General features: G+C 44.1%; 3 protein-coding genes and 1 long non-coding RNA gene across 4 annotated transcripts; 2 read left to right on the plus strand and 2 right to left on the minus strand.

Moving 5' to 3' along the window:
* Positions 1 to 11,439: 11,439 nt before the first annotated feature.
* Positions 11,440 to 13,427, plus strand: LOC133891599 (chloroplast stem-loop binding protein of 41 kDa a, chloroplastic-like). The gene is made up of 6 exons (XM_062332326.1): positions 11,440 to 11,885; positions 11,971 to 12,092; positions 12,215 to 12,317; positions 12,422 to 12,560; positions 12,652 to 12,929; positions 13,024 to 13,427. Exons 1-6 carry the CDS (start codon positions 11,526 to 11,528, stop codon positions 13,213 to 13,215), a joined length of 1,194 nt encoding a protein of 397 aa, XP_062188310.1. The 5' UTR covers positions 11,440 to 11,525; the 3' UTR covers positions 13,216 to 13,427.
* A 2,672-nt stretch (positions 13,428 to 16,099) lies between these two features.
* Positions 16,100 to 31,691, minus strand: LOC133891311 (nudix hydrolase 16, mitochondrial-like). Its single transcript, XM_062332030.1, has 4 exons — positions 31,450 to 31,691; positions 20,108 to 20,207; positions 18,906 to 18,989; positions 16,100 to 16,463 (listed from the first exon to the last, which is right to left on the minus strand). The coding sequence occupies exons 1-4, from the start codon at positions 31,509 to 31,511 to the stop codon at positions 16,362 to 16,364; spliced, it is 348 nt and encodes a 115-aa protein (XP_062188014.1). The 5' UTR covers positions 31,512 to 31,691; the 3' UTR covers positions 16,100 to 16,361.
* Positions 31,692 to 38,838: 7,147 nt separating this feature from the next.
* On the plus strand, positions 38,839 to 43,341 carry LOC133891386 (uncharacterized). The gene is made up of 5 exons (XM_062332101.1): positions 38,839 to 39,091; positions 39,130 to 39,186; positions 41,728 to 41,918; positions 42,286 to 42,538; positions 42,773 to 43,341. The coding sequence occupies exons 3-5, from the start codon at positions 41,750 to 41,752 to the stop codon at positions 43,122 to 43,124; spliced, it is 774 nt and encodes a 257-aa protein (XP_062188085.1). The 5' UTR covers positions 38,839 to 39,091; positions 39,130 to 39,186; positions 41,728 to 41,749; the 3' UTR covers positions 43,125 to 43,341.
* A 13,792-nt stretch (positions 43,342 to 57,133) lies between these two features.
* On the minus strand, positions 57,134 to 57,793 carry LOC133890723 (uncharacterized). Its single transcript, XR_009904095.1, has 3 exons — positions 57,477 to 57,793; positions 57,297 to 57,358; positions 57,134 to 57,215 (listed from the first exon to the last, which is right to left on the minus strand). It is a non-coding gene; the product is annotated as an uncharacterized LOC133890723 (long non-coding RNA).
* Positions 57,794 to 72,089: the final 14,296 nt, after the last annotated feature.

Raw genomic sequence — 72,089 nt, forward strand, 5'->3', positions numbered from 1 at the left:
GCCAAGAAGTTTATGAGGAGTATAATACTCGATTCAGCATTCCACATCAGATAATTATGGATAATACTAGCCAATTCAGAAGCAGGACCTTTATTGCGTTTTGCAAAGAATTTGGTATCAAAACTTGTTTCGCCTCAGTAGCTCACCTGCAGAGTAACGGTCAAGTTGAGCGTGCTAATGGTATAGTCTTACAGGGTATGAAAACTCGGGTCTTCGACAGGCTAAAAGCCTACTCAAAACGCTGGGTAAAAGAACTTCACTCGGTACTGTGGGCCATTCCTACTTCGACCAATAGATCCACCGGTGAAACTCTGTTCTTCTTGATTTATGGAGCGGAAGCGATGCTCCCAACTGAGTTGTAGTTCGGATCACCTTGAGTGGAAAGTTACTCCAAAGAAAGGCAGGAGCTATTATGAGCGGAAGACATAAATTTACTGGAGGAGTACCAAGATCGAGCATCTATTCGAGCGACTAAGTATCAGTAGGTGTCGCATAGATATTAAAGCCAGAGAATCCAGCCCAGGAAACTCACCGCTGGGGACCTCATCCTACAAAAGGTGTAGAAGCAGGCCCAGCACCACAAGTTATTGCCTAAGTGGGAAGGACCTTACATAGTAGTCGAAGTCACTCGACCTGGATCAGTTCGGCTATCTACTTCAAACGGCGGGATACTCGAGCACTCGTGGAACATCGACCAACTCCAAAAGTTTCATTCATAGAAAAGGTAGGTTACAAGTAAGTCGATTACATTCAGTTCGGTTAGATACTCGATTACATAATTTTCTTCTTTTCCCCTCTAATCTGTGTGGCTAGCGCAAAATTGGCAGAAACGATCTCCCTAGATCTTGCAAATAATGAAGATTCACAACCTCCAAAAGTTTGGAAGTGTATGGACCCTTATTCGCCCTAGGATGAGTCAAGAAACCTTTTATACTCTTCCCTCGGGCGATAGCTGATCACTACAGGAACCGGCCACCGACCAGCATAAGGACCAAGAAAAGTGGCCGAGGCAAAGACCCTGCTGGAGCTGCTGACCGGTGCCGGTGATGCCGAGTGGTCTTCTGTGTGGCGCAAAGGCAATCTAGTAGCTATCGACAGAGAAGGCGATCATGCCTCCTTAGCCAATGATGACTCGGGGGCTCCACCGCCGAAGACCTCGATGGAGGCTTGGTTGATGATCCAGTCAAGATCACCACCATTCTCATTCCTCTTTGGTGCGGAGCGCTGCACCGTCTAACCTGAAGCATAGGTCTTGATGTAACAGTGAACACGCTGAATGAGGGGACAATGACGATCTACGGTGAGCACTTCTCCCCTCTCCTTCTTAGGCCCGCCACTCAAGTCCTCATCATCAGAGGAAGTGATGATGATGACCTTAGGAAGTACCATGGCGAGAGGCCTAGGGGAGAGGACTTCTGGGATTGGCTCAAGAGGCAGAGATGGAGTGAAGGCCATGGCTTTAAGCTCTACGAGTCCTAGGAGAAAATGGGCAAAGGAAACAAAGGAGATGATAGAAAAATGGCTTTGAGTCCTCTCTATTTATAACAGGGGAAACAGGTCGTACTGTGTAAATGTAGCCATCAAGATCCAAAATGATGGAATCACCTTGGGTGCGTAGCGCGTTTGGCGGAAGTGAAGAACGTAATGATGGCGTTATGGATTGTCTCATCTCTGCAAAGAGGGATGGTGGCCATTACGACGCGTCAAATCAAGGTTGCGGTGAAAATGAGCACAAATGGGAGTGGGTCTTTTAATGCCCACCTACCCAACGGTTCGAGTTTACTCGATAAACACATTCCAGTTAAAACCATAATGCTCGGGGGCTTGCACTCTCAAGTATTCAGTCGAGAACAAGCTTTACTCTTCGTCCGACTCCGTCATCGAGTACATAGTCGAGAATGAGCTTTACTCTTTGTTCGAATCCGTCATCGAGCACATAGTCAAGAGCTATAACACTACTCTCCGATCAATGGTACAGGTATGTCCTTTTCTACTCTCTGATCAAGTAATTTCTTCCTCGACCATAGAGTCAGGGGCTACATCGCAATACCATATTTCTTTTATATGTTTTTTGCAAAATTTTATCTGGCTCTGCGTCGATCACGTTAAATAGAACCAACGAAGGCATGTGTTGGGTCGATGACGGACAACTATACCTCAGGAGGCATAACGGCACAGAGATTGTTAGACATCTCATGCCTAACGACCAAAAGGGTTATGAAGTCCTAGTCTGCCTCGCGTGTGCTCTCTATTATGTTCATCTTTGTATGCTGATTGAATGCGCAAGTTGATAAAAGTTCACAGAAAATTCGATATGCTCTTTTTTTTTCTAATTGTGTATTAGTCTTTTCCTCATTATTACGGTCTTCTCGAGTATTCGAGGGCTGCGCATCTAATGGCTTATCTAGTTAAGATTTCAGGTGTTGACAGATGTGTAATCGTATGGTCTTGAGAATGATGACAACATGTACCTATCAGTCATTGCATCTACTTATGCTAATCCTATTTCATCGATAAGGGAATAGCAGACAAAAGCATAATATACTGGCAAAATATAGTATTGTTATGGGCATTCTCAGATCATAAAATATGTCTTAAAAGTGTCAAAGCCGAATGGATCATCAGTGCGAGGGACTCCCCTCATTATCATCACTAGGCAGGCTAAGCCTTAACGACTCGATGAAGGCTAGGACCACCGGCTGAACGCTTTCAACAAGTTTTGCGGCCTCCTCGCTAGTACAGTTGAATCTGACTGTCACCAATGAGGTATCGAGCGTGGGATCGTAACTCTTGAGGATACCTAGCAATGTGGCGGCGCTTGCAGAAGCTGATTGGGACATGAGGTCGAGTGTCTGCTCCTTTAGCTCTTGAAGAGCAAGGACCGTAGCATCCCGTTGAGCGATGGCTGCATCTCATTCAGTCATCATGGCCTTCCTTTTATCTCATGCGGTCTTCACTAGATTCATGAGTTTCTCCTGATACTTGGCGTCATCATCAATTTTCTTCATTGTGTTAGAAAGAAGTTTTTCCTTGTTGTTACAGGAGGACTCAAGGCCTAAAGAAGGCAAACCGGAAAATAACTTTTTTTAGTCACCCAATAATCGAATCATGCACTTGTGATCGGGGATAGACTTACGTTCAATTTTTTCCCTCTTGGCTTCAAGCTTCTTCTGGTGGTTGGCCTCAGCGGCAGCTACCTGAGCACCTATGACTTGGAGAAGGACCTTTATTGCTGCCCAAGGGTCATTGATTGGGATTGATATTGAGGTTTCATTTCCCTTGAGCTGCGGGTCTTCTTCGGGCGTGCTCAAGGCAGGATCTTTCGTATGAGGAGTTGGAGCCGAGGCTGAATCAACCGAGGAAGTCAGTCCCGGATGACTGGTCGAGACGCTGGCAGCCTGGGTTTCCACCTCTGTCGATAGTCTGCAATCAACAGAATAAGGGAATAGGAAAAGAAAAGATTGCCCTCTTCGAAATTGGGAAGTGCGAAATGATGCTTGACTTTGGCCTTTTGATGGTCACCTTCTTCGTTCTTGGACTGGTAGGCGGAGCCGGTGGAGGAATACACATGGGCCAGGCAAAGCGAAGGCATCTGTAGCCTGCAAAGAACCAAATGATAAAAATTATTATCTTAAGTTTATCGAGTGAAAGTATGACCAACTAAAGAGCAAAAATTCGATTGAAATTACCTCTTTGGTCGAGTCATCAGGCATGATGGTCTCTCGAGTTGGCGATTGTGACGACACGCCAGACGTCGCTAAAAAAGCCACCCACGCAAATTCATCATTAGTAGAATGACCGAGACAAAATTGATAACTCAAGAAGAGTTACCTTTTTGGCCGAGTCATCGAGTGTGGCGGTTGCTCGAGAAGGTGATTGGGCGGGTGCGCTCGCTGTCCCCTAACAAAAGGCCACTCATTCAAACGGAACACATTCAAGTATCCACCTAATAATTTGGAAGGAAATAAGAACATAATGAGAATTTTGATTTCAACACCTGTGGGCTCCTTCACTTGCACTTGAGAGGGCTCAGATCAGGCAGCTAGTGAGAAGACGAGGACGATCTCTTCGATCAAAGAGACCCCTCGGCCTCCTCATTGGCTGATCCTTTCCCCTTGTTGACAGCATCAGCAGAAGAAGTGCCGTCGAGATCAAAGACCTCGCTCGAAAGGATGTGCTCTTGGCGGAAGACTGGAGCATGCAGTCATACAGACAGGTCAGACCAAATAGATAATGATCGGTCCTACTTTTCCATTAAGAAAATCCTTACATCTGATCGAGGATTCGTGAGGGAATAAGGCAGAATGCCACATTCCGGTGCTTCAGAAGAGAAGAGCTTATTCAACTGGGCAGTGACATCCTGTGCAAGTAGGGCTAAAAAAGAGAAGAAAGGTTATTCGACAAAGCTCAAAGGTCATAGCAAAAAGAAAAGGGCAAAATGCTAACTAAGCCTTACATCTGGCCGCGTCCCTGGAGGCATCCTCATCCCCACTGTATTCCCAAGCCAGGCGCGTGCGCCCCTTCAAGGAGCTTAATCTCTTGCTAATAAAATCTCTGGCCACATGCCACCCAGTTAGGCCAAATTGCCTCAGCATACAAATTTTGTTGGCATAGTAGGTGGTGTGGTCGGACTCTCGGTGCTCTTGTGTCCAAGATAGATTTTGGACGGGGAAAAGGCCTCTATACACTAAAGGAAAACCAATTGGGTCGGGATTGGAGACGTAAAACCAAAGTTTTTCCAATCCTTCGACCAGGAGGAGGTTAGGGGACCATGATATAGGAATTTTTCATTCCATTCCTCAATTGGAAACCACACCCCCGACACATTTATTCTCTATAATCCTCTTCAGTTTATAAAAGTACTGAAAAAGATTTAAACTTGGCTCGATGCCAAGGAAAGCCTCACAGAAATGGACAAAAACACTTAGCATGGTGATGGAGTTGGGGTTTAGGTGGTGAAGTTCAATTTGATATCGATCGAGCATATTGAAAAGAAATTTGGAAGGAGGGATGTTGAATCCGCAACAGAAGAAAGATTCAAAAACTACAAACTTGTGCTCGATCTTGTAGGAAGGGAATCTCTCACCAGATGATATCCTCCATTCAACCAGGCTACGTGGCGGCACCACTCCTTCCGCTTCAAGTTTCGTCAGTCGAGACTCTTGCATCGCCGAGGGTGTCCAGGCCTGGATCATGAACCGTGCTTCGTCGTACTGATCGAAAGAGGCACCGACGGCTGCTACATCTGGCCGCTTCTACGGTGAAGAGGAAGTTGGGATCTTCTAAGAAGAACTGGGATCCATGGAACTAAATTTATTTTGGCGATGGTATGTGCTGGGGCGGAGAAAGCCGAGGGGCTTGTGCAAGAAGACTAGTGGTAAGGACAAGGAATGACCGCTACAAGTCCGGGTCATACGTGTAAACAATAAAAAATTTACCGTCTCTTCGACCACTCCCATATTTACAACGCTTCGATTGGCGCAAAGCGAGGAATGATGACAACGTGCGAATCTTTGCACGCCCTTCTGTCCGCATTAAATGCGCCTATACCCATCGTTTCAAATTTCGAAAGGTTTTTTAACTCTACTCGGAGTCGGGTGTCAATTAGTTGAGTTCTTTACTATTTTTCTTCAAGTATCGAGTGTGGTTAGCCGCAGGGCACTCGACCCAACTGAGCTTCCATTCGATACTCAAGGAAGGATCTGTCCATACTCAATTCTTTCAACTATGAGCCTGATCCACTTTACTAGACCAAGCTTAAACTTGGTGTCATTTGAGTGGGTGCTTATGGAAACCCCTCCTCCTGGGTAGAGTTAGGGGCTACTGTCGAATATCTAACTATAGGGTATATGCACATAAGAAGTATATCATACACAGACAGGGTATGTACAACACATATTAAGCAGCTCTAGATATCACGGAACCGAATCAGCGGTACCTGATACACCCGAAATCAAGGAAGTATATACTAGGAAGGTTTAGATTGGTTACCCAACTTGGAAAGATTAGTATCTAAAACAGATCTATCTACTTAAACATCAAGGAAGACAACTCCCTATCGACTACGGCTAGATGGGAGTCAGTATCTCACCCCTATATAAGGCGGAAAGACTGGGGGAGGAGGAGAAGGAGAGAGACAAGCATCAAAACCCCAACAGAGGAGCTACTCGGCAACTTTAGCCCTAAGTTAGATTAGATCCGATCTACTCTTTGTAATAGTCTTAGTCACATTACTTGTACTCAAGATCATCAATATACAACATCAACACCCCCACAGAGCATAGGGTATTACTCTAATCGGAGGCCCGAACCAGTATACATTGTGTGTCTCATCTCGTGATTAATCCCTACACTCGAATGTACCTAGTCAATTTACGGACATATTGTCAGGAACTAATCTTCGATAATATCATTTATGCCTATTATCTGAAATTTAGGATTGTTATGACATGGTATGTTTTCCATTGTGGCTGACAAAGTGGAGTGTTCTCTAGTTGGGAGAAATACCACACACAAGTTAATAGATTCAAAGGAGCATGTTACAAAGGATACAAGTGCAAACATGAAGCTGTTGCGGCATACAACAGTCAAATCATCCAAGCTGAGCTAAAATTGGCTAACTTCGAAAATAAGAAGAAGTGTGATGTCACATGTAAAGATGTTATAATCCTAGTTCTGGTTGTAATCATCATTATTTTACTATGTATGATGATGTGACTTGTAAGATAAATGTGTCAATTGTCAGTACCTTCATGCCTATTTTGCATATGTGTTGATCGACTTTTCGGGGGTGACCTGTGAGAACTATTGTGTATATGTGTGTGACATGAATTACTATGTGTAATGAAGGTGCCTTTATTATTGATTTACATTACATATATTTCATTGTATGCATGTATTGAGTGGGAGAGAGACGGAGAGATCGAGTAGAGAGAGGGAGGATACGGCTGGAGTAGAAGGGGGGAGGCACAACACTACCGGCTGAAGCTTTCAACCGCCAGTGATGCCTTAGGAATTATTACCGGCTGCAACCACCAGCCGGTAGTGATACCCAGGGCATCACTGTCAGCTGAATCCTTTAGCCAACAGTGATAACACCTTTCACTACTAGTCCACAGAGTCAGCAATGATAGTCCCCGACTATCATTGCCTGTTAGCCACTGCCGGCTCCAAAATCGGCAGTGAAGGGGGTTTTGGAGCTGGCAGTGAAATGGATTTCTGTAGCAGTGTGTGTAGCTAGTCTAGATGGATCTAAACCTAGTCAGCGACTTCCTCCTTAGCTTTTGTTGGCTTGATTGAGATTCTAATAACTTGTGTCTACTCCTCCGTAGGGCCTCCGACTCTATATTTATAAGAGGGTGTCGTATGTCCGCTGGAGTCATCCTTCATATTCTTGGAGATAAACATTTTCGGGTACAGAACGCCTTGGGTATCTACGGGTAATTTCCTTTCATCCAAAGATCCTTTTTCTGAAGATAAAAATATGCCCCATGAATTGCAAGAAACCTTGAAGTGTCTGGATATGGTAACTATCCATTATCTATTGGTTCAATGTACATTCTTTAGTGGAAGACTAAAAGATCAATATTTGGTGTCATATCAGTTAGGGCAACAATGTTGGCCATCCAAATCTGCGTGAAGACATGACTTTAGATCTATTTTAGTGCAACAGAGTTTTGGCAACCTCTGTCATTTAGAAAGGTTAGAAGAAGATGATCAAACTCCTAGACTATCATATACTAGCAATTTGTGAGGAATGGTGATGTCCTAAGAAGGGGTGAATTAAGACACTTAATAACCTAAACCAAATTAGCTCCAAAAATTTCACAAGATAAACATATCTCAATGTCTCTCTAAATATGCTCTAAATTTGTCTAGTGTATCTATTCTACCGCTCATTAGAATTGCAACCTACTCAAGCAAGATAAATTGCAAGCTTGTAAATGTAGAAACATAAATAAGGTAGAGAGACAAACTCGACACAAGAGATTTTTATATTGTGGTATCAATGGCATGAATGTCACCCTAGTCCACATTGGAGCTCCACAAAAGATATGCTCTCGGTTGGAACCCAGTCATGACTCTTCAGCCACCAAGGTAAGGTCTCATAACTAGCCTCTCTTCCGATCACTTACCATCATGATCACTTTAGAGCTTGAGCCACTAAGGCAAGGGTCTCTGCGTTCCTGTACACGTATCTTATCGCCGCTCCACACTAAGTCGGAGGGCCAACAAGCTTGCCGGTGAGTCACCAAGACTCCAAGATGTCGGCATACCTCTTGGTACAAGTTAGCATCACTACTTGATCCCTTCTTCAAGCTGCAGCGCCTAGCTACAACTCACTCTAGGCCTATAAATATTAAACACTCTCTAATCTTGTGCTTAATCGCCTTAGATGATCATTTTAAGCACTTTGGTGGCTTGGATATCTTCTCAAGTGTGTATGAGCTTTCTCTAGACTCCAGCAGCATGCCACACCTTCAAATGACTGAGATGAGGGGTATTTATAGCCTCATACCCGCCAACTAGCCGTTTTCCCAATAGCTCAGAAAAACTGTTAACACTGGATGATCTTGTGAGAACAGTAGTACTAACACCAGATCATCCAGTGAGTATAACTTTAGAAACTAGCTGTTAGAACTCCACTCAATACCTCTGTGAACACCGGACACTCCAGTGTACCTTCAAATCTATCACCTCACCTTCCGGTGAGTTATCTTGAGCCATCCGAGTATTTGCAGCCTCTATATGTAAAATGCTCTGGTTCATTCATCCGGTGTTCATTCCATTCACATTAGGTCATCCAGTGAGTTAAACAATCTCTTCTTTTCTTTGTAAATGCTCCGGTGCAACTATCTCTATGATCACCGGACTATCCGGTGAGTTGATCTTTATTCTTTAGCACTTGGAATCGCCTCTGCAAGAAATACTCTGATGCTTTATACCCTTCATCACCGAACTATCCGGTGCCTTCAAATCTTTTTGCCGTGAGGTAACTTTGCTGCATGAATGCTCTAGTGAGTTCAACACACAAAGCATTGGATAATTCGGTGAAGTCATCAGCCTTCACTTTGCCTCTGGACAAAATACTCCGGTGCCCCTAAACATCGGACCATCCGGTGTAGTCATTTTATCCAGAACTCATCCAATTCAATCAATCTCGAGTTTGACTGTGGTGGCTTCTTCATGCATTGCATCCATGAGACCTATTAAAATATATATTTGATAAGCATATTAGTGCCATTGACTATATTGTAATTAATCGCCAAAATCACAATCATTACCTAATAGGGCCATTTTCGCTACACACTTTCATTTATTTACTGACAAGTTTGTGTGTTGTAACTTCTGTATAGTATTTGCTCCAAGTGACATAAATTTACCACTACGTTCAAACTTTTGTTTACATTTCCTTTGTTAGAAAAATACTTTATTTATATGTTTTTTAATCATGAGGTTTGATAATGTAATGTATAAGTCAACATTAAGAGAGCTGACTCAGTCTACTAGCAACAACCCAAATGTTGATTCAAAGATCTTTGTTGGTGGTTTATGAGACAATATTTTCCCAAGATGACCTCACACTTTACTTTGAGAGGTTTGGCACGATAACTGATATTGTCATGATGTATGACAAAATAATAAGAAGGCCTATGGATTTGGTTTTGTTAAGGTTTTGGAGAATAGGTTTTATGACTTGAATGGAAGAAAAGTGGAAACTAAGATTGCCAAACCAAGGGAACAGGACCACTGACACTATAACGGTATGACTGGGGGCAATAGAAGCCATGCTAATAGCTATGGTGTAATGTACTTGCCATAAAAAATGTTCTATATGTCCTTCATAATGGTCCTTACTTGGTTCATCCATATCCTTAATTATGTTTATGCACCACATGGAATTGTGAACTATGGCTACATGATGAACTAAACGGACATCTCAAATGATACCAGCATGATGGCAATGCAAGGCTCTCCTATGATGTATGCAGATTATGGAAGATCATATAGATATGATCATCCATGTGAATCCTTATCTCGGTCATCGTGGTTTCAATCTTAGAAGTGATACTCATACGACTTTTATGGTTTTAAAGAGTGGAGGAGTAAATCAGACAAGGAACATCATCTTGGGAACCATGCTCACTGGTCTTAAGGACCTTGGATGATATGTATCGGTTCTATCCTGAGGGTCAGACAACAATTTTGGTTTCTTCAAGGGGGTTTTGGTTGGGTATATTTTGATGAAATATACACCGACCAATTCTACGTGCTATTTGTGGAAGCTCCTGCACCCCCTCCAACTCAATATCAACATAATGGTGTCTTCAGTACCGAATGAATGGCTGACGGTTCAAACATTTTTAAACTATTTGATTATAACATATGGTGATTAATAGCAATGGCCTATAGTTTTACATATTCATCTATTAAATTAACCATAATTTATTAGGTGCTTACATCCCAATACATATCATTTATATCATTGCGCCTGATTGTACTACACAGTCTTGCTCCATTCTTTTGGATGTTATATTTTAAATGTACATATATAGCATATCACTTTTTTTAGACCAAGAGCTTTCCTCTTTATTAATCTTTAGGACTACAGTAGTACTGCAAAACATTGCAATGGGAAAGGGTGCCTAAATACGCCAATATTTTGAGTCCTAATTGGCAAGATGTTTCTTCTACAAAGGTGAGCCACAAGGCTTAGCTCTTCAATATCATCAACAATATAAGAGACTCACCGTAGACTCTCCTAAGGGCATGCCATGCATTGTTCTCGTGCATATCAATAAATTCACATAACCATTGAATCATTGCCTCGTGTCATGGTCCTTAAAAAACTTGTAACCAACACTAGAGAATTTTCTTTCGAATACTTATTCTAGAGAATTCTCTCAAAATATCTAAGATTTACGTTCCTGTATCTATTTAAAAGTCTTTTGCTAGTTACCTTATTTTATAATCTAATAAAATGAGAAGACATATATTTTTAATTCAGATACAAATGGTAATGTAAGAAACTACGATACCGCTGTTGTAAAAATGTATTCAGTATGTTTGAGTGTATTTCATAAACAAATATATTTTGACCATACTATCATAAAACTATAGATTTAAGCTTCTGCTTCGGCAAACTCAAAATTTGGTGGACATTTGTATCATATACATAGTATATCTTCTCTTCTCTTTCATGGCTGAAATTTAAAGACACTGGCAGAATTAAGCAAGTTGTTTGACATGTTCAAAACAAAACCTTGCATGATTACGTTACTGCGAAGTGTGAACACGTGATGCAGTGGTGCGTGGTCTGCCTTATTTCAGCACAAGCATCCATTGCCACGGTGGCATCATCCCACATCCGACGTGGCGCTCTCTCTCCCTCGCGCGCGCGGGAAAACAACGGAAGCCGTTAAATAACCACCAGTGCCGAACAGCCTCACACCTCGCAAATCTCCTCTATCCCCGTGTCCACCACTCATCACTGGCCCCTCTCATCTCCTCCTTCTCCGCCACCAATGGCCTTGTCTGTTGCCACCGCCGCGGCCTCCACGAGCACCACCTTTGCGTCCGGCCGTCGCTCGACCTACTCTCAGCGGCTGCCCTCGCAGTCGCTGTCGTCGTCGTCCTTCCCGAGCGCGTTACCGCGTGGCTGTGCTGCGAGGAGGCGAGCGGCGCCGGCGTCCCGGGCCGCCATCACGGTTCGCGCGCAGGCCAAGAAGAGCGTGCTGATCGTGAACACCAACAGCGGCGGACATGCCGTCATCGGATTCTACTTCGCCAAGGAGCTGCTCGCCGCCGGGCACGCCGTCACCGTGCTCACCGTCGGGGACGAGGGCTCCGACAAGATGAAGAAGCCGCCGTTCTCCCGCTTCTCGGTAACCTCTGCTGCATTGGACGTCGGCGACTATTGGAGGTTGATTTCTTGGTTGAGTTTGTGATGGATTCGTGTGGCTGCGGCAGGAGCTGACGAGCGCCGGGGGCAAGACGGTGTGGGGTGACCCGGCGGACATCGGTGCAGCCGTCGGTGGTGCGTCGTTCGACGCCGTGCTCGACAACAACGGCAAGGACCTCGACGCTGTCAAGTACGACTCCACCGACCTCTGCTTTTGCTTCGGTGTTCGCTATTCATTTCAGGGCGCACTCATGAGTCATGACGCATCTCTAATTCTTCGTGCTGACTTGTAATCGTTGGCTGTGCGCGCAGGCCGGTGGCGGACTGGGCGATGTCGGCCGGCGTGGGGCAGTTCCTGTTCATCAGCAGCGCTGGTATCTATAAGCCGACGGACGAGCCACCGCACGTCGAGGGGGTAATGCGCGCACTCAGCTCGATCATTAATGCCCCTCGTGACTCAAGCAGAATCTATGGATTTCATGATTGATTCCATCTCCATCCATGGCAATGCCAACGCAGGACGCCGTGAAGGAGAGCGCCGGGCACGTCGGCGTGGAGAAGTACATAGCCGAGCAGTTCAGCAGCTGGGCGTCGTTCCGGCCGCAGTACATGATCGGCTCCGGCAACAACAAGGACTGCGAGGAGTGGTTCTTCGACAGTAATAACTAACAACCCATCAACTCACTTCTCTTCCCCGATGATGATCTCCAAGAACTCCAAACGAAAATGTTCAATTTTCTCGCGTGCAGGGATCGTGCGGAAGAGGCCGGTGCCGATCCCGGGAAACGGGATGCAGCTGACCAACATCGCCCACGTCCGGGACCTCTCCAGCATGCTGGCGCTCGCCGTCGAGAACCCCGGAGCGGCGGCCGGCAAGATCTTCAACTGCGTCAGCGACCGCGCCGTGACGCTGGACGGCATGGCAAGGCTGTGCGCCGCTGCCGCGGGCGCCGACTTGGAGATCGTCCACTACGACCCCGCCGCCGTCGGCGTCGAGGCAAAGAAGGCCTTCCCCTTCCGCAACATGGTAATTAAGCACAAGGCTACGTCGATGTCACGGTGTTCTGCTGTGAGGTTGGAATGATTATGATTCGGATGGTGTGTGAACTGCAATAATGTAGCATTTCTACTCGGAGCCGAGGGCGGCGAAGGAGGTGCTGGGGTGGACGAGCACGACGAACCTGCCAGAGGACCTCAAGGAGCGGTACGCCGAGTACGCGAGCAGCGGCCGGGGCGAGAAGGCTATGACCTTCGACCTCGACGACAAGGTCCTCGCCGCCTTGGGGAAGGCGCCGGCGAGCGTCAGTGTATAAGCAGGCAGTGCCAGCGAGTCAGCCATGCATCAACGACCCCCTTGACGCCGGAAAGCCAATTTTTTTTGTGGATACACTGACTGCCCATCCTGGCACGTTGCAAAGGAAAGGACAAATAAGAGCGAATTTTTCTAGTGCAAATAAATGAGTGCAAAAACTGTTATACATGCAACTCTGATCCAGTGCAAATAAAGATCGTGATTAGTTGCTCACACGGGATAATCTGGTCCGACATATGTATATAATTTTTTTATAAAAACGTGTTTGGTTGCCCATTGTTTTAGCTGGCCAAACGGATGTAAATATACACCTACAGTCTGACTCGGGAAGAAACTTCGCAGCCTGATCCGACGGATGCATAGCATGTATCTGTTTATATAGACAGACTCACTTATCAGTATCACAAAATTATTTATATACGAGCAACCAATCACATTCTCTTGCATCAATCTATACGGTCTTAGATTTAGTTAATCAAACAGAATCTCAATTTAATCTATCTAAATAAATACAACTAATCAAATAATATATTTTCTCAACAAATATAACTCTACTCAAATTACTTCTCCTCAATCTACCTATACAATCCATACAGACTAAATCATGCTAGCAAAATCGCACCCAAAGCAATGGAGCTTGTACTCACAACAACAGTGTGGTGGTGCAGTTGGCTAACACGTAGGTCCCACAGGTAGCAAGCGAGTGATCCTGAGGTCGAGGGTTCGAGGAGCCTCCCTCACCCCAAAAAATACTGTGCAGGGTGATCAGGCGATGACTTGTCCTGTGCGTTAGTAGTGATTGGTTGGGTTCATCTAAGATGATTAAATGGGTTAGTTGGACTAGTCTAGTACGGTGCAGCAAAAATGATCCTATTAGATTATGATTTTAATTTTGATGATTAATGGTAATATAGTTATTGAGACTAATATATTTGTTAAGAATATATGTTAGTAGGTCTTATAGATACAATAATACATCAAGAAGCCACTGCAGCCGGGACAAAGTTCGATTGAATTGGAAAAAATCCCAGAGAAATTGTTCTCACCGGAAGGTTCGACGCTGGAAGAATTGCACTCACCGGAGCATTATATCTAGAGGCAGTTTGCCTCACTAGATGATTCGGTGATAAAGAATATATACACCGGAACAATTCTATTAGAAGGGGCCTAAGTGGATTACACTCACCGAAAGATCCAGTGATCAAGATAGTGCACACCAGAGTCTTCACTGGAGCATTTAACATAGTGTGTGGAAAACCTAGAAAAAAAGAAGTTCTACACACCAGAAGGTTTGGTAATGAAGACAGTGTACACCAAAGGCTTCACCGGAGCATTTAACAAAGTGTGTGAAATACCCAGAAAAGAAGAAGTTCTACACACCGGAAGGTCCGGTGATAAAAACAGTGCACACCAAAGTATTTTGTGTAGAGAAGAAGTTTGACGCGGTCTGGCTCAAGATAACTCACCGGATAGTCTAGTGATGAAGAGAATGTATACACTGAACAGTCCGGTGTTTAGAAAAACTTTGAGTGGAGTTCCAACGGTTAGTTTCTGAGAATGTACACACCGGATGGTCCAGTGCTTGTACGTCTGTTAATGACGGATCATCCGGTGTCCACAGAATATGTGAGCCATTGGGATAACGGATAGTCCGTGGGGTTGAGGCTATAAATACCCCTCCACTCATTCATTTGAAGTTGCTAGAGTCCAGAGAAACCCTTATACACCTAAGAAGACATCCAAGCCATCCAAGAGCATAAAGTGTTCATCCAAAGCGATTAAGCACACCATTAGTGAGTGATCAGTGTTTATAGTCCTAGAAAGAAGAGTTGCTAAGTGCTGCAACCTAGAGTGTGGATCAAGGAGTGATCTAAATATGGACCAAGAGGTACGCCAACACCTTGGAGTCTTAGTGACTCGCTGGTAACTTGTTGATCCTCCGACTTGGTGTGGAGCGGTGACAAGAGGATTTTGCGGGGACGCAGAGGCCCTTGTCTTTGTGACTAAAGCTCCAAAGTGAAGATGACGTACAAGTGACCGGAAGAGATGTTAGTGGTGAGACTTTACCTTGGTGGCTGTGGCTTATCGTGCTTGAGATCTTATTTTGGTGACTTGGTATCTCAAGAGTCGTGACCGGAAGAGACTTGGCGACCGGGAGCATATCCTTTGTGGAGCTCCAACGTGGATTAGGGGTGCCTTATGTGCCACCGATACCACGAGATAAAAATCCCTTGTGCGAGTTTGTCTCTCTACCTCATTTATGTTTCTTCATTACTTACTTATAATTTACCTTGCAATTATCTTAACGGTAGAGTAGACACACTAGATAAGTCTAGAGCATATTTAGATAGAAATTGAGATAGGCTTATCTTGTGAAAGTTTTGGAGTTAGTAGTTTTAAATATTCTAATTTACCCCCTCCCCCCCTTCTTAGGATATTCTCGATTCCCTTCAATTAGTATCAGAGCCTCGTGCTCTTCAATTGAGCTTAACCGTCTTGAGTTGTGACGTCCGAAGTTAGGGATGGATATTAGTAGTGCTCCATACTTTGATGGCACTAATTTCCCTCGATGAAAAATTCTAATGACATATTATTTGTAAGAAAAATATCTAGATGTTTGGAAGGTCACCGAAGTGGAAATGAAAGAACGTATCACCAAAGCAGAGAAACAATTTAATGCTTTAGCGAGGAGTATCCTTTTATCATCTTTATATGTTGCTGCATTCAATAGAGTATATTCTTTCACCAATACACATGATATTTGAATTAGTCTAATTGAAATACATGAAAATAAATAAATAAATATATATATATAATGAGAAATATCATATTCTTGTAACTAAACTTAATATAATAAAAAACTTATACATAAAATTTGGACTACCGAGTATGTCAGCTTCTCAAGTTGGCCCAATCAAAGTACAAGGAAAAAGATAAAGAAATGAGAAGGCCACTGATGCTTCAGGTGTCATCTTGTGCTTCCATCCACACAGCCACCACCATTGCTACAGTTCTCAAGCGAAACAGAGAAGCCTGTTACAAGGTCTTCTTGCACCCATGGATGTCGACTCCGCTCTGCCGCCTCGTGAACGGTGAACCAACGCATCTGGCGGTTGGTCTGCTCGGGACAAGAGGCCAGCACTTCCTTCACGTGCAGTGCAAAAACTGCAGCTCTGCACATACCTTCAGGACAGAACTCATCTTGATGTGTCTTGCTTGCTCTTGAAATCGTAGAAGCCCAACAATTGCCTATACATAGAACAAATAGCACAATCAGTAAAATGTGATGGCAGGGCATATGGAAGCAAATAAGAGTTGTTTAGCAGGAGCATAAAAACATGGCTCAGAAGTTAAACAAAACTGATGAACAAAGTCCAGTTATATCCGCAAAGAATATCAGATAACTCAACGGAGATCACAAAGTCCACCTAGACTTAGCTAGGATGCAGACACATAAATGACCACAAGTGGCCTTACAAATGTAAAACTAAAATCTTTGACTTAACTTGCATTTGTCCATAAACTTGCTAGAAAAGTTCACTTATGATGCAAAATACCAAATAAATTCATCTGCTCCAGTACTTCTATTTGACATTAGTCAGGTTTTATTATTTGCAGAGTGTTTGTATGGTATAATGCATACCTTACGATGATGATTACCTAAACTATCGATAGCACCAACACATGCAAGAAACCTAACCAGATGCAATTATGAACAAAACCAATGCTGATAGAGTAGAGACTGCAAAACATGATAGCAAGCATAGTTTAGCTCTGCAATATGTCAACTACACAGGAATCATCCTTAACCCACTGGTTAAACTCATAATGCAATATTGTGTAATAATGCTACTACCTCTGGTCCAAAATAGATGTCATCACGTAATGTGTGCAGCCAAACTTTTAAAAACATTTACCACAACTATACATCAAAAAGTACGCAGATTTCTTACATGAGAATGATATTACTAGGATCATTATGAAAAGTACCTATATATCACTATAAATTTATTAATTGTTGTGTGTCAGATCGGAGGGAGTATATACACTAATAAGCTAAGCAATGGATGATAAGGACAAACAATCTTCTAGACAAATGGCACCTAGTTCTTAAAGTCAAATGGTCCTAGTTTTTTAATGTGTCAAATTGTCAACAAAAGAACAAGTGGATGTTAGCATCATAAAATGATAGAAGCATCTAACAAAGAGGACACATAGTACCAGCTGTGCATTGACAATTCACAGAGAGTTCCTAAGGCTTGATAGAGGTAGTTTTTTTAACCATTATTAGCGTCTTAGTACTCTAGTGTCAATCTTCATAGTGTAGTATCAAGATAGTTCTATCAAAACTAAACCTGAAAGTTCAAGACTCCAGACTAGGTTCAAATTTCAAAAGACTCCAGACTAGGTTCAAGGATCATTTACAGGGTCAGCCATGGAAACAAACCGTTCTCAAAAGATGTACGAAGTACATGAAAGTCAACTAATCTTGTCCTGAAAAGTTTGTCTGTTGCATGTGTTTCCATAAAAAAGATGAAAGGTCATATATCCATCAAAAGCACAATATTGCATTTGTCTTAGAAGACGACAGAAGGTTTATCAGGATACCATATAGTTATAATGGCAGTGTGGTGCGGCAAGGCGCAGCGACCCACCACCTTCATGCCTTTATATCTTTTATAATGCGCAGGATGGCAACGCCATACACATCATAGTCTAGGATATTAGAAAATTATATTGGCAATGTAAATGTAGCTCAAAAGTTACAGTATAGGATATTAGAAAAATAAATTAGTAATGCAAATGTAGCACAAAAGTCATACAACTCTCTCATCTCTCAAAAGTCGTCCAATGCAAACTCATCAAGATTGTTAGATGCTATCACCTTCTCTACATCATCTTCAATGGCATCCATTGGCATTTAGTAGATTCCTTTTTTCTTTTACCTTTGGATCTCAAGCGAATGGTCTAGATCTTGGTATTTAGTAGTTTCCTTTTATACCTTTGGATCTCAAGTGGACGATTCAGATATTGGTCTTTAGTAGTCTCCAATCTTTACCTTTGGATCTCAAGCGGACGATCCAGATGAAACTCGGATTCATATAAAGGAAGCCCTAACCCTAATCTCACTACATTCACCCCATCGCCACCGTCTTGGTGGCTTGGCCCCGTCCCTAACCTGCACGCTGCCTCCATAGCGCCTCACCATCGTTGGCACCGGTTACTACCCTCGTCACCTGCTCTCCCTCCACCTTAGCCCCCCTCCGCACACTTCTTCCACATCTCTGGTCATGGATTCGTGCTCCCCCACCTTAGCGGTGCCATTGCCGCTGGATATACCGCTCTCGACCGCTAGATCTACAAGGAGGGCAGGTAGCGGCTCGGTGGCGGGTGACACAGGCAGGGCTGCTGGGTGGCTCGGCAGCGGATAGAGATCTACACCCCCGTCTATGAGCACATGAAGGTCGACATCTACATGAACCTTAAGGTAAGCGACAGCTCGCTACACTGAGTCGTATTGGCATCGCCATGGCAACCTCTAGTTCACCGCCACAACGATGCCTTAATAACTATGCAGGATACACTTAATAATTGATATTTTATATGAAGATTTATGGTAAATATTTACCTTACCACTATATATGATAGATATTCCAAAAGAAAACATTGAACAAAGAGACTATATCTCACCACTAAATCTCCTCGAACTCCAGCTTCTTCGATAGCTTCCCGCGCAGCTGCCCCTTCAACGGTTTCATCATTCTCCCATTCTCCCTGCAGCAACAAGATGTATCAACCAAAAAGGCCTTCATGATCATCAGTAAGAGGAGTGTGTGATATATATATGACAAATAGTCATAGTTATTATGGCGGTGTGGCGACCTGCCACCTTCACATATTTATATCGCTTATGGCGCGTGGCATGGGGATGCCATACGAGCTAAAGAAACACTAAAATAGCAACAAGGAAGAGGAAAGAAAAAGAAAAAGAAAAAGGAAAAAAGGGAAATGGAGAGGGGTTGGCCTAGCCCACCAGTCCCACCAGTCCACTCCACTCCACTTACCCTAGAATGATTCTATCATCCTCTCCACGAGCAGACCTCCACCAGCTGCCTCTCCTCCCCACCCCCGACTCAGGCCACCTCCACCAACTGCACCTCTCCCTTCATCCCTCCCTCCCTTAGGGCACCTCCACCAGCAGCCTCTCCTTCCCTCCCTTGCCCCCACTTCTCCCTCACGTTTCCCTTCTCAGGGCCGCGCAGCTTCTACAACGGCGGCGCGGAAGAGGATCAACCGGAATGAAGCCAGAGGGTGATGGGGCAGCTTTGGCAACGACAGATCCGGGTTACCTAACTCCAGATCCGCCTGATCTGCTCCCTGGCGGCCCTCCATTGGGTGGCGGGCGGGCATGGCAGACGGGGAGTCGTGGTGTCAGCGTGGCGAGCCTCGAGTTTCTACCATGCCGATATAGCGACGCTATGGTGACGCCTTAACAACTATGCAAATAGGTAAATCTAGAAGGCTGCAAGATCATCATAACGTGATATCTTCCAGCAAGGCCTAATGACTTAAATGTCTGCACCTTGGCTCCTGTTTTCCCAGTGTCTAGTAAATCACGGTAATATCTATCTTACTGATGGGGTAGCACACAATGCACTTGGTAGCCATTTAATATATCAATGTTGAAATGATACCAGATAAACAAATCAAAAAATTTGGTGGAACAGCTCTATAGCCTAAATAATTTCCTACAAACTATTTTGGTAAATAAAACACAGAAAATAAAATGTACCCACATTTCCATACATCATACTATGAAAATTATGTGAATCTCTCAGGAAGAGATGTTTACAGTCATAAAACCTTTGGAGAGATGTTTACAGTGATAAAACCTTTGGAAATAGAAGACCTAGTCCACTTTGGGAGTTGATCGTGAGAACTTCAACAAGTTTCTTCTGTTCATCATCAGAAGTTTCATCGAATGGTATGCACCTGCATATACAAGGAAGACGTATGAGACAAATGAAAAGCACTACAACAATCAGATTCTTAAAAGAAACCAGGCCTGCAACGGCAACATTTGCAGATTACAGAGATACACAAGCTATATAGTGAATTAGTGACACATGATGATAAAATCCCCGAAGTGTATTTCTTGGCGCAGTGTAGGTATATCCATCTGAAGCATAAGCAGATGCTTCCTATATACTGTAGAAGATGGTGCCATTGCCAATGATTACTTCAGAGCTGTAGAAACTCGAAACTCAAGCCCTTTCTTTACAATGGACAGTAGACTGTGTATTTATGTATCAAGGAGTAAAATTAAATCAAAGTTCAGTACAAGAAAAGTCAACGAAGTGATGCTTTTTAAGACAGCTTAAACTGATATTGATGGCAGAAGAGATAACAATTCTGAACAAGCTTCTAATAAAGCCCACCAAGCAGGAGTCAACATGCTACATTGAGCTTATGCCCTAGTTTATTAGTTAGAACTAATCTAATTGTCCAAACCTGAAATAAGCATCCATGAGTGGGAACAGATGGCCACTATCCAATGAATCCACTGGCCTCTTCTCCACAATAGCCTCTTCTCCATTGGCCTCTTCTCCACAATGTTTCACTACTCGCAAAAAAGAAATGAAATGTTGCAGTTCTTTGGTGGTAGTGGTTGGGGTGGGGGACGGGGGCTCCCCGTTCCGACGCACCCGGCCAGAAGGCGACGGCCACCCTCGTAGCGCTGTTGGTGCCGGCCCGTGCAGGTCACTAGATCGCACATGCCTGCCTCCCCTCTTCCTCCGATCCAGCCCGGGACGGGGCACCAGTCTTTCTCGATATTCCTTGTAGTTGTAGTGTGGTTATCATGTTATGGGTAGAACATGCTTAGTTGAGCTCACTCATGGGTAGTATAGGCAATGATGAACTTGACTAATGACATATGGAACATGAGGTTAATTATTTGGTAAAGTGCTTAGACACATGGAAGGTAGGGTCTGGGCAAGTGTTGGCATGATGGTTAGCCTATGGATGTGTTTCAGGCAATTGTGGGCTTTGATGGATATCGGCGATTACCCTGTTGTTTGGATAGTGGTGGTCTTGCCCAGACCATGTTAAGGACCAGTTCATGGAGCAACTACCTATGAAAACAATATAACCACGAGACTTGTATGGGTACGGCTTTGCCAAGTAATTAGATGTTCTCCCTGTAGTGTATGAGCCAAATAGATGTGTAGAGAAGGAAGGGGTACTTCCCGGATCTACCAGGCACAAGAGGAGGCTTCTGGATTGGAGGGTTACTCCCATGAAAGTAAAACCACTTGGTGCACAACTCGAAAGTGTGTAAGGTATCGACAGGTACCAGCAAAAGAACTGATCACGACTCGTGGATAAAGTGTACAACCTTTACAAAGTGAAAACTGATATATCCATCATGCTCACGGTCATGAGCGGCATGGACCCTCACGTGATTAGTCGGGTGGTTTCGGTTGGTTTTGGGTTGGTTCCGGTGGATCACAGCAGTGGGAGCTGTGACTCGAATTTAGTTTTGGTTAGAGATGGATGTAACCTCAGATGTGGAGCAAGGTGGTTGGAACCTTTGCTCGAGTTTAAAAACCCTTCACATAGTAAATAGATTGCTTTTATAACTTTTTGACTACTAAAATGGTATTTATGCAAATAAACCTCTGAGATAAGTTTATCTTGATTTTGGCCCATATGTCATACTTTCCCACACTTGCTGAGTATTCTATATACCCAAGCTTGCTCCCTTCTCTCAATATGTTCTTGCACATTGGTGCTTGGGCCTTCAAACATTTAAGAGAATAATTCAGTAGCTCCGAAGGAGAAGATTGACATCACATCATACAAAAGTAGTGATTCCTCTGAAACGAGAAGCCTCACTGTCTGAATTGATCATGTTGTTATTAAACGATTCTGTGTTTGTAGAAAATCATTGCATGGTGACAGTGCCATTACTGCAAGGTATGGACTGTCTGATTTAACAGAATAGATAGATGATCCAGTAATGGAAACAAAAATACCAACAACAACAACAACAACAACAAAGCCTTTCAGTCCCAAACAAGTTGGGGTAGGCTAGAGATGAAACCCATAAGATCTTGCAAGTCTAGTCATGGCTCTAGCACGTGGATAGCTAACTTCCACGCACCTCTGTCCATGGCTAGTTCTTTGGTGATATTCCAGTCTTTCAGATCCCTCTTTACAGACTCCTCCCATGTCAAGTTTGGTCTACCTCGACCTCTCTTGACATTATCCGCACGCTTTATTCTTCCGCTATGTACAGGCGCTTCTGAGGGCCTGCGTTGTATATGCCCAAACCATCTCAAACGATGTTGGACAAGCTTCTCTTCAATTGGTGCTACCCCAACTCTATCACGTATGTCATCATTCCGAACCCGATCCTTTCTTGTGTGGCCACACATCATCTCAGCATGCGCATCTCCGCTACACTCAACCATTGGACATGTTGCCTTTTAGTTGGCCAACATTCTGCGCCATACAACATCGCAGGTCTAATTGCCGTCCTATAGAACCTGCCTTTTAGCTTCTGTGGTACTCTCTTGTCGCAGAGGACGCCGGAAGCTTGGCGCCACTTCATCCATCCGGCTTTGATTCGATGGCTCACATCTTCATCGATTTCACCATCTTTCTGCAGCATCGACCCCAAATATCGAAAGGTATCCTTCTGAGGTATCACCTGCCCGTCAAGGCAAACCTCATCCTCCTCGTGCCTAGTAGTACTAAAATCGCACCTCGTGTACTCAGTTTTAGTTCTACTAAGCCTAAAACCCTTCGACTCCAAGGTCTGTCTCCACAGCTCCAACTTTCCATTTACCCCCGTCCGACTATCGTCGACTAGCACCACATCATCTGTAAAGAGCATACACCATGGGATATCACCTTGTATATCCCTTGTGACCTCATCCATCACCAAAGCAAAAAGATAAGGACTCAAAGCTAACCCTTGGTGCAGTCCTATTCTAATTGGAAAATCATTGGTGTCACCATCGCTTGTCCGAACACTTGTCACAACCTTATCGTACATATCCTTGATAAGGGTAATATACTTTGTTGGGACTTTGTGCTTCTCCAAGGCCCACCACATAACATTCCGCGGTATCTTATCGTAGGCCTTCTCTAAGTCAATGAACACCATATGCAAGTCCTTCTTTTGCTCCCTGTATCTCTCCATAAGTTATCGTACCAAGAAGATAGCTTCCATGGTCGACCTCCCAGGCATGAAACCAAACTGATTTTTGGTCACGCTTGTCATTCTTCGTAAGCGGTGTTCAATGACTCTCTCCCATAGCTTCATCGTATGGCTCATCAGCTTAATCCCACGGTAATTAGTACAACTTTGAATATCCCCCTTATTCTTAAAGATTGGTACTAATATACTCCGCCTCCACTCTTCGGGCATCTTGTTTGCCCAAAAAATGAGGTTGAAAAGCTTAGTTAGCCATACAATTGCTATGTCTCCAAGGTATCTCCACACCTCAATAGGGATACCATCAGGGCCCATTGCCTTGCCTCCTTTCATCCTTTTTAAAGCCTCCTTGACCTCAAACTCCTGAATCCTTCGTACAAAACGCCTGTTGGCATCATCAAAGGAGTCGTCCAGCTCAATGGAAGAGCTCTCACCTCCTCCATTGAACAGCTGGCCAAAGTACTCTCGCCATCTATTCTTAATCTCATCTTCCTTCACCAGAAGTCGATCTGTCCCATTCTTGATGCATTTGACTTGGTTGACATCCCTCGTCTTCCTCTCACGGATCTTGGCCATCTTATAGATGTCCCTTTCCCCTTCCTTCGTGTTTAACCGCTGGTAGAGGTCCTCATACGCCCGACCTCTTGCTTCACTCACTGCTCGCTTTGCGGTCTTCTTCGCCACCTTGTACTTCTCTACGTTGTCAACACTCCTGTCCAAGTGTAGGCGTTTGAAACATTCTTTCTTCTCCTTGATAGCCTTCTGGACATCCTCGTTCCACCACCAGGTATCTTTCGCTTCGCTTCTACTTCCCCTCGTCACCCCAAACTCCTCGGAAGCCACCTTCCGAATGCAAGTCACCATCTTTATCCACATATTGTTTGCATCACCTCCTTCCTCCCAAGAGCCCTCCTTTATTACCCTCTCCTTGAAAGCTTGAGCCGCTTCTGCCCTGAGCTTCCACCACTTCGTTCTAGCGACTTTAGCGCGCTTATCCCGCTGGACACGTATCCGGAAGCGGAAGTCAGCCACCAAAAGCTTATGTTGAGGGACAACACTCTCTCCAGATATCACCTTACAATCTAGGCAAGCACGCCTGTCTTCTCTTCTCGAGAGGACGAAATCGATCTGGCTAGAGTGTTGGTCACTACTAAAGGTCACTAGATGGGATTCCCTTTTTTTAAAGAGGGTGTTAGCTACGATCATGTCGTAGGCTAGAGCAAAGCTTAAGACATCCTCTCCTTCTTGATTCCTGCTTCCATAACCAAAGCCCCCATGCACCCTCTCGAAACCTGTGTTAGATGTACCCACGTGGCCATTGAGGTCTCCTCCTATGAAGAGCTTCTCGCCAATAGGTACACTCCTAACCATGTCCTCCAAGTCTTCCCAGAACTCCCTCTTGGTGCTCTCATTGTGGCCTACTTGAGAGGCATACGCGCTGATAACATTGAGAACTAAGTCCCCAACGACCAGCTTGACCAGGATAATCCGGTCCCCTTGCCTCTTGACGTCTACCACTCCATACTTGAGGCTCTTGTCGATCAAGATGCCTACTCCATTTTTATTTGTAGTTGTCCCCATGTACCACAGCTTGAAGCCGGTATCCTCCACCTCCTTCGCCTTCTGTCCTTTCCATTTGGTTTCTTGGACGCATAGGATATTAACCCGTCTCCTCACCGCTGTATCAACTAACTCCCGTAGCTTACCCGTCAGGGACCCTACGTTCCAGCTACCTAAGCGAATCCTACTTGGCTCGGCTAGCTTCCTTACCCTTCGCACTCGTCGAGTCAAATGCGAAGACTCTTGCTCATTTTTCACTACACCCGGGCGCCGATGTAGCGCGCCACTAAGGATGCGACGACCCAATCCTTGCCCACTTATCACCGTATCCAGATCAAGATACGGCGCGCCACCAAGGAGGTGACGGCCCGGCCCTTGCTCATTTAACACCACATCCGGATTCCAATGTGGCGCGTCGCTAAGAGGGTTACGCCCCAACGATTTTCTTTCGGGTTTCATCTCCATAAGAGTGGCTGAGTTTTATGTTGGCTCACCAAGCCTATCACAACCCTCCTCCTTTACCCGGGCTTGGGACCGGCTATGTCGAGACAACATAGGTACTTATATCCATCGCAGTTTTCGAGGTTGGAAACTTAAGAAAAGAGGTTCTGAAATGGCAGCTATACTATGGAGAGTAACTATACCTTCATCATGCTCTCCGTCTTCCCACATTTTCCAAGAAAATTTAGAAGATGGTTTAGTCTCCCAACAGAAATGGATGAGAGCGAGGAATGATTTCTCCATCTTCCCAAATGTTCAATTAATTCTCCATCTTCCCAAATGTTCAATTATTTCACTCGCTGTTTTCCAGTCCCGTAGCCTGTTACAGAGAAGCAAGCTCTCGTTAATCAAGTCGCATGAAGTAGATCAAACAAAATAGAGCAATGAACTATTCAACGCATCAAACAATCATGAAATGTCTGTGTAACAAATTAACACAAGTAACATGATGAAAAGCATGCCATGATGTAGATGATAATACTAAAGGTGCAGAGGCTCATGATGATAATCACCCGTCAAACACCGGAGGTACATGATGATGATCTTGTTGGCTGCCTCCGACTGACCATCCGATTGTGGGTGGAAAGCTGAGCTGAGGTTTAGCTTCACTCCCGCCAAATGGAACAACTCCTTCTAGAAATTGCTGGTGAAGATGGGGTCGCGATCGCTAACGATGGAGCTCGGTATGCCGTGCAGGCGTATGATCTCGCCGAAGAAGGCCTGCGCCACCTTTTGAGCCGTGTATGGGTGAGCCAAGGGAATGAAATGCGCATACTTGGAGAACCGGTCGATGACGGTGAGAATGACCGATTTCCCATGAACGCACGGCAGCCCCTCGACAAAGTCCATGGTAATGTTTGCCCACACAACTGACGAGACCTTCAGTGGTTGCAGCAGGCCAACGGGATGAAGTTGTTCACCCTTGTTCCTCTAGCAAGTGTTGCACGTGCGCACAAACTCCTGGACCGCCGTCCGATCTTGAGGAACATGGAAATCCGCCCGGAGCCTGTGCAAAGTCTTCTGGATACCCTCATGACTCATGTTATGAGCTGCGGCCAAAATTGTGGGCAGGCTGGGTGATGTGGATGGCACGTAGGCACGGCTGTTGAAGCAAATAAGGTTGTCAACCACGCTCCACTGCTTGGGGCGCGATCCCGCTGGTATGTCGTCGCGGAGGCTGTGCAGCTCGTCGGCGGTCTCGATGGACTGCCATAGGTCGTCGAAGACCGCAAAGGATGGCGCCGACAAGGCGAATGAGGATGCCCCCAGTTCAGTGTCGCGGCGAGATAGCGTGTCGGCAACGATGTTGGTGGAGCCCGGCTTGTACTCGACGGTGAATCGAATCCAAGCAACTTGCTTGTCCACTGGTGCTGCGGAATGGTAGATAAGCGTTGATCGAGCAAGAATTGCAAACTAAAGTGATCTGTGCGCACCGCGAATTTGCGGCTCCAAAGGTAGGGTCTCCAGTGTCGGACCGCCTGTACGAGCCCGATGAGCTCTCGCTCGTATGCCTCCAGTTTGGCGTGCCGGGGCGCGATTTGCTTGCTGAAGAACGCCATCGGTCTGCTGCCCCGATGAAGCACCGCGCCGAATCCCGACCGCGACGCGTCGCATTCGACAATGAAGGGGATGTTGAAGTCCGGCAGTTGGAGCACGAGTGCCTCCGTCAGGGAGCGTTGCAGTGCCCGGAACGCCTGCTCGGCCTCTGCCGTCCAAGTGAACCCCTCCTTCCGAAGAAGTTTGGTCAACAGCGCCGCAATCAACCCGTAGTCACGAATGAAGCAACGATAATAGCCCACAAGGCCAAGGAACCCACGGATCGCACACACGGTCAAGGCCACTAGCCAGTCTAACACCGCCTTGATCTTCTGCTCGTCCATGGCGATGCCCGACTCCGATATCACATGACCAAGATAGGCCACGGATGTCTCCCCGAAGAAGCACTTTGTGCGCTTCAGGAAGAGTTGATGATCTTGTAGTGTTCGGAGCACCGTTCGGATGTGGCGTAGGTGATCTGACCAAGAGCAGCTATAGATTAGTATGTCGTCGAAGAATACGAGCACGAACCGACGTAGGAATGGATGAAGCATGTCGTTCATTAGGGCCTAGAAGGTGGTTGGCGCATTGGTGAGGCCGAACGGCATCACCAAAAACTCGAATAGACCCTGGTGAGTGCGGAATGCAGTCTTCTCGACGTCATCGGGGTGCATCAAGATCTGGTGGTAGCCGGAGCGCAGGTCGAGCTTGGAGAAGAATCATGCGCCCCAAAGTTCATCGAGGAACTCGTCGACCACGGGTATCGAAAACTAGTCCTTGATGGTGTGGTCGTTGAGCGCTCTGTAGTCGATGCAGAGTCGCCAGGATCCGTCCTTCTTGCGAACCCGAGCGCCAGTGAGGAGAACGCGGATGAGCTTGGCCTGATCAAACCGAGATGCAACATCTCATCGTATTGACGTTCCAACTTGTCTTTCTGAGTATGTGCGTAGCGGTATGGCCTCACCGCCACTGATTCCGTGCCGAGCACGAGGCGAATGTGGTGGCTCCGGCCGCGTGGCAGTGGTAGGCCCCGTGGTTCTGCTTTGGTCACGATGGCGAATTCCTCCAACAGGGTTGTCATGAGGTCGTCCGCTTTGGTGACGATGGCTTGTAAGGATGGCGACCGTGACCCTCCGAGGCCCGTCCACAACACGCGCTTGCCGCTGCAGCCGAAGCACATGGTTTGGCGCGCGAAGTCCCAAAGTATCGGGCTCAGGGAGCCGAGCCACTGGACTCCGAGCACCATGTCGTACCCACCGAGGGGCAAGGCATAATAGTCGATGTAGAATGCCTTGCCACCAATCGTTGTCATCACACCGGGGCACACGCCCGGGCTAATGATGCACTCACCATTCACCACGGTGACTCAGAGATCGGTGCAATGGCGAACTTGCATACCGGTGCGGCGTGCAACGTTGACGTCGATGAAGTTGTGGGACGAACCGGAGTCGAGTAGCGCGATGAGTGTCACGCCGCATACCTCGGCACAAACCTTCAAGGTTTGACACCCTTTGGCCATGATGCTGGTGAGCGCGTGTAACAAGATTGCGGGCTCGTCTTGTATGGGTAGCGGTTGCGTCTCTGGAACTATGTCATCATCGTCGGTCGGTACGACCACGAGGACGAACAGCTTCTTGTAGCGATGGCCAGGCACGTACTTCTCCTCGCAGTTGTAGCAAAGGCTGTCCACACAGCGCTGTGCCATCTCCGTGAGTGAGAGGCATTTGCGGGGAAGGCTAGCTTGGGTACCCGTCGTGGTGCTCCTGCTGCCGCTGGTCGTCGGTGCCGGCAGCGCTGGCGGAGGTCGGCTGGAGGAGCAGGTGCTAGATGAAGCCGGCAGGCGATGGCGCGGTTCATACGCTCGTGCCAGCATGATAGCGTCGTCGAGGGACGCCGATCGTTGTAGAGCCACATCTGTCTTCAATGGCTCGACAAGGCCGGTCACAAACAATTGGATATGTTGGTGCTCGGATAATTCCGCGTCGCGACAAGCGAGTAAGGAACTTGTTGCAGTAGTCTGCGACGGTGCCCGTGCGACGAAGCATCATGATCTCGCCCAGGGGAGATTCTGTCATAGGTGGCCCAAAGCGCTTGTGGACGAGCTGCACCAAAACGCCGCCAGGATGGTTCACCGGTGTTCGTTTCCAACCAGTAGTACCAAAGTTGCGCTGCACCGGTCATATGGTAGGAAGCCATCCACACCTTGCAATGTTCTGGTGTGCATTGATCCCGGAAGAACTGCTCGCAGCGGTTCAACCATGGAAGTGGATCCTCCGTGCCGTTGAAGTTGGGAAACTCCAGTTTGAAGAACCTTAGGGGCACGCGTTCGTCGCCGATGTCGCCTCCCGCTTGGCCGTTGTGGTGTGGGTGCACCAAGCGGCCCGACTAACCGGTGTGCTTGCCGAGGATGCCGTTCCTCGAGCTGGTGTTGACGTCGTGCTCCTCGATGCCGGATGGCTCATCCTGTTGTGGTGACCCAGCCTTCTGCAGGCGCAGAACTGCTAGGTTGAGGGCCTGGACTTGCTCGGCGCCATTAGAGACCGACGCTTGCAGGTTGGTCACCTTGGACAGCAGGCCATCCAGTGCTTTGATTTGCGGCACCAGAGCTGCCAAGGGCTCTAAGGAGGCCACACGCTTGTCGATGGTGGTGATTGGTGTGGTGAGGTCAGTGATAGCTTTGGTCAGCACCTCCATGGAATCGGCACCTGAGCTCTCTGATACCAGATTGTCACAGGCAGGGTTATTGGTGGGTGGTGGATTGCGAAGATCGTAGTCGTGAGAGGTAGCAGAACGTGGCCCTGGACCTCTAGGGCGTGGCTTCGATGCCGTGGTCGGTTACTGCGCCCAGGAGGCAGGGGGTAGAAGGGGAGAGAAGAAGTTTGTTGAATCTATTCTTGTTGCCTTCAACAGTTGATCGACCAGTGCTTATGTAGCTTAGCCACCTAACAATCAAAACTAACTCACAAGCTTATCATCCGGGATTTAACAAACTAGCTAACGATCAAATCTCCTAATTTAACTCTTAACTAACAACCCAAAACACGACTGGTTGCTAATTGGCGCCGGCTGGAATCTGGTCCTTCTCCCTTTTCTTGCGCCGTTCATACTAGACACCCCACATGACAACTTTATTTTAAGAGAGATAGTTTATTCATCTAATATAATAACATTAGATAATAAGGGGTGATTCCTTGTCCCAATGAATAATGCATGCCACTAAATAATGTTGTATGTTCACAATAGGCCAAAAACGTCTCACTGACATGAAGGGTCCACAATGAGTGGCATATTGTTCAGTGGCATATTATGGAATTTCTCTTGTAATAATGTAATAATGTATGGTAAGGAAAGGCAAAACAAAACAAAACATCATGAATGTTGTCCACCAATAATATATTGAACTAGTACAACTCCTACAGCAAACAGGTTACTCGTAATTTGGATAAAATGCCATTTGAGGACTGCTATGACTTCTTTTCTGGGTGAAAGAAAATGATAGGTACATGATGTTTTAGGAATTGAAAGTATGACATATAATGTTCATACAGCCATTCTTGCATCTCAAAGAACAGACCACGTGACCGATCAACCTGATTTTGTCTAGCATGTAGTCATATCATCATACCATAAATGTCATTACGAGCACGGTAGCACGGTAGTTCTCCTGATTTTTCATCCAGCGGAACACATGTACATCATGTTTCAAGGATCCAAAAATTGTGATTTCCCACAAGTGATACAAACTGTGAGTGCATTATCACCAGGACAGGCCAACTTGTTGTTAGTGAATTCACAGTGGTTTGGGGTTCGTTTACAATAGAGAATCCTGTTGTAAGAGACACTGATAATTATGAACTTTACAGTTACAAATAACTGCCTGGGAATCCTAGGAACAAAAATTCCACAGTTTAACAGAAATATATGTGCAAGGATGGACTCTACCAGAGAAAACTAAAATATTATCAGAATTGCCAATGCTACCTGCAAACAGATGCAAGGCCACTGTGGTTAAATGCTTGAATTAAGCACCGAAAGATAGATGACACATATTATGTGCAACTGTGCATTGCTATGGTACATTATTTACCCAAAAGCACGGCAATAAAAGCCAAATTGGTGAGTTTAATATGCGCAAATCCTGACCATTAGCAATATGTGCCAAAATTATCATATCCCTGACCATTAATGATTTGTTATCACCAACAACATCTGGAACTCAACATGAAGTTATGAACATACCAAAATGGATACTAAGTTCAAGCAACCCATTGCAGCCACATCCTACTCCGGTCTAGCCATTTGAGAGACACAATACTGGCCAATAGCTGCATCCGCGCCGACGGTCATTTCATCGAGCACGTAGCAAGCAGGCGCGCGGCACAGACAAACAGACAGACATAGTATGGTGCTTACGCGGATAAGGAGCTGGAAGTTGCGGCGGGCGAAGCGGCCGGCCCAGCAGTTGAACACGGCATCGATGGCGAGCGCGTCGGCGCGGGGCAGAGCGACCACTCGCGCGGCGACCTCGGACACCTTCCAGTCCCGCTGCCACCGGCTGCCCTCGACGCGGAGGCGGTGCCACGCGGGGAGGGACGATGCGCCGACACCGTCCACCACGGCGACCGCGGTCGAGGTCGATGGACACGGCGGGGCGACGTTCGCCGCCGCCGGCGGAGGCGGAGGCGGGGGAGCGGAAGACATTAGGCCATCTCCAACAGGATCTGTAAATCTGAAAATTTCAGTGCTACAGTACTTTGCGGTGTACTGTAGCACTGAAAATTCGTCTCCAACAGAGTTTGTATCCAGTGATACAGTGCTGCTACAGTATTAGAGATAGGGATGCTGTAATAGTGATAAAGAATGCTGTAATAGTATTTTAAGGATGGAAATTTGAGGTAGCTGTTGGAGATGGTCTTACCGTTGTGGATGTGCGGGCGTTTTTGGATAGCGTGGGCGTCGGGTCGGGGATACCGTTGTAGGCCTCAGGCTGGGCCGGGTCGAGCTTCAGGTTCTCAGGCTGGGCCGGGTCGAGAAGTTGGTTTTTGCAAAATAAAAAACTGACTTATAAGGAAATGAATTAAATGTTGACAAGCTAGTTAAATTGAGCTTTTTTTTTATTTTTAGCGTGCTGAGAAACTAAAAATTTATTGCAAAAGCTAATAGAAAAAACTATTAGCCAAAAGACAGCTTTTCAATAAAAACCAAAAACCTCAACCCCACCAAACACAGTCTCAATATGGGTTGATAAGCCTAACCCGAGCCCACCCATCTCATAAGGCTGAGCCGAAGAAAAAGTTCTAAAAAAACAATTAGTACTACTTCTAGAATAAGGCACTGCTACAAAATAGAAACAAAAGAGCTGCCTATTATCTCTATCTTTATTATATAAAATACGAGTTATTTACTACGTCATCTCTTCCGGCTACTCTTCTCGTACCTAATAAAACTCTAAATTTTGAATAATTTACCCACTTTTAACATCCACTTTTATCATCTAGCTTCTCAGTCTCATTACCAGCTACACATATGGAATCTGCTTTACTAATGAAAATATTCACTACTTTAAAAACGCGAGTTGGTGGTCGTGATGGTCGTCCGTCCACCACCCCCTCACCTGGTTTTGGCGCCAACAGGTGGGCCATCCCAAACATGCATTCCCTTGCCTCGCTCGTTCCCTAGCTCCCCTGCTCTCATCGCCTCTCGTGGACCCCACTCCCTCCCCCATCCTTTCACCTATGGCCACGAGCATGTGAGTCGTGACACCGGCAAGCCACTTCCTGGGCTGTCGCTTGGATCCTCCCCAGACTGCCGCCACCTAGGACTCCATCGCCTATGGGAGCAACCGCCACATGAAGCCTCATCGTCTGCGCGAGCCGCCACCTCATGTGGCCAGCGACGAGCTACCCTCCTCAACATCAGCTCCTCCAGCATGAGCATGTGGGAGATAAATAGAGAGGTAGAGCGGAGAGGGGTGGCGCTGCTGGTGGCCATCGGCGATGAGAGCTAGCGGAGGTGGCAGATCCAAGCTGTGTTAAGCAGGAAAGAGAATAAGAGATTGAGCATCGCAACAAGGACTTTGTGCCCATAGGTGGGCTTGCCAACTTCGGCATCGGTGCATCGTGGTGGAGCCGGAGGCGATAGTTCGTGTCCTCTTGGAGCTGGCCGGTAAGATTGAGGTCACCGGGATCGTGGGTTGATGCGGCTAATCCCATGCCCAATTCATCTGTCACCATCCTCCAATCAACGTCAATTTGGATCGCCATCTAGATTGATGCCTAGGTCGCGACCAGGATCTTTGTCGCTGCTCTTCCTTCGCTCACCTCCAGTCTTCCTCCCGCTCCCAAGCATTGCTGACCCGTCGCGCTGCTCATGTGGCGTGTGATGGTCTGGTTCTTGCTCGCGCCCTACATTGCCGTCTCCTCATCTTCTTTCTATCTCTAACAACCCTTGCTCGGTTTCTTGCTGTAGCTACTGCGTTTGCCCCATTTCCTGCTCTATCTCGTGGGTGGGGGAGCTTTTCGGAGAAGAAAACATGTGTGCGTCAGAGAGAGTGAGAGAGTGAGTGGGAGCCTGCAGCCAACAACTTTTGTCTTTTACTTTTCTTCTCTTCAGCATAGGAGTGGTGAGCAGCTGGAGCATCAGAGATTGATGCTTATGGTTTTCTGTACATACTGCACAATACTAATGGTTGCTACAATTATATGCCTATCGGGTAGAATTTGGGTATTGGAATGCTCGTATAGCAGGTGCTATAACCTGGGTCGTCCGTGTCCTAAACTAAGGATTCCTTTTCATAATTTGACACTCATATTATAATGACAGGTGGATACTTTGGGTCACTGACATATATGGTAGGATGTCAAATCATTAAAAGTATACAGATGTAGTGTTATATTCTGAAATATCCTGATGTAAACATTGCTACAAAGGCTCATGTACTATGGAAGTATTTCAGCTAAGAAAATATGCAATGCAATCTCCACATAAGTTGAGAAAGGATTTTTTTTTACACATTTATAATGTAATTGGGTTTAGGGTGTGACAAACAATAATTGTTTTGATTGACCAAATATGCTTGGGTGTGACAAATTACGCTAAAAAGGCTAATATGATAGTAGGGAACAATTTTCTGCTAAGTAAATATAAAGTCATGTAAATGAAGATTGGATTTCATTATGTAAAGGTAAATTGCATATTTTGAATTTAGAAATTTGGAAGACCCTTATTTATGATCCGTAGCAATGCACGGGTACTTAAACTAGTAAATGAAGAAATTAGAAGGAACTAGCAGATAATCTCCCCCTCTTTTTTCAGATCCCATCTGAAATCAAACTATGACATCGCTTTCGACTTATTCGTTCGGTGGTGCTCTCATGACGTATCCATATCTTCATACCTTGAGTTTGTACTTGATATTACCGCATCCAATATTTGTATTTTCGTTGCACCATACGAACACTTAGCTAGTATTTAAAAAGGAGAGAGTTAAACCTAGATGAACGAATCACCAATTACAACACGCCTCTAAAACGTCTTCATCTAACTCTCTATCATTTCGTATGATATCCAATCTCTTCAATACTTTTAGATTGGACTGTCTCGTCTAGCTAGGCAAGCAGTTGCATTGGAGGTCTTCTAGGAAAGTGGCTTAACTCATGGGGACTTCAACGTGGAAGAACGGCCACCCAACTCAATGGCACTATCAATGTTGATCTTGTCAAAAGGGTGTCCATTCATAACCTAATGAATCATAGGTGAAGGCAACTAGGAAGCATCCTCCCGGTGTCTCCGGCCACCTACACAAAGATAAGGGGGTCTCTGCTTGCAACATCAGAAGAGCAAGATAAATCATTAGAAATAGGTTTAGGAGTGGCAAATTAACAGATTTTTCCAATTTGAGGAAATCTAATGTGTACTACTCTCTCCGTTCTTTTTTATTCGATGATTTTTTTTATCTCCAAAACAAAACTTTGACCACAACTTTCTATAATTTTATATCAATAAGTAGTAATAAAACTATACTTTTGTAAAAGTATTTTGAAACACAAATGTAACTATATGACTTTCATATAGTCAATACAGATAGTTTATAACATGGCGATGGTCAAACTATACAAAGGTTCATACAAATTCTAGGACATCAAATAGAGAGAGATAGAGAGAGAGAGTAACATTGCAGGGAGTTTCTTTGGAACATGAAAAGTTTTCTAGATTCTTAGTGAAATCAATTGGATTCATGTGAAGTTCCTGTATAACTTATGTGTATGTTCCAAATCTATAAAGGAAACTTTTACGGTGTTGTGGTTTGAGGAACACGGTTATCCATTATCACCTCATTCATAAGCTACATTGTTTGTTTTAAGAAATGGAATAGGTTGATCCATCACCACCTCACTTCTTATAAGCACATGATTAGTATAAAAGATAAAGGATGGTGCCATCTCTATTTTGAGATGAACCCATAATATACCATCCCATCTATGATGGGCTTATTCCTCAAAACACCATTTATTTCTATAGCGATTTTATGTACGATTGTAACTTTGCAGGTCACACAAGGGACAGATCCACAAATCACTGCCTTAGGCCATCTCTCACCTCCGACCTTGGTGGTCATCTGAACATGTGTGAAAACAAAAGGCGGGCCATGTATTTCTGCAGTTGCATGAATTAATCATGAAATGCAAAAAATTAAAGAGAGATCAAATAATCACTTTGCAAGAAAAAATGAATTAGTTTTTTAAGGAAAGAAAGTAAATTAGTTAATCAGGCTAGGCCAATTTTCTGGGTCGGATCCAACCACTGATAATCGCATTGATGACGCCAAAATTATTCAAGTGCCTGGGCCTATTTGAAGTCTCCGGGAAAGGAGAAAATCCCTTTCTTCTTCATCTTCCTGTTCCCTTACCCGGTGGCATCGTGTCGCACCGCCAACCACTCGCTGCCCCATCCTTCTCTACTACCTTCCGTCTCTCCACCCTATCTGCCTCATCGAACCTTCTCCGTCGACCACGCGCACATCCGTGCCTAGTGCCTCCCTTAGCCGGAGTGTGCTGCCAACCACCTCGAGGGATTCCCCTCTTGCAGTTATCATCCTCCTCCTCCTCCTCTGCCCCTCTGCTAGATCAGTGTAGGGTGGAGATATGTCTAGGCTTGGATCAATTTCTCCTGTCTCGGTAAGGAACCCTAACCTAGGTTGCTTCCTTGGTCCGATTGCTCGTCCTATTCTGTGGGATCTTTTCTGCTTCGAGCAATCAAATCCAAATTTTTCTGCTCCAATCTGCATAGTTTGTTGTAGAATCGTTTGTTGTGTTGAGGGGTTATGAAAGTTGGTTAATTTTACAAAGAATTTGTGTGTTCAACTGGATCCCTACGCTGTCAAGTCCGCCCCATGTTTGGGAGGAGACAAGGGAAGGTAAATAGTCGCTTGTTCTTTGGTGCGCTCATGGCATATTTAATCAGGAAACCATACAAGTAGAGAATCATAAATCGTTGTCACTTGACACGCAGTGCAATGTAAGAAGAGTTGGAGTAGTCTAACATCGTGCGCGTCAATGTAGAGGAAGCAGCCAACAAGCTCCAACAAGCTTCGATAAGTTCCGAGCTTTGTCATCGCACCTTGCCGTCACCAATCTGATTAGCATCGCAATGGCATCATAGCCTCTATGATATCTAGTTGCTGGTGTGAAATGCAGAACGCTAGTGTGCTAGTACTACACATACAATTAGGGTTTTGAGAGGTCAGGTAGAGAAGGAGCGGCTAGGGTTTTGGAGTGGCTCAATTGTATGCGCTCCTCCTCACGCCTGCCCTTATATAGATCCTGCTATAAGCTCCCACGTTGGTATCCCATCAGGACTTTAGTCCTACACGGATCACGATCCGATCAAACTCTCTTACGGATCCAATCCGCGCGTCTTGTTTTAACCCATTAAGTGTGTGATCCGTTAGGTTCATGTACAAACAGCTATGACTCGAAAACCCCTTTCTGATCTGGAATCAACAGCGGTCTCTAGCAGGGCTTATTAACTTCCAAATATACATAAAGATCATATCGGCTGAACTTTGATATACTCATACACCAATCCCTTTGTCTCACAATACCGGTCAAGCGCAAGACGAGACACATGTCATCCTTGTGATAGCTTGACCATTCACTCAATCTTGTAGTGATTTATTCAACTCAGGATTAACTATTTAATCATATTAGCATGAGCATGTATTTTCTAATCTAACCACATTGAGGGGTCTAAAGATATCACCCCCCTTATATAGGATGGACAAATTTCATCTTGATCGCTCACACGCTATGACATATTTCATAGCAAATCTAAAAGTTACATTTATAATTACATAGTTACGGAATAGCGTTTGACAGCCCCTTAGTATACCATTACATATTCTGTGAATTAATGGCGATTTCAGATCTAAGGATCATGTAGGTACACCATTTGATATTACAACTGATGGTACATCATATAATAATTCTAACAGTATCTCAAGGTGGGTCTATCCAGCACCATATTCTCTAATATGTATCCATATTTTTGATTTGATATCTTTATATCAATGATATATGAAACATAATCATCAATCAATACATGTGCTAGTCTGTGAATCATTATCGTTCCACATAATAATATAAAACTAGTGATCATTTAAAATAACATTACAACGAAACAAAGAGCTTCAAAAACAAGTCACATACTTGATAATTAATGTAAATGATATGATAATTATTTAAAGAACTAAATAACACATTATTTAAGAGTATATAAACATAGATATGATATAATCATAGCATCTCTATGATCACGTCAAGAGCCTATCATCAACAAAAACGTCATTCTTATGGTGTGGAATTATCCAATAAACTTTGTCCATGGGCGCGAGTGTTAGGTTGGTACATCGATTAGGTGAGCTTCGAGCACAAACAATTATAATGACATTTATTATCATCATTCTTGAGCTGGTTAGTAAAAGATATGAAAGCACCAATTCAAACTTATTGCAAAATGTGGCAAAATGTGGGCCAAATAATTCTAAAATTCTTCTATAGGTCTTCTTTTCTCGAGTGAAATCTACACCTGAGCCAATTCTCGCAAAAAAGGCATCATACCCTAAACTCCCCTCTTCTACGCTGATTCCCATGAACCCTAAATTCCAAACTACGGGACACCCGATTGCATTATAAGCTGTCCCTACCTGCTTCTTCCGATTTTTTCTATATTTCAAAAATAAAAAAAATATAAAAATAGGAGTCCATTTAAAAAATCAAAGAACTAAGCTATTACGTTTGTTGGAAGGACAATATGTTTATTTTTTGAGCTAGATTATAATATCCTCTAAACTATCATTTTTAGAATGTTTTATGACTTTTTCGATAGTGTTTTAAATGTAATGTAATATTTTTTTATTTTTAAACCTATGAAGGAAGACATATGCCTAATTTCTACAATTATTTTAAACAAAAGTCTATTTTTATAATTTTTAATTTTCAAAATATAAAAATAAAAAAGCTCCTTCTCCCACAAGCCGGCGATTTTGCGAAGGCGGGAAATAAAAGTGCCCCATAGTTTGGAGGAATTTAACCATAAATACCACTAATATACGCCCGACCTGCTTCCTTATCCATACATATGTTTGGCCTAGCTAGAAGAAGGAAATTTTATAAAACCTTGCGCGAAAGGTCCTTATAAAATTTTGATCACGTTATTTCTCATCTGATCTGAAACCGACACGTATACAAAAAAATAGAGGACACATGTCTGAAACTTGAAATATATAAAATTTTCTTCTATCGGCGCCGCCGCCTCGGCACTACGGGACACGCCACACGGCCACCTAACCGCGCCGGTGCACGTTCGGATCCAAACCCTCGGGGCCCGGATCAGAGCCCTCTCGGGCCAGGCGCACGCCGGTGAGGCCCAGATCTGGAGCCAACAGCGGGATGCCCTGACCTCCCCCAGTAGCGCCTGGCGACAGCAGCCTCTCCCTCCCCACGACCTCCCTCCCCCCGTCATAGGGTTTCGCGGCCAGCTCCTCCCACGGTTGCCCGGCGCGGATCTGCGGCGAGATCCCCCCGGCTGCCTCCTGGCGCGGATCTGCGGCCAACTCCTCCCCCGCCCCCACGCTGCCAGAGCCAGGCCACGGTGAGCCCAGTCGCCCCGTCTTGTCTGCTTAGATCTGGAGCCCAATGTATGTAGCACGGAAAATGTAATTGAAACAACTTTGCATGAATAATCTTTCTGTGAATTATAATATCGCACACTGTTCCTTGTTTTATCGCCTTGATCCCCACTCTACTGTTGCAAAATGTAGAATCAACAGCATACAGTCAGTAGCTGTGTCTAAAATTCTCCCAAATTACTCTGAACATGCATGGTTCTTTCTTGAACATTCACAGGCATGTGTTGACTTCATGAAAAAAATATGCTGTTATTGCAGGAAGCCAAATATTGGCTGTCCTCCATGGCTCCATCTGCATGTTATTAGTTGTGTTTATTACGGCCTGGAGAAAATAGAAGGCCATATATGTGTGAAGACTAGTTAGCTCCTTGATATGAATGTGTAACCTGCAATATTTTGATTAGATACGTCTTGAGATGAGATGTGCAAATTTGTAGGTCCTTGATTGAACTGATGTTTTGTTGCAAATGTGGTGTGTGCAATATGTAGTGCAGCGGTAAGGCACTATTTCAATAGTTATATGGGCAGCAGCTGGTATTTGGATAGCAATTTGATTTTCTTTTTTGTTTCTGTTCTCTTATTTTGATGGCTTGCCGAATTGGAAATTTCTAGGCCCATTTCAATAGTTATTATTCTGACGTTTATTCAAAAGCCAACCAAGTTCATACGATTTAGGGGCGTAATAGTCATTACACTCTAAGGACAGACAATCTCCTAAAAGAAAATCAGGGTAGCCAAACGACCAGATTCTCCAGCCAGCCGATTCTCCAGGTAGCAATTTCTCAGGACAGCCAGCTTCTCAGAAAAGCTCATAAGAAAAAACTGTCCCAAACAGGGCCCATATTCGTTCTCTATGTCCATTGGCCTAGTTGTAACTTGTAAGGTTGGTTCCGGTGGTTGTTTTATACTTCTGGAACTGAGATTAATTGAATCAAAATATCACCTTTAAACCCAAAGAGACGTGTGTGGTTATATTACATTTGGCAACTTAAAAAACTGAGTATTTGAATTTAGGTTGAAGAGTGTGTGTCTGACAGTAGGCAGAGTCATGAGATTATGGCAGTTGGGTAATGAAAGATTAGTTGCAGGCTTGTTTGTATCATAGTGATGTGCTTATCTAATACATTCATTCACCATTCATGGTTTGATTAAGCTCTTCTTTCATTCTAAACTAGCACCACCAGTGTCAGTTATTTCCCATGAATTTTGGGGGTTTCAACTGAACCTCCTGCTCCACGTTAAGTCCTCTCCTGGTAGTAAAGAACATAGTAGTATTTTTGGGAGGAGATAGAGAGAATGAATTTACCTGTTTGTTGTTTTCTTTGCTTGTGGTAAGCACATTGTTCTTGCATCACGGAGCGATCCAACAGGACTTGCTCAATGCACATGAATGCTGCTAGTTTGATACATCATAATCAATTAGACGTTTTAGTAGTTCTTCAGTTGTAATATGTAATTTTGTCCCTAGGGTACCTCTATGAGCAATTATTTTGACACTTAGGTTAGAATGATGACATAGGTTAGTATCATCATTCTTGTTCTTGTACTGCAAAAGGATAGAAGTATCAGTGCAGTTTATGTCCTAGGGGCTGAAATTCATGCTATTTGGCTTATATAAGTAAAATTGCAGTGCTTATGTTCGAACTATGCAACTGCATGTGTGCCCTTTATGGCACTGTTAATCACGTCCCACTTCCCCTATGTTTCTCATATAGGAATGCTTTCTTAAGAAATATTCAGTTACATTTGTTACTGTTATCATTCTTCACTCCTCATTGATGAACAGTTCTAGAGATGCAATTTTGGTTGTTAATGATATGATATAAATTTTTTTGTTGAGATGTGTAGCATATATGAGACAGAGCTCCTGAAATCCATGATTGTAACTACTCATTGATGTGGAATGCCTTGTTTGGTTGTTCATGTTATAATAATTTTTTTATGAGATTTAATGGAACCCATGTCTGTTTGGATCATTGGTAAATCTATATTTGTGGTGTTCACATGAGTACGTGACCAACATAGTTTAATCAAGCACCAAACTGTATGATTCCTTTGGAACCACTGTTGCCTTGCATCGTCCAGATCCATGCATCAACCTTGCCACATCACCCTGGTGCCTCTTTGCTTGCCTGGATGACCTGACAGCATAGTTTGAATGAGACTGTTTGAATCCCACAGCTTAGTTTGATCAAAGCTGGATAACGGCTGTGAATGAAACTCATAAGTTTTGCATGGTGTTCAAAATTATTGGACATTCCACCATAATTATAGATTCTTTTATTGGCCAATCCACATTACCTATATTCCTGAGCAAAAAAAGATACAGATCAGTTTATCAATTATATAATGCAAATTTGGAAAATTAAGGTTAATTTCTTTTGGAAGGATCTTGATGTTTATAAGTATACCTATAGAGTCTTATGTCAATAACTGATATGTTTATTGCATGTGATGTTATCCTATTTTTCTAATTACTAAAGATTCATTTCTGGACACCGCAGTTGTTAAACTTGGAGCTAGACAATGGATCTGGAGACAGAGAATCGACTTGCTTCTCTACTACTTGAAGAGGCGCGGAGATTACAGTTAGAGGCTGACAGGGAAGGTGTTCACGCATATCTGCGAAAGCCTAATGTAAGGCATCGTCCAAACTCACGGTTCCTCACAGCCACAGTTCGTGGAGTTCAGCAAGGTTAGCATTGTGCTCCTTTTGATTGCCCTAGTGTTAATTACTGGATTGATGCGGCTCTATTTTGAGTCTATTGAATCATTATCACCCGTTTTCTATATTTTCTAGGTTCATGAAGGATGGTCCTGTAAAATTCAATCAAAATTAGAAAACAGTTGCAATCATGTATTCATGTAGAAACTCGAACTTGGCCCTTGCTTCCTGTCTTGAAGGGTTCACTTTATAAACCTAAATGTCTACTTCATGAGTATATTGACCTCATATTCTCGTAAAAAAGTATATCAGCCTCATATTGCTCATTTTTCTAATGAAAATGAATCGATTAGCTCTCGTGTATTACTCTGAATTGAAATACATTGTTTGCCTGCAGCAAACCGTGTTGTGGAGGTCAATGAAATGTGGCATGCCAGGGAAAAGGAGTTGGAGTTGGAATCTAAAATGAAAAGCAGAACTAGCAGAAGTAAAGATCGTGATGACTCTAGGGGCGAGAAGCGCAAAAGTGACTTGAGAAACCAGAGGTCCAGCTCAAGAATCGAACAAGAAGGGATTACTTATAATAGTTCTTGCTCAGACCAGGAGGATGGTCTAGGGGATGATGAAATTGAAAGATTTCTTCATTCAAGGTCAGTTATAATATCCATTATTTTCTTGGTGGAATACCTGACATAACTAAGTATTGACATATAACTAAATATTATTTTTTAACTCTTGTGAAAACTCACGCATTCTGTCTACCTCTTGATAGTGCCGGTATCCTGTTATGTGTTATATTTAAATTCGTGCATGCTGTGAACATTTGCTTGTGTTACCTATCTGCAATTGTTGGTAACAGGTGTAATTTGTTGCTTTTTTGTTAGGGTGAAGCGAGGGCGTGGGGCCATTGGTTCTAGGATGGATGAGCCTGGTCCATATCTTGATTCTTCATCCCATCGTCAAGGCAATGGACCTAGTCCTGATATACGTTTGGAAGAAAAATGGGAACGTCGAGTGCAAGGCCCAGAGAAGCCTTCATTTTTGAGATCCAAGTCTCTTGATGATTATTGGCATAGGGAAACATTGGATGGAAGGCCATCCAGCTCTGAACCACAGAGCAAGAAAGAAAAGAAAAAGAAGTTGGAGAAAAAAGATGAGAGAGATAAAAGCATTAAAAAGGACAAGAAGAAATCCAAGCATCGCCATCACCATCACAAAAGCCGAAGAAGGGAGTGACGTGCCTGTTAGCTGAACAGAAAATGTACACAAGGGTTCTGCCCTGAAAGAGGCAGCTAGGCTGATTGTTGCTGTAACGTGAAATTTGTATTGTACGAGAAACTTGGCATTGTGCAGAATGGACTATGTTTCTTATGATACATAGTGATCTTGCAAAGTCATATTGTCCACTGTTGAAGTTGAATCTGGGTTATAACATGATTAACATCTTAAAGAAGAGTTTATCTTGAATAACATGTTCAACATCTACATATTGGATTAGCTGCTTTTGAATTTCAAGAATGAGTTGACTATCAAATAGCATCACAGATTAGTACACATTTTCTATGATCATTTACAGCGCAGTTACTTGTCAAGTTCCAGTGAATATAACAATTGACTTGACCTATGGTGTTCTGTATTTGAGATCAAAAACCACCTTGTGAGATCTTGTAGTTCCTCCCAAAATGCACCTAAAATTGGTAGCATGGATTGCACTACATTGGATTGATTTACCATTACCCACGGATTCATAGCGATCATCAACACGACCGGTTCCTTAGGCTTTCAAAAACCTCACCGTCTTCCGATTTCTGAATTGATGACGTTGTTTCAGAATTCAGGTATGCGTTTATACGTAGTGTCGTATCCAGAAACATTTCATGGCAGTACGAGTGTATGGCGTAAATGCTTTGATGCATTGGCTTGTTCGGAGAATTGGAGCCATCATAGTTACTTTCAGAAAGGGGGAAAAAAAATGCACGCATCAGTTGAAACCTGGAGATTCTCAGATAATTTCAGAATCGGCGTGAAGCAAAATGTGTCAAGTTCAGTTCAGTATTATTACAGAACTGACTTTTGATCCACCACTGAAGAGAGGAAAGTTGTCATCGGTCAGGCTCATATGGGCCTGTTCGGTCGGCCTAGCAGAGAGGCGGCGACAACCAGGGTTAGTGCTGCCGCCGACTTCCACCATGTATGGAAGATGTAGGCGCCGCCCTAGGGCTGGCTGCCGCCGTCACGTCATCGAGATCGAGTCATTATCAAGTCATTTCAGATTAGGAAATAAATATTTTTTAAATAGGAATAGTTTTATCTACAAATAATGAATAGTTTGGATTTAAATTATGAAAAAGATCGTAGTTTGCTCGGTAGTCAAATTGAGTCCTTTCTATATAACGAGAGGTATTGTATCCTTTGGAATTAAGAAAGAAAAGAGACGTTGCATCTCCTCTCCACTCGCGGACACTGTTCACTGACATGAACAGTACCGCACCTCCAGCCGCACGTCGCCATCTCCCCGCCTCCTTATAGCGGCCACCACAGAATGCAGGAAGGACCCCAAGCCATGCCCTACGACCTCCTTCAACTACGATCTCTGTTACCCTCCTCCCACAAATCAGCGCTCACTACATCTAGTATCAGAGATCATGGGCTCTGGTAGTGCTGGTGACCAAGATTTTGCCAAGCTCATGAAGGAGTTGCACGAGGAGATGCGGAACAACATCCACACATTGACAGACTCGATCAAGGACCTATAGATTCGCATGGAGCGCCAGGAGGAGCGCATGAAGGATGTCGACCACGACAAGGCCAAGGTCGACAAAGCGTCGGTGGGCCATGAGGCAGTCATTTGGCAGGAGACCGAGACCATGCGCCAGGAGGCAGCCTGGCATGCTATCGTGCGGCTGTGGCGACCTCCCTGGGGTGCCCGATGGTAGCTCCTTCGCTGGCGTGATCAACGCCATCCACACTGGTTTTCCCACACTCGTCACTACATCGCCTCTCGGGATGCTTATCCCGACTTCTTCCAACACGTCGGCGCACGACGGGCAACCGTCGCGTTACGATAGCTTCATGGTCCCTAAGTACCACAAGCTGTCATTCCCCACCTTCGACGACAAGGATGATCCACTTTCATGGCTCAATAGGTGTGAGCACTTCTTCAACGGGCAACACACGCTGGATGTGGAGAGGGTCTGGCTGGCTTCCTTCTACAAGATAGGCGTTGCACAACAGTAGTATATGTGCTTGTCCATGGACCACGACCCTCTCACGCGAGAGTCCTTCTCTCGCCTCGTCAACACCCATTTTGACCCTCCGACACGCCATAATCCGTTGGGCGAGCTTGCTACCCTATGAAAGACAAGTGCAGGGAAAATAGTCCTATTAAGCCATGATTGTGATTTTGGTGATTAATAACAACATAGTTATTGTGACTAACATGTTTATCAAGAATATATGTTAGTAGGTCTTATGGATGAAATACATCAAGAAGCCACCGCAGCTGGGATAAAGTTTAATTGAATTGGAGAAGTCGCAAGAGAATTGACCTCACCGAAAGGTCCGGTGCAGAGGAGTTTGCACTCATCAGAGCATTATGCATAAAGATTGATAGTCTCACCAGATAGTCTGATACTCTCTGTGTTGAACTCACTGAAGTATTTCTGACAAAGGGGAGAAGGCTGAAGACCTCACCGGATAGTCTGATGATCTGCACAGGGTAACGCCGGAGCATTTCTTGTAGAGAAGAATGCGAGTGCAAAAGACTGAAGATCAACCCACTGCAAGGTCCGGTGCTTGGTTTGTGCACAACGGAGTATAGCGCTAGAGCATTTCTTGTCGAGGTGACTACTAGTGCTGAAGAATGAAGATCAACTCACCAGATAGTCTGATGATCACGGAGATAGTTGCACCGAAGCATTTCCAGGGAAAAAAAGAGAATATTCAACTCATCGGATGGTCCAGTGTTAATGGAAAGAATACCGGATGAATGCATCAAAATATTTTACACAGAAAGGCTGCAAAGACTCGGATGGCTCAAGATAACTCACCGGAAGGTCCGGTGATGGATTTGAAGGCACACCGGATTATACGGCGTTCATAGAGGCTGTGAGTGGAGTTCCAATGGCTAATTTTTAAGTTTGTACTCACCGAATCATCTGGTGTTAGTACTACTGTTTACTGGATCATCTGGTATTAACAGCTTTTTTGAGCCATTGAGAAAATGGTTAGTTGGCGGGTTTGGGGCTATAAATACTCCTCCACTTAGTCATTTGATGTGTGACATACTGCTGAGTCTAGAGGAAGCTCATATACACTTGAGAAGACATCCAAGCCACCAAAGTGCTTAAAGTGATCATCCAAGGCAATTAAGCACAAGATTAGAGAGTATTTAGTGCTTATAGGCCTAAAGTGCGTTGTAGCTAGGTGCTACAACTTGAAGAAAGGATCAAGGAGTGATCCTAGCTTGTTTGTCTCTCTTGCCTTGGTGGCTCAAGATCCGAAGTGATCACGGCGGCAAGTGACCAGAAGAGATGCTAGTGGTGAGACCTTGTCTTGGTGACTTGATAGCTCAAGAGTTATGACTGGAAGAGACTTGATGACTGAGAGCTTTTACTTTGTGAAGCTCTAACGTGGATTATGGGTGACATTCATGCCATCAATACCATGGTATAAAAATCCCTTATGCCAAATTTGTCTCTCTACCTTATTTACATTTTCGCATTTACATACTTGTAATTTACCTTGTTAAAGTAGGTTGTAATCCTCTTGAGCGATAGAGTAGACACACTAGATAAATTCATATAGGTTTATCTTGTGAATTTTTTGAAGCTAATTTATTTTAGATTTCTAAGTGTCCTAATTCACCCTCCTCTTAGGACGTCACCGTTCCTCACAACGGGCTCCATGGATGAGTACACGGAGAAGTTTCTTGCTCTCATTACTTGATCAGGGAAACTTGATGAGATTCAATAGGTAAACATCTATACTGTAGAACTGACGGAGCCCCTCAAGATGGATGTGGAACTCCAAGAGCTTAAGGGCATGGAGGAGGCCATGAGTTTTGCACGCATCTATGAGTGGCGTGCCCATGTTGTGGCTAAGGTCAGGCAACACATGGCTACATCAAAACTTGCTTCCCGTCCATCTGCTTCACGCTCTACAACCTCAGTAGCAAATGCCAGGGGAACAACGATGATTGTAAGCGCCCCTGGGGTGGCGCCTCACTTGATGCACCTCAGGCTAGAGGGACCAACCCTAGGGTCTTCAAGAGGCTCACGTTCGAGGATATGGCAGAACACCACCGTCTCAACTTGTGCTTCAACTGCGATGAGCAGTTCTCCAAGGGGCACAAGTGCAAGCACTTGTTCCTCTTGGAACTCATTGACAGTGATACGGACGTGGAGGACAAGGGCAAGGCGTCCTGCATGATGACGAGGGGCAATCAGGAAGATCGCCTTCCCTGTGGCCACACCATGCAGCTCCTGGCAGCCTTGTGCGAGGGCGGGCTCTGCATTCTTGTGGACACCGATGCGACACATAACATCATTGATGAACCCCTCACACTTCAATTGGGGCTACCAATGCGCCACATTCAGATGCGGATCACTGTCGGCACTGGTGATTGCATCATCAGTCATGGCATCTTGAAGCATCTAGGCCCCTAATTCGAGTTTTGATAATTAACAATATATCTTTGTGTACTAACATGTTTGAATGAGTTATGAAAAGGTTAGTCACAAAAGTTACGAAGCTAGAAGTTGCATGAGTGAAAAGCACGAAGAAAGGCTAGCTCAAGGCAAATGTATAAGTGTAGCGCATTTTTCTTTTACTGGTCTACGGAGATTAGAGGAGAAAAATTGACCAGATTAATAGGATAAGTGCCGTATTATTAAGAGGGGTTGAAGTGATTGCTTTAAGTTTCTATGGTACCAAATTGCTTTAACTTGCATATCATTTAGAGTTAAATTTTATAGTTTCAGAAAAACCATCGAAAAGACTGCTCTTTTGAGCTCACTGCATGCTGGCGGTATGACCGAGCCTGTTGGCGGTCTGACCACTGTATAACATCCATTGCAGTCTTGCTTTTATGAGAGTGGCGGTCTGACCGGTCCTCTGGGCGGTCTGACCATTGTATAAAGAAACTCAAAATCTAGAGCAAAATTTTAGTCGCGATCTGACCGTGGGCCTTGCCGGTCTGACCGAGAATCACACAGAGAGTTTTTGCTCTGGTGGTCTGACCACCCAGAGTATTTCGGTCTGACCAAAAGTGGATGGCAGTCTGACCGCAAGGATGCGTCAGAATTTAATCCGACCGTTGCTGTAGCCGTTGTACGGCGGCGGTCTGACCGCCTCTTGTTTGCGGTCTGACCGCCACTTGCGCAGAGTTGTTAGTTTGGCAGTAATGGCTAGATTTAGTGAATGTGGGTATAAATACGGAGTTGGCTAGCTCATTGATTGCAACTCTTGACTCTAGCACATAAATACAACTCTTTGAGCTCTAGCCCTTAACTCTCCCTCTCCATTAGCTCGTGATTGCATCTTTGAGAGGTTGAGAGTAATTAGTGCATAATTTTCAAATGTTTTGAGCAATTTGGCACTTGTTATCCTTCAACCAAGCATCATTAACTTATTACTCTTGGAGGTTGCCGCCTCCTAGACGGCTTGGAGGTTGTGACACCGACGAGGCCTTCAAAGAAGATTGTGAAGCTGCCGCGGTGGTAATTGTGAGAGGTTGAGCACACCTTGACGGAGAGGTAAAGTGCTTCCCTAGTAAAATTGAGGTTGTGAGTAGTTCTTGTTCATTGCTGGCTTAAGGTCAAGTTGCTCAGATGAGCTCTTTCTCGTATGAGAATTGAATACTTGATAGAGAAGCGGTTTGAAGCTTGAACTCACGTCAACGTGGATTAGGGGTGATCGGCAAATCACCGAGATCACGGGAAAAAAATCTCTTGTGTCATCTTTGAGCAATTTATCTTATCATTTACTTTTATGCAATTTACTTCAAATAATTTATCTTCCTAGATTATAAATTATTGTATGTCACCCTAGGTTTGCAAACCTCAACTTAGGTCTTAGTTGTTCTTTTTATTGCTCTAGTGTTCCCTAGTTTATCTTTGGTTGTTTTCTTGTTTGCTTAGCAGTTAGTTTTTAAAACCGCCTATTCACCCCCTCTAGTTGCTATCCTTGATTATGACGTTGTTTTCAAAATAGTGCCTCTTTTGTGTGACAACGAGAGTGCTGTGAAAATAGCCACAAATTCGGTCCAACACTCTAGAACCAAGCACATAGATATCCGCTATCATTTTCTTAGAGATCATGTAAGCAAAGACGATATTCTAGTAGATAGTGTTCGGACCGAAGATCAACTAGTTGATATCTTCACCAATCTCTTAGATGAGAGTCATTTTTGCAAATTGAGAAATGAGCTTAATGTCATCGACTTTTCAAATGTTTCTTGAAACTTTGGACACACAATGTTCATACACTTTCATGATCTAGGATTTATTTCAATGCTTTGCATATTTATCTCACTCATGTTTATTTCCTATAATTTGTGAATTTGTTGCGTAACTAAATTCAAGTTTACTTTTGAATAGTTATGGTTATATCTTGTTGCATATATTTCAATCTTTTCAATCTCTAAAGATCCTTGTTATCCTGCTTCTCTCTTTTATTGCTTCATTTTCAAAAATTCAAGAAATTCTGTTCCAGCGCTGACCGCAGTTGTTCCACCGGTCTGATCGCCATTTATACAAAGAGACTCGGAGTCTTTGGACTCTGGCGGTCTGACCGCCCCAGGTCTCGGTCTGACCGCCACCTAGGATTCGGTCCAACCCGACCTTATCTTCTCAGATCCCCTTCTTTTTCAACAAACCGAGTTCTCTCTCTCTCTCTCTCTCTCTCTCTCTCTCTCTCTCTCTCTCTCTCCACCAACCGAGCTCTCGGTAAAAATCCCAAAGAAGGTAAAAAACTTGGTCCCCGGTCGATCCGAGAGCATCTCCGGTCTCACCGCGAATCCCTCTCTCATGGCCTCTCGGTAACCTTGAGACCCTACTCCCTTCTACCATCTTTTTGAGCTTTTTGCGATTAGGGTTTGAAGGTCGTGACTCAATAAAAGAGGCATGGATTTGAGGTGAAATTAGGTGGATTTAGTTGATAGCATATCTATTAGGCTTTCCTCAAGTCTTAGTGAGATGGGTATCAAATTTTTCGTCAAATTTCATCCCAATCGATGGATGGAGGATGGTCTGTCTACCGGTGGTCTGACCGCGGCCCTCGCTGGTCTGATTGCCAGCAGTAGCAGAACCAGTTTCTCCCTATTTTTCTTCCTATATCAATCTTTGATGTTGCCTAATACTTTATGGTGAATCATATGATCAGTGGAGGAGAAAGTGAACTAGGAAGAAAGGTGAGAAAGCTTTTGACTGGTTGAGGCAAGGGAAAAAGGAGATTGGCAGATTCAGAATCAGAAGGTGATCATGGGGATTCCGATTGGGTACCTTCACATGACATAGGTGAGGAAGCCTCATCCTATGCTGGCAATGTTGCTTTTGATGATGATAATGCTAGTGATGAGGATGTTGAAATCAACTGTCAAGCTTATGTCGGGCATAAGAAGAATTGGAATTCAACTGAATATTCTAGATCCCGCAACACATATCAGTACGGTCTCGACAATGATGCAACTTTGCCTCACTTCTATACCATGACACAACAAGATGCATTCTATGGCCATCTCTTGCGAAAAAAAAACATATTTGATCACAAATGGAATGATTGGGCCTATGTAAGAAATCAACCTAGCATGACGGTCTTAACTAATATCTTCCAAGAGCTAGGTCTTTATGAATTTGTCAACTTCAAATGTGATTGGAATGCAACGGTCATCCGCTAATTTTATGCTACTGTTGAAATATCTCATGATTCTCAAAAGATTGAGTGGATGACCGAGTCTAGGAGGTATGAAGCCTCATTCAAAGAATTTGCTCATGCCAACCGAATTCCCTTTGATACTGTCTATGATACTATTGATATCAACAATGAAGAGTGTTTGGTAGAAGAAGTTTGGAGCACTTTCTATGAACCAATAGGGGTCGTTCTTAGAGTCACTCTTGGCATAGTTACAGGCTTGAAGGTTCTCCCTGCTACAATTAACAAGATTGCTAGAGCCACTTTTGCTCCAAAAAGTGGTAACAGTGATGCAATTAGGGACTTCTATTGGAATATCATAAATCACATCATGAACCGGAGGAAGATCAATGTGATCAAGTTTATGCTCAAAGCCATTGATGACATCAAGGTGAGCATAACTCCGAATCTGTACTTTGCTCTGTATATCATGTCCCTTATACTTAAGAAGACCAAGTTTTGAAGATCCTCATGTGACTGCAAGCACTTGGGGTATCGGCCTTTCAAGGTAAACCCAAGTGTTCTACGAAGGGGTCAGGGTGCTGCTCAGGGAGGACTGCATGATGAGCCCCCTCACTACGTTCCTCCACCGCAGCCTGCACCAGAGCAAGTTCCCCCTCAGTGGGCTCCTCTGGTAGGATTCTTTGACCCCTATATGGTCTCTATTCAGCAAGGATTTCGGCATAGTTTAGATTCTTTCTAGGCCAGTTTTCAGCAAAACTTTTATCAGCCTGTGATGTCTGAACTCCAGTCGACTAGACAGTCCATCTCCCTGGCTCGTGAGGACATGGCCGCACTTCATGTGTAGAACCAAGAATTACATGATATGTTTCACACTTTGTCTCTTGGACAGCGACAGCTTGATGATCGGCTCACTGCTTTCTCCGATCACTTTTATAGTGTTTATCCTCGTCCTCGTCCTCGTCCTCCTCAGGGTGACTAGTTTTTTGGTATTTGATGCCAAGGGGGGAGTAGTAGAAGAAGTGAAGAAGTTTCTCTTTTATCTGCTTAGCATATCTATTTGAACTTTGTAATGGACTATGTTTTACATCTTTACTTCCTCTGTTTAGTTAAGAACTATGTGATGAATATATTGTAATATGTTGAAGTATGTTTACTTGTTTATTTCTATGGTCTAACCTTATTGGATGTTTCGAGGACAATGCTATCAAGTGACATATTAATTCTTGGATATCATAGAAATTATATCCCCTTCCTTGGATCCATATATACAAGGTAAACTCCGTCAAATTCTCTTCCAAATTTATGACTTGTGCCATTTATCTTCCCTTTATTATTATGAGCACATGTGTAGGGGGAGCTTACCTTGACTTGAGTTCTTTATAGTAAGCTATCCTTTTCAACTTCATTTACTTAAAATTCCTGCTATAAACACTCACCCTCGAGTCTTCCTTTTGCCGATGGCTAAAAGAAGGCTAAAAAAACTCAATTTACATCACTTCTTAGTTTTATTGTCATCAATTACCTAAAAGGGGGAGATTGAAGCATCTAAGCCCCTAATTCGAGTTTTGGTAATTAATGACAATATATCTTTGTGTACTAACATGTTTGAATGAGTTATGAAAAGGTTAGTCACAAAGATGTTGCATGAGTGAAAAGCATGAAGAAAGGCTAGCTCAAGGCAAAGGTATAAGTGTAGGGTATTTTTCTTTTACCGGTCTACAGAGATTAGAGAAGAAAAATTGACCGGATTAATAGGATAAGTGCTGAACTATTAAGAGGGGTTGAAGTAATTGCTTTAAGTTTCTATGGTACCAAATTGCTCAAACTTGCATATCATTTAGAGTTAAATTTTATAGTTTGAGAAAAACCATCGAAAAGATTGCTCTTTTGAGCTCACTGCGTGCTGGCGATCTGACCGAGCCTGCTGGCGGTCTGACCGCTGTATAACATCCATTACAGTCTTCCTTTTATGAGAGTGGCGGTCTGACCGGCCCTCTAGGTGGTCTGACCGCTGTATAAAGAAACCCAAAATCCTGAACAAAACTTAGTCGCGATCTGACCGTGGGCCTTGCCAGTCTGACCGAGAATCACACAGAGAGTTTTTGCTCTGGTGGTCTGACTGCAGGGTCCGTCAGTCTGACCGCCCAGAGTATTCCGGTCTGACCGAAAGTGAATGGCGGTCTGACCGCCAGGATGTGTCAGAATTTAATTTGACTGTTGCTGTAGCCGTTGTACGGCGGCGGTCTGACGCCACTTGTTCTGCGGTATGACCGCCACTTGCGCAGAGTTGTCAGTTTGGTAGTAACAGCTAGATTTAGTGAATGTGGGTATAAATATGGGGCTGGCTGGCTCATTGATTACAACTCTTGACTCTAGCACATAAGTACAACTCTTTGAGCTCTAGCCCTCAACTCTCCCTCTCCATTAGCTCGTGATTGCATCTTTGAGAGGTTGAGAGTAATTAGTGCATAATTTCCAAAGGTTTTGAGCAATTTGGCACTTGTGATCCTTCAAGCAAGCATCGTCAACTTATTACTCTTGGAGGTTGCCGCCTCCTAGACGGTTTGGAGTTTGTGACACCGACGAGGCCTTCAAAGAAGATTGTGAAGGTGCCGCGGTGGTAATTGTGAGAGGTTGAGCACACCTTGCCAGAGTGGTAAAGTGCTTCCCTAGTGAAATCGAGGTTGTGAGTAGTTTTTGTTCATTGCCGGCTTAAGGTCAAGTTGCTCGGATGAGCTCTTTCTCGTATGAGAATTGAATACTTGATAGAGAAGCAGTTTGAAGCTTGAACTCACCTCAACGTGGATTAGGGGTGATCGACAGATCACCGAGACCACGGGAAAAAAATCTCTTGTGTCATTTTTGAGCAATTTATCTTATCATTTACTTTTATGCAATTTACTTCAAGTAATTTATCTTCCTAGATTATAAATTGTTGCATGTCACCCTAGGTTTGCAAACCTCAACTTAGGTCTTACTTGTTCTTTTTATTGCTCTAGTGTTCCCTAGTTTATCTTTGGTTGTTTTCTTGTCCACTTAGCAATTAGTTTTTAAAACCGCCTATTCACCCCCCCTCTAGTCAGTATCCTTGATCCTACACATCTACCGCAACCTACCGCTTGTCATTGAGCGGGAGGTCTTCTCCATTGATGGTTACACCTTCCCTTTGGTGGGCAACACCGACATCATCTTGGGGACTCTGTGACTTTGCAGCTTGGGTCCTATCTTCTTGGACTTTGCTCGCTTGGAGATGAGTTTCCACCACGGCGACCAGACTGTTTGTTTCCTCGGTGTTGACACTGCACCACCACCTCCTCCTCAGGTGCCATTCATGACGGCTCCCGTTCCTGCCCTACAGCCGCCAGCACCTGTGCTGGCCTTGCCTGCCTCATCTTCAGCACCATCGGGTAGCCGCTTTGGTTCGTTCACTAGGGTGAGTGGCACCCGTACTTCAGCGACAACCATGGAGGTTCTCTCACAACACCCATACCTTCTCGATGAGGTCTGTCGCATGGTCTGGGCCAACCAGGAGCTAGACAACCTCATGGCGCGCATCCGATAGGAGGAGGCCGTACCAGCCTGGGCAGTGGTCGACGGTGTTATCTTATTTGACCATTGCCTCTACATGCCTGCTTCGTCATCACTTCTTCACTGCCTGGTACATGCTCTCATTGACTTGGGCGATGAGGCCCTCGTTTTTCACTTAGATGTGGGCGTTCATATGCCTTCTTCTGTGGGCACCCATTGTGTTTTTCCAAAGTTCGTGTTGCTTCTTCAAGAGATGCCTTGCTTTTTTGTTCTTGCTGCCAACTTGATTTTTTGTGACCATACTGGTTGTGAGTTTATCACCATTGCACAAGTCGTTTATGGAGTTTGAGTTCTTCTGACGCCCTAGCACTTGCCCCACTTTGAGATGGTTGCTATTTGGTCATTGCATTGACCTTACTGCCAGTCGCCTGACTTTGACGAACACATTCTTCTTCAGCTTGGACATGACTCTATTGCCTAGCGCCGCCGTTCGTCACTAGTTCTTCGACACACCTCCACCAGCAGGTCAGCTCTACCACCACGTGGGTATCTGGCGTTTCCTGGTGGATGTGCCTGTCACACCCGCCATGAGGGGGGTAGACCAAGAGCCCGACGTCTTGGCGCTTCACTCTTCGTGGCTACATCGACAATGTGTCCTATGAGTTCACCCTGTGCATCGACAACACCATTCACAACCTCACTAATGCAATGGTGTTGGGCGAGTTGCGCTCCAGCGTGTGGCTTCGGGACAATTCTTCTTCACCATGCCAGGAGGATAGGACCGGCTGGAACATGGGCACCCAGCATGAGGACGCGCTGGAATTCGAAGGCAGAGGAGATGTCATGGGCCATGCCCATATGGGCCTTTTCAGTCGGCCCAATAGAGAGGCAGCGACATCCCCGTGTGAAGAAGGCGCAGGCGCCATAGGGCTTACTGTTGTCGTCACGTCGTCGTCGAGATCGAGTCATCATCAAGTCATTTTTAGATTAGAAAATAAATATCTATTAAATAGGAATAGTTTATATATAGATAAGGAATAGTTTGGATTTAAATTAGGAAAGATATCGTAATTTGCTTGGTAGTCAAATTGAGTCCTCTCTATATAATGGGAGATACTGTATCATTTGGAATTAAGAAAGAAAAGTGACGTTGCATCTCTTATCTCTCTCACTCTCCACTCGCGATGTGAACAGTACCACACTCCACCACCTCCAGCCGCACGCCGCCATCTCCTTGCCTCCTTACATTGGCCATCACGGGACGCAAGAAGGACCCTAAGCCACGTCCTTCAACATCCTTCGACTATGATCTCTGCTACCCTCCCACAAATCAACGCCCACTATAAAAGTACATAACATGTTTGTTCGTATGTGGTTGTGCAGATGCTTTACAACATTACCACACAACACAAAAATTCTAGAAATAAAAGAAACTATCCTCTAGATTCTGTCATTTTGTTTTGAAGGCTGAAGTCATGCAATCTATGGTCTCTGTACAGTAAAGAGCAGTGTGTATCAAATGTACCAGAACGGAAAAAACTCTGCAACAAAGGATACATCATTAGATAAAGTTGTAAAATAAAACATAATAAGCAACAAGTGAAAAGTTAAATATAATGTGCTCATGTCGACATTATTGTCAAGCAAATAGCATAGTGAAGACATTTTTCACTATGATCTGAAAACATTTTTCATACAACTAAACCGAATGAGCTGGACGATTAAAAAAACCAACCAAATTTAGAACTGTGCAGTAACACATATAAAGAAAATGGCTTCAGCAAAAATATTGAAACTAGTGATGTTCATGAGTAGTTCCAGCTGCTTCCACTGAAAGTCAGGAAAATTCAGATGGTGAAGGTAAGTGTTTATTCAGGCCCATCAGGATTAAAGAAACATTCTTGAAACACAATATGGATCTAGAGGTGGGCTGGTTCTTTCTCATTCCTTACAGTGGAAGCAATATAACATGTGAATATGTTAAATCAGTCTTTGGGCCAAAATCTGTTGTTCTTTAGCCATGGAAGTCAGTAGCTAACTATTTTTTTTTGAGCAACTTCGTAGCTAACTATTGCTAACTCTTATGAATAAATTGGACAACTCGTAGCCAATGAAAACTAAATGTCCAATCCAATGCGCATAAAAAATTAAGCACGCAAACTAGATGTACTGACAACACTCTGAATCGAGGATTTCGGAACTGTACCACTTTTTTTCCTCATGCACAATAGTTAATCCTGATTAAGGTATTCCCTGAAGTTCTATTAAAAATGCCACTTCAAGTAGCACCTTATTCGAGTGTGATAATTGGCCATCCATAATCTTGAAATCGATTTTCTTTATTTCCTTCTTTTCCGAAGGAAAATCATGACATCTTTACTATAGTTCACATTAACGTAAACATAAATGCCCCTTAAGTTTTGCTACCTCCTTCTAGGCATACGATAGTCCAACTCGCAAAATAGTTATAATTTCAGGATGAACAATAAAAGATCTGCAACAAAAAGGTATGCACATTCCTTCATGGCACAAACTTGTGCAAGAAAAGAAAAGAAAAAGGCTAGAACGATAAGGCAACGCATTGCACTCTGCAAGCTTCCCAATCTTCAAAAATCAGAAACATTATCAGCAAGAAACCACAGAGGGCGGAAAGACCTGAGCTGATCACCTACCTGTAGTAACGAATGAATAAACTACGCCGGATAACTCAGCCGACGACGAAGGGGCCGATCTCGCCGCTGCGCATGGCGCGGGCGATCTCGTTGGCGATGACCAGGCACGTGGAAATCCAGCCGGCGAGCACCGCCCACACCATGTCCACTATGCTGGCCGCGATCCCCCACGGCATCGTCATCCTTCGTTCCCTCACTCCACAGCTGCTGCCGAGGAGGCAATTCCACAAACACCTTCCTTGCAACTTCCAGCCTTTTTCAGGGACCAGCCAAGGTTGAGCCGACAGGATCGTATGAATTCCGCGAATTGAAAACAGATAGGATGAGAATTCACCTCTTATCTTGCCGATGCCTTCAGCAAGCAAAAACCGAAGCAGCCTCCGATTAGCGCCAGTCCTTCAAGTTCGATCAACCATGACACGGAATCAGGATCTTGTGCACCACCAGTTAGCGTGAAGATCGCACCAACAAGGTTGAATTCGACAAGAGATGAGGAGAGATTTCACTTCACTACCTCCTTCGCCGCCTAACCCTTCTTCCCTCTTTCCCCTCCTCCTTCGCCGGCCAACAAAGCTGAAATCTTCAACAGGATCAGGATATGGACAGGGACGACGAGAGTATTTCACGTTTGCTTTGCTTTCTCCCCAAGAACCAACCCAAATATACAACTTAGGGTACAGCAAATCCACCATGAAATTCTTTAATGGGCACACGATTAAATAGAGTTTAGGACTTGAAGAGTCTTTCTTTCTTGCTTGCTTTCCCCATCTTGTTGCCTCCCTGCCACAAGCTTCAAGAAACACCTAGGACCAACTGGAGGTCGCCACATAAGAGTGCACAATCTGTCAGACTCTGACTGCAAACGGTAAAATATCATCCAATCATTTGTGGATAGGATTGCAGGGTTTGCTAGGAGGATTTGGACAAGTCCATGCGTTCTTGTCCACAAGTGAGGCTTCTGACGGGCCACTTCGCCCAACACCTGTCCCGTGCTGCATACAACCGACGGTTGAGATCTGATTAGAAAACAAGCTAAGCAAAGATAAATAACTTACCACATGTGCTAACCGCTAAAGATGTAGAAATGGGTATTAAGACTAGAATGCATGTCATTAATATTAAGATTTGCTACTGGTGCCAACTTTACTTTTAGTAACAAAATTAAGTATTTTAAATTATCTTAGCATCTATAAGAGGTGCTAAAGGATAAAGTATAAGTTGCTAAGAGAAAGAGATGATGTTCACCTTAGCATCTATAACTAGGTTTACCACCTAACTTAATGGGAAACGGATGTTCATGCTCTTTGGAGCCAAGGAGTTCGAGACGATGCCCAAAATGAGCGAATCCGATACTATATATTGATTGCTTCTGTGTGCAGTGGTAAGTTATATTTTTTTTCGAAAGAACGGTACAAGACTTGCCGATTTTATTATAGAAGGAATACAAAAGGTCAAAAGTCAGAAGAGTCCCAGGAAAAAAAGGAAAGGAATAAAACCAAATGCCCAAGCAGGCATCGGACTACGCAAGAAACAACCTGCTCAGGAAAACAAAAGTCGAGACTTGAAATACGAAGAAGGAAGCAACAAGAGCTAAATCAGAAGGAAGCAACAAGAGCTAAATCAAAGAGACATAGCATTTTGAAAAACTTCAATTTGACTTGATCCTCTCGGCAACCTGAACCACGGAGTTTTTGACGCTTTGAAAGGTTCTGTTGTTCCTTTCCTTCCAAATATTCTACCAAAAGGTAAACACTAAACCATCAAAAGACTTTTGTAGGTCTTTGTCAATTCGACGTGATGCCACGGTCCACCATCACCTAGTGGTACGATAGGAAGCAAACTGTGGTAAGGGGGGTAGATGCAACCATATCGAAAGCTAAGACCAAACCTGTTGAGTGAAGACGCAATCTTTGCAAAGGTGAGTAGGCATTTCATCCTCTGGATCGCATAGGCAACAGATTTGGTTTCGAGGCCAACCCCTTTTTGCAAGATTGTCCGCGGTTAGAATCTTGTTTTGTAGAAGCACCCAGGAGAAATTCTTGCATTTAGGCTCAACTTGCACCTTCCAAACAGATTGCATCTTGTATTTGCACATTTGGCCTACAAATTGGATTTTGTAAGCACTTTGAGTAGTGTAGATTCCATTGTTGGTTCATCGCCAAGTTATGGCATCTTGGGAGTCTTGTTGGAGGTGCTGGTCTCTAAGCAAGCTCTAAAGTTGCGAGACTTGCAGAAGTTCATGTTTAGTATCCATGTGACCAATGTAACGAATCCATAGATGTTCCGGTAACCCATGCTTCACCATAAAATTTTTCCTCGAGGAAAGAGCATAGATGAGAGGTGCTACATTCTTGGGCGCCTATCCATGACGCCAACTTGAGTGCCATAAGGAGGTTTTCTCTCCATTTCCTATTGCAACTCTTGTCGAGGCATTAAAAAGGTCAATGTCTGTTTGATCATAGGGTACCGAGAAACCCTTCCATGGTCTGTCATCTCTCCGTTGGAACCACAACCACCTGAGTCACAACGCTCTAGCAAAGAAACCGAGCTCTAGAATACCAAGGCCTCCCAGGGCTTTAGGCTTTGTCATCATTAGCCAATTAACTAGGGAGTGCCCCCCTGAGACTTTATCCGGATCATCTCCTCTCCAAAGGAAACTTCTTTGGAATCTGTAAATCTTTTTGAGGAGCCATTTTTGCAAGGGGAGGACGGTTAAAAGGTAAGTCGGCTGAGAGGAAAGCACCATCTTGATAAGAGTTTCTCTACTAGCCATGGAGAAAAAATTCTTTTGCCACCCTGGGAGCCTATCTCCAATTTTCTCGATGAGAGGTTGGACATAAACTCTTCTCACCCTTCTACTGTGCACGAGAAGACTCAGGTATTTGCAAGGTAGAGAGGCAACCTTGCCTGGGAAATCCTCTAGGATTTGGGCTATCAGGAGATCATCACATCGAATTGTGTAGATTTTAGTTTTGGTGGGGTTTGTCACTAGGCCTGAGCAATCTCCAAAAGTCTTAAGAACAGCTTGCAATGCTAGAAGTTCTGCTCTGTCCAGGTTCGCGAAGATTGCTACATCATTTGCGTAAAGGGAGCATCTGAATTTTGCGGAGTGGGGTAGAATGGGCTTGAGGATCCCTTGCTGCTCAGCTTGGGAGATCATTCTCTGCAGAGGGTCAATTGCAAGAATGAAAAGCATGGGTGATAGTTGTCACGTCCCAAAATTTTTAATCACGCAATTAAGCATAATCATGCTTTTTAAGCATTATGTTTAATTTTGCATAATTATAATTCAGAATATTAATGCAATTCGTTTGAAATCATTTGGATGAGAGAAAGAAATCCGGGAGAGAAAAAGATTGAATTCGCAGCGAAAATAGACTCCTTTCTCTAACAAGTGGGCCCCACACCTCACCCACCCTCCAACCACACAAGTGGCAGCCCCCCACCTGCCCACTCTCTCTCTCCTCCTCACTCTCCCTCACGTCCCCACCCGAGCTCCCTCTCCCTCTCACTCCCCTCTCAAGCCCTCTCTCCATTTCTTTCAAAATCCGAGCTCAAGAGAGGGATTGGAGGTAAGCATGTGGTACCATTTCATTCTAGAGCTCATAAGCTACTCATCCATCAAATTTATTTTCGAATTCCTAGAGGATTTGAGTCGTTCTTGGCTCATTTTGGTGTTTAAGGTGAAAACGAGAAGAACACCGGAATTCTTCGTTTCCCAAGCATTTCCTCCACTTCCCGATGATCACCCAGCTCCACAAGCATTTTGAGTAAGTCTCTTAGGCTCCCCATGGCAAGAATTTATAGTTTGGTTGGTTGATTTCGAGTTTTAGCAAAGTTCATGAGTTTTTAAGGTTTTAAACCAAAATGAGAATTTAGATGAGATTTGATTTAGGAATTGAGTTGCTAGGTGGTTAACTAAGTTCTAGACTCTCTGAACTCTCCCAAACATACCCCCTTTAGAGTGGAAAAGATTGCAAATCGATTTGGCAAAGTTTTTCCTCAAATAGGAGCAGTTCTGGAAAGTCCGGAACCTCCGGAAAATTGTCCGGAGGTTCCGCAGTCTGGAACCTCCACAAAAAAGTGCGGATAGTCCGCCAAAGTGTGGAGGTTCCGCATAAAAGTGTGGAGGGTCCGTAGTTACTATTTATCAGGCGCGTTGAGGCTTGTAAAATTCATAATTAATTCATCCGAACTCCAAATGACGTGAGACCAGTTGCGTTAGCTTCGTATGAGTGTGAACTATATGTTAAAAATGTTGGAACTCCAGAAAATATTTTTGAGAATTAGTGAGTTAATTAAATATGTTTCAACTTGTTTAGGCCATGGTTAGTTGTTGCCATGTCCTAAAATTATGAAACCACTTGTTTTAGCCTTGTATTAACATGCTCTACACATTAAAAATACTATGAGCCATGAGATGAGTGCTTGAATTCCGTTGGTTAATGAAATACACGCTGAGGTTTAATGAGTCATTGAAATGGTTTCAATCTTTAATGCGTAATTAATTGAATCTAAACCCCTTATATAGTGTATGACCATGTTTAGGTAGAGTGTGTCTAGTGTTCAAGTTGAATTGATCAACGAATTGGCGAAAACACATTTCTTGTCAATGTCCGGAGTGTCCGGAAAAATGTCCGGAAGGTCCGGAGAAAAGTCCGGATAGTCCGGAGTTTGCCTGAGTTGCGCAATGTCCGGATGTTCCGCATAATTTTGCGGATAGTCCGCATATGTCCGGAGGTTCCGGAGATTTCTCCGGAGGTTCCACACTTTCAGTAACTTTTCAAATTGGTTTGAGTCCCAATTTTGTTCTAATTCGCATGTTTGCACTTTTAACATGTTTTGCGCATCCTATGGCATGCATTGTTGCATTTCATCCATACTCATGGCATTGCATGCGTTATTCTTTTTAGAGAACGTCGAGCCGGTGTTCCAGGAGAGCGAAGGAAATTTTGGGCAGCCACCTGAACAACAAGGCAAGCATCTATCATATTGCACCTTTGTTGTATTGAATGAAGTCTAAATATTGATAAATTATGCTTATGTATATGTTTGCATGTATAGAAAGTCAATATTGGGTTTTGATGGGTAGATCCTATGTTGAATTGCATTGTCTCTACCTTGATGTATTGTTGATCCATATCCTTGTAGCCTAGGTTTAATCATGCTAAGGTCTAACTTAAAAGTGATACGAGATGTTTAGCAATGCATAGGTCTTCGGTAGAAGTCGAGCGGTGGAACGTCCCATCATTCGCGAGCTATAGGTTAAATTATTTTCACAATGGTTACCGTGTTGGGTTGTTGGTGTTGGTTGGTCGAGTGGTGAGTATGAGACGAGATGTGGGTGGTTCTAGGATGGTGTTTTGTCTTGCCCGGATGTGGAGTTACCCTGGGTAGGTCGGTAGAGGAAAATCGGACACCGTAGGCCGCTTGCATTGTTTAAGGCCGATCGTCGGGGTAGTTGGCTTTAGCACTTACCTTACTCACCATATGCCGATCTAATGGTAAGGCGAGCCGAATACCTTCGCAGCTGTGGCTTTGTGGGCGTGAACATCGACGGTGTGAGCGGGTGGGCTTCTAAGCGGTACTAGTTTGCTCCGGGAGTAGTTCTAGTATCACCGCGTCGAGCGATGCATGCCCCACACGGTTGGGGCTGGTTGGGAAAGGTTGTCACGAGTACCCCTTGTGTGCACTTTGGCCGGTGGCACAAGCCGAATGGTCCTCGTGTCGTGTGGGTCCAGGAGTATCCCCATGCAGTGTGTATAAACAGTTCAAACTGCCGCGCTCTCGGTCATGAGCATGCTATTGTTTCATTTGCACCCGGTCGTAGAGTTCTCGTGGTTGATTCGGTTATATTGTTCGGATATGTGGCTTGTGGTTCGGATATGTGGGAGGTGGTCGAGATGGCAACCTACCTTCCTCCAGCCCACCTCCTCCCCTCGTTACTCTCTCGGGCCGACTCTCCCACGACCTCTCTTTTTTTTTAAAGGAGAAAGACCTCGGCTTATATTGAAAATCAAATAGAGTTCAGAACCAGATTAAAAGGAAGCAAAAGAAACAACAGGCTAGGGCACCAGCACAACAGAAGATTACAGGCGCAAACAAAGACCAAAACTAGAACAGCAGCTGGAAGGGCCAAGGGGCGCCAAACGATCCTAAAACACAAGTAAGAGCAGGGCTCATAGCTCATAGACATCAGACAACAAGCCCTCAGACGGAATGAAGCGGCCCAGGCAGTCTCTGACCCTCGAAGTGCCATCATCCACCTTGATTCTGTCGTCTCCTTTAAGGAGGGGCCTCCAGTTCTGCCCGAACGATATAGCAATGTGTAAGATTGTGTGCGGCTTGTTTGGAAACTTCCTCTCGATCGTCATGCTATTCCTGGATCTCCAAATGGCCCACGCTAGACCTGCAAAAAGGAATAACCCCAACATTTGAGAATCCTTGAGAAAACCCAGGAGCCAACTTGCCCATAAGTCAGCTACCGAGCGAGGAAAGCCAATCCATCCGAAAATCTCCTGCATAGCACTCCAAGTGCATTGGGCAATTACACACCCAAAGAAGAAGATATGGTTTACTGTTTCTGAATTCCCGCACAACCCACATCTCTCACTCCCTTTCCAGCCTCTTTTCTTAAGGGTCGTGGCAGCCAGAAGTCTATCATACAACATTTACCATAAAAAGATTTTGATCTTAAAAAGAATTTTGCATCTCTAGATCTTCTAAGCCTCCCTGCTCGAGACTCCATCAAAGAATAGGAACCTGTATAAGGATTTGGTGCTAAATCTCCTTGATTTTTCCCGAATCAGACCACAGGCCAACATCACCCGAGCACCCTTCGTCCACCAGCACGCCGGATGTCTTGCCCTTCTCCTCTCTCTCCCTTTCACTGGTGAACCGAGCCCGCACGCTAGTGACTTCTTCTACCTTCGGCTGACTCCGAGCTACGCACGAGACAGCACTACACCAATCTCCCCGTACAAAATCCGTCGCAGGCAGGGAAGGAGAAGTCACCCAGGAGCTCAATTCTACCCTTTCACCCAAATCCCCCAATTGAACCGAGTTCAAATGCGTAAGACCGGCAGGAATTGAACTCGCGTCGTACTATTTCCAAACCTGCAACGGAGATTGTAGACGAATCCGAGGACGATACAGGTGGAAGCAATCTAGAAGGTTGCTAACGGATTCCGCAAGAACTCCATCGAATCTGAGCCCTGCCTATGTCCGATTCAAGTTCAAACATGGAATCGAGCTCGTGATGCCACCAGACTAGCCTGATGGAATATATTTCACATTTAGGTTTAATTTGATCCATAAATAATTCATGAGTGTAAACTGATAAACTAATATGTTCATATTATTATAGCATAATTCAGTTATATGTATGAAAGCATTATATATGTCTAGATTTACTATACTCAAAATTAAAAACAGCAGAAAATAAAGTACGGGTAATATGATTTTTACGTACCGGTCCTGTGTTGTGAAGGTTGATAAAGATGCTAGTGGCACCTTATTGACGAATCAATTGATCCTGCTGTTAACGCGCCAAATTTATTGATAATGACAGCAGGCGATGCCCAAGCGACTATGAAGATGAGCCGTAGTGAAGAAATTAAGCAGTCGCGTGGAGCGCTTCCTAAAAATTTTATTCGCCCTCTCTCGGTGCAGGATCTGTAGAGCGAGGGTTTCAGAGACACGCTCTCCCGATTGCCGATGCACGCCGATGCCGAGATGAAGTAGACTACAGCGGTAACGCAATAGAAAGAGAAATAGGTCAAACCCTAACTTTTATATAGACTCATGTAATTAGAATGTTCCCAATTTAAGGATTACTCTGAATTAATAGTCTATTTATTTTTCACCCAATGAGGTAGAGGTCCTTACATATATATAGAAAAACCCTTACATTCATATTCACTAGCAATATGGTACTAATAAATGATGGACCTCATCATAGACCGACTCTCCACAATATGGGTCTTTGAGATTTATTAAGAATTATTATATAGGCTCCGCCCCTATAATTCTAACAATCTCTCACTGGATCTCCAAGTCCTATAGAGAATTACCAATTTCCCACTATTGTTTGGTATACCAGTGTTTCAGTAGAGACTGTTAAGTTGAACATCCACCTAGAACATCAAGCTACACTCTTTCATAACTTGAGCAATGGACTACGCCTTGAATTGTAAGTTTTGTGCAAGCAAGTTTCACTTAAAGTCATAACTGATACTTGGTTGCCAGTAGGCTACCCTGTGGGTGGAGCATATGAGTTGTACTCCATGGTCTCTTCATGAGTTTACTAGAGATCACCCAAGTCTTGTAGATTCTGACTAACAATCAGACTCATATAGGTGTGTTCTTTCAAAAATGACCTGTAGGTTAGCATCTTCACTGCTTAAAAGCCAACAGAACACATTAAAAAGACAATAGCTAACCTACCTTACATATCTCTGAGAGTATTGCATCTTCACTCGAGTGGATAAAAAACAAAGGTACTCTCCTCCAATTAGACCAATAACTTGTTCTTCCTAGGTCCTAATTCATGGGATCTCCGATCACATAGGTTGGGTTACCACTATAATATAACTCACATGGGTCTCAAACCCATCTCCTTTGATGCATTATCTATCACATTCCATGATAGTCCCTTTGTAAAGGGATCTACTACGTTCGTAACTATTTGGATATAATCCAAGGTTATCACTCCGGAGTTTCTCAATTTCCTGACAGACTTCAATTGTCTTTTTACGTACCTTGTGGACTTATCATTATCCTTAGAATTGTTCACTTTGATAATAACCATCTGATTATCACAGTTCATAAGGATAGCCGATACTAGTTTCTTAACCACAGGCAAGTCCATCAATAACTTATGCAGCCATTCTACCTCAACAGTGGCTATATCCAACGTAGTGAGTTCTGCTTCTATAGTTGACCTCATCAAGATGGTCTGTTTGCAAGACCTCCATGAGACAGCAGCACCACCTAAAGTGAATACATATCCACTTATAGCATAAATCTCACCAGCATCAGATATCCAGTTTGAATCACTATAACCCTCTAGGACAGATGGATACCCAGAATAGTGCAGACCATAACTTACAGTACCAAGCAAATACCGCATGACACGATCAAGCGCACGTCAATGTTCGTCGCCTGGGTTAGAAGTAAACCAGCTCAATTTGCTCATAGCAAATGAGATATCAAGTCTTGTAGCACTAGTTAAGTACATGAGTGATCCAATAATCTGAGAGTATCTCAGTTGGTCCATGCCACTTTTCTTATTCTTTTGAAGTATCACACTGGGATCATAAGGTGTTGGAGAAGATTGACTTGCTGTCTTGGTAGCCAAAGCGGCTCAAGACCTTCTCAACATAATGAGATTGTGTAAGAGTAATCGCATTATCTTCTTTGATTAACTTGATGTTTAAGATTACATCAGTCTTATCCAGATCTTTCATATCAAAGCTTTGAGATAAGAAAGACTTGACCTCATTAACCACGTCAAGGTTTGTCCCAAATATCAATATATCATCAACATACAAGCACAATATAACTCCCTCACCTCCACTATGGTGATAGTACACACATTTATCTACCTCATTGATAAAAAGCCTGCAGATACTAAAGTTCTATCAAACTTCTCATACCATTGCTTAGGAGCTTGTTTAAGACCATATAAGGACTTCAACAACTTACACACCATGCCTTCTTGTCCTTTTACTATAAAACTATCAGGCTATTCCATATAAATTTCCTCGTCCAACTCTTCATTAAGGAAAATTATCTTAATTTCCATCTAATGAACGATAAGACCATATGTGGTAGCTAAGGAAAGTAGCACTCGGATAGTAGTCAATCTTGCAACAGGTGAATAAGTGTCAAAGAAGTCTTCGTCTTCCTTTTGGGTATGACCCTTGGCCACAAGTCGAGTCTTGTACTTTTTAATAGTACCGTCGAGCCTAAGCTTCTTCTTAAACACTCACTTGCAGCCCATAAGTTTGCAACCATAGGGTCATTCTGTAACCTCCTAAGTCTCGTTTGCGAGGATGGAATCTATTTCGCTCCGAACATCGTTCTTCCAGTAGTCTGCATCTAGAGATGCAAACGCTTCAGAAATAGACTTGGGAGTGTCATCCACAAGGTACAATGAAATCATCACTAAAAGACTTTGCAGTCCTTTGTCTCTTACTCCTCTGAGTAGTATCAGTGTCATCCTCCTTAGGATCTTGCTCATGTGTTTGTTCAATAATCTCAAGAGGTGAAGTGGGTTCAAGAATTATCTTAGAAGATAGTCTATACATGCTATGTAAATCTTTCATAGGAAATATGTACTCAAATAATATTGCATTACGAGACTATCATTGTATCGACATGCACGTTAGGTACCTCAGATTTAACCACTAAAAATCTATAAGTAATGCTCCGATGAGCATATCCTAGGAAGACACAATCTACTAATTTAGGTCCGAGCTTACGCTTTTTAGTTATTGGTACATTGACTTTCACCAAGCATCCCTAAGTGCGCAAATAAAAAAGTGATGACTTTCTCCCTTCCCATTCTTCATATGGGGATTTTTTTCTTATCCTTGAGAGGAACTATGTTCAGGACATGACAAGAAGTCAATAGGGTCTCCTCCACTATGCCTTAGATAATTCTACAATGTCTAACAAGGCATTAACCAAGTCAGTCAGTGTGCGGTTCTTTCTTTTGGCAGCCCCGTTTGATTGAGGTGCATAGGGAGGCGTGTTCTCATGAATAATCCTATGTTTCTCATAGAATAAGTCGAAGTCACTAGAGAAATACTCTCCACCACAATTTGATCTAATTATTTTGATCTTTCTCTCTAGTTGATTCTCAACTTCTGCTTTATAGATTTTAAAGTGATCTAGAGCCTTATCTTTTCGTTTTCAACAAGTATACAAAGCAAAATCTAGTCACATCATCAATTAACATCATGAAGTACTTTTCACCATTTGTCAACACACTATTTATTTCACACAGATCTGAATGTATGAGTTCTAGAGGTGCCAAATTTCTCTCCTCAGTTGCCTTGTGACGATTATGAGGTTTTTTTTATTGCACACAACTATGACACTTAGAACCTTTGACTATAAAAAAATTCAGAATTAAACTCACGCTGGAATGTCGAGTCATAGAACAAAAATTTAAATGACATAACCGCAAATGCCAAACACTAGCATCATCATTAACATTGCCACAAATATGGTTTATAGACTTATTGCTGAAATCAAAAAGGAAAAAATGGAATAAGTCTCTGCACTCATAGCCTTTACCAATAATTTATCCATGCTTTGACACCACTACTTTATTGGACCTAAACACCACCTTAAACCCGTCTCTACAGAGAAGGGAGTCGCTAACTAGATTCTTATTCATTGTAGGGACATGCTGTACGTTCCTCAGCTGCACGATCTTTTCCAAAGTAAACTTCAGATCGACCGTGCCAACACCACAAATAGAAGCATGTGACCCATTCCCTACTAGGATGGAGGAATCCTGGGCGACCTGATAAGAAAAGAACATTGAGATATCAGCACACACGTGAACATTGGTCCCTGTATCAATCCACTAATTAGTAGATTGAAATACTAAAAACACTGAAGGTAAATTTCCATACCTTGCAGCTTCGTTTCTAGCTTTGTCAATGGTCACCACATTAGCACTATTTGAGTTCTGCTTTTATGGAGCCTTTCTTCCCTTTTGGTCTGGACAATTCTTGGCGAAATGTCCAATCTCACCATGCACAAAGCAAGGTAGTTTTGCTGTGTTCATCTTCTTCTTCTTGAAGGTGGTAGTTTTTTTTGGCTTATTATCTTTCCCTTTGTTCTTGTTGTGGAAGGGCTTTTGCACCATATTAGTGTTAGTCTATCCCTCGTTTCCTTTTAGACTCACATCCTTAGCTCGAGCTTTCTCCTTAATATCAAGAAACACGATCAAACTCTCAACAATAATCTCTTGTCTCTTGTGCTTTAAGTAGTGGCAAAGTTTCTTCACGAAGGAGGTAACTTGGCAACGATGCCTCCAGCCACAGACTTGCCGGGTACATTGATCTTGAGGAGTTTGAGTTCCTTCACGATGCACTGACCTCATGAGCCTACTCAACTACAAAGCGATTTTCAACCATCTTGTAGTCATGATATTACTCCATGATATACATTTTACTTCCTGCATCTGATACACCGAATTTAGCATTCAATGGTATCCCACAGCTCCTTCACACTTTTTATGTGCATGTACACATTACAAAGATGGTCACCAAGAATGCTAAGAATGCATCCTACAAAGAGTGTATTGGCACCCGTGAACGCATTTTCCTGCTCAGCAGTAAAGATTCCTTCCGACTTGCCATTATCCACCCAGAAGATATTCATAGCCGTCAGCTACAGAGTGATCTTGACATATCATTATTAAAGTGCACACCAGAAAACTTGTCTGGCCTCAGTGCATCAACTAATCCAGCCATTGATAAACCTAAGTGCCTACAATAAGATTTTTGGATTGATAGAATATATGCCACTTTTAGGTTTATTTAATCCATAAATAATTCATGAGCATAAACTGATAAACTAACATGTTCATATTACCAGAGTATAATCTAGTCATGTGTATGAAAGCACTACATATGCCTAGATCTACTATACTCAAAATTAGGAACCACGGGAAATAAAGTATGAATAACATGGTTTTTACGTACTAGTCCCGCGTTGTAGAGGTTGCTGAAGATGCTGGTTGCACTGTGTTGACGGCATGATCGATCCTGCTGATGATGCACCAAATTTGTTGGTGATGACAGCGGGTGACACCCAAGCGACCAGGAAGATGAGTCGTGGTGAAGAAATTGAGCAGTCGCATGGAGTGTTTTCCAAAAACCTTATTCGCTCTCTCCCGGTGCAGGATCTCAAGAGCGAGGGTTTCGGAGACTTGCTCTCCCGATTGTCGGTGCACATTGACAACAGGATGGAGTAGACTATAGTGGCATAGCAACAGAAAGAGAAAGAGGCAAAACCCAAGCTCTCATACAAACTCACATAATAAGAGTGTTCCCAATTTAAAGGATACTCTCAATTAGCAGTCTATTTATTTTTCACCCAATGAGGTGGGATCCTTGCATATATATAGGGAGAAAATCCCCTACCTCCACCTCCATTAGCAATATGGTACTAATAGAGGCTGGATCTCATCATAGGCCGCCTCTCTACAATATAGACCTTTGAGATTGATTGAGAATTATTATACAGGCTCCACCCCTATAATTCTAACACAAACTCTACAGAACCCTAACCGAAAACTCATCACGACTTCCCCCTCGTCGCGGCCTTTAAATAGTGGCCTAGACCTTCACCCCGAACCACCACGCCTTTGCCCTCCACATTTAGTGCTCTATTCATGGAGCTTAGAAGCTTTTGGCATCGTGCATTGTCATTAACCCAAAGGGAACTACCTCATCACCCAGATCTTGCCGAGTCAAGTTTGAGAGAACCTCTGACCATTTTTCGCTGCTTGCCGGAGAGGTGAGTCCACTGTGACATGGTTTTTGATGAGCTCTAGCCAAGCCTTAATATGACGAAGGCTATCCTCGATCAAAGGGGATGATGACTCATTAAACGCCCACTAGTGGTGAGGGGCTAGACTCAAGGTCGCAAATTCCTAGCCACCGAGAAATCATCGCCAAAATGTGGACCTTCTCGGTCATGGCCGGCATCAAGGAAACTTGGGGCCTTCGGAGGAACAAAATCTCTTTGGTCTTGGAGTGCATTGAGCAGGCCTCCGGGAACTTGTGGTAGAACAAGTAGTCTATCCAATTGGTGCTCCATTGGTTCTGGTAGGCCTTTGTTGGAAGCTCCAGCGTTCTGTAGGGAATGGATGAGATGCTGCAAAAGGGAACAAAGGAGATGCTACCAAAGGAGGCGACGTGGTCGAGTCTGTTAATCTCTAGCAGCTTCGGTTGGCAGTGGGCATAGTGCAGGGCAGCGAATGTGCCCGAGCCGGGGGTTACCCTTTTGGCCCTCGAGGCCTAGACGAAGGCGGCGAGGTGGACGATGATGTTCGGAGTCAACTACTGGATCTCCAAGTTGTACCGCTCTAGCACGCCATCGAGGAACTTTGTCCAGGGAAATCATAGCACGACTGTGAAGAACTTGACAAAGACCACCACCTTGTCATCGTTCGAAGTGGGCCTCGACGATCCGAGAGCTAGCACCCAGGCGTTGTCGAGTTGTTGAAGCCAACCGCGCTTTACAAGCTGAGCATGAGTTTCCTCAGTAAACTTCGAGGGCTTAAAGAAAGGAGTCGAAGAGTGCTTGTCGTTGGCCCGCTGAATACTCGCTCTCGACATCGCTTTGGGAAGAAGAGATCGTCGCTCCAAAGGTGTTGTCAAGAGCCCAATGAAGGTATGGAGGAGTGCAAGAGAGTGAGCGAGAGGAAGAATGAGTGAGTTACCATCGGGGGTGGGGGGTGGGGGGAGGGGTGAAGCTCTATTTATACTGACCCCACCCGTGTGAGCGAGAAAACCAGATGACGTGCACGGAGGACGAATAGCAGCTTGACACGTGTCGCAAATTCAAAACGCTTCCAATAAACACGGAAACCTTCTGTTAATTGCAATTAATTAGGAATACTTAATTACTTAATTAAGATTAAATTATATTCAGACTAAATTTAACCGTTGTAATCATTGAATTAATGTTAATTAAATCATTGAATTACATTTAACCATTGTTTGGGGTTGACTTCAGCTCGCCCAAAGGGGGGGGGGGGGAGCCGAGAGAAGGGGCACTACCCCACTATCTAAAGATTCTCGGCTTTGGCCCTCTGAAGTCGGACCTCAATCGCGAGTGGCCACTGTGGGAGGAACGGTATCACACTAGTCCCCCCATGTGACATTGGCTAACCTCGGGCAACCCCGGATAGGAAGTGGCAGTGCTAGCATAATAATGTTCTCTAAAGTTGTATTGCAGAGAAGGAGTCGAAGGGACAACCGACGCGAAGCGAGAGTCCCGATGGCCGAGTCCTCGGTCCTGAAGGGTGAGGGTCGCCAAAGGCGTCGAAGGGGCCTGATGCACCACTTGATGAGGAGTAAAGGTCCCGAAGGCCCCA

The sequence above is a fragment of the Phragmites australis genome, chromosome 14, assembly GCF_958298935.1.
Source record: "Phragmites australis chromosome 14, lpPhrAust1.1, whole genome shotgun sequence".
Taxonomy (NCBI): Eukaryota; Viridiplantae; Streptophyta; class Magnoliopsida; order Poales; family Poaceae; genus Phragmites; species Phragmites australis.

Coding starts and splice junctions, on each gene's coding strand:
- LOC133891599 (XM_062332326.1), top strand. CDS start 11,526: ATGGCCTTGTCTGTTGCCACCGCCGCGGCCTCCACGAGCACCACCTTT. Junction 11,886..11,970: donor CGCCGTTCTCCCGCTTCTCG/GTAACCTCTGCT, acceptor TGGCTGCGGCAG/GAGCTGACGAGCGCCGGGGG. Junction 12,093..12,214: donor AAGGACCTCGACGCTGTCAA/GTACGACTCCAC, acceptor CTGTGCGCGCAG/GCCGGTGGCGGACTGGGCGA.
- LOC133891311 (XM_062332030.1), bottom strand. CDS start 31,511: ATGCCGTGTTCAACTGCTGGGCCGGCCGCTTCGCCCGCCGCAACTTCC. Junction 18,990..20,107: donor TAGGTCTTCTATTTCCAAAG/GTTTTATCACTG, acceptor TTGTTGCTGCAG/GGAGAATGGGAGAATGATGA. Junction 16,464..18,905: donor GAGTTCGAGGAGATTTAGTG/GTGAGATATAGT, acceptor TTCTATGTATAG/GCAATTGTTGGGCTTCTACG.
- LOC133891386 (XM_062332101.1), top strand. CDS start 41,750: ATGGATCTGGAGACAGAGAATCGACTTGCTTCTCTACTACTTGAAGAG. Junction 41,919..42,285: donor AGTTCGTGGAGTTCAGCAAG/GTTAGCATTGTG, acceptor GTTTGCCTGCAG/CAAACCGTGTTGTGGAGGTC. Junction 42,539..42,772: donor GAAAGATTTCTTCATTCAAG/GTCAGTTATAAT, acceptor CTTTTTTGTTAG/GGTGAAGCGAGGGCGTGGGG.